Source organism: Clarias gariepinus, chromosome 8 (assembly GCF_024256425.1).
Source record: "Clarias gariepinus isolate MV-2021 ecotype Netherlands chromosome 8, CGAR_prim_01v2, whole genome shotgun sequence".
Lineage (NCBI taxonomy): Eukaryota > Metazoa > Chordata > Actinopteri > Siluriformes > Clariidae > Clarias > Clarias gariepinus.
In genome coordinates this window covers 1,466,175-1,538,263 of record NC_071107.1, presented here as the reverse complement: position 1 = coordinate 1,538,263, position 72,089 = coordinate 1,466,175, and the positions used below count along the sequence as shown (strand labels likewise).

General features: G+C 39.1%; 3 protein-coding genes across 5 annotated transcripts in view; 1 reads left to right on the top strand and 2 right to left on the bottom strand.

The window, feature by feature from the left end:
* Positions 1 to 3,609, bottom strand: part of il15 (interleukin 15) — a 24,058-nt gene extending 20,449 nt beyond the window's left edge. For both annotated transcript variants that reach the window (XM_053501672.1, XM_053501673.1), the window contains exon 1: positions 3,106 to 3,609. In XM_053501672.1, the coding sequence (XP_053357647.1) occupies positions 3,106 to 3,204 (99 nt within the window). In that variant the 5' untranslated portion in view covers positions 3,205 to 3,609. The remainder of the gene's footprint in view (positions 1 to 3,105) is intronic.
* Positions 3,610 to 15,691: 12,082 nt separating this feature from the next.
* Positions 15,692 to 30,120, bottom strand: znf330 (zinc finger protein 330). Of its 2 annotated transcripts, none has more exons than XM_053501561.1 (10): positions 30,029 to 30,120; positions 27,905 to 28,064; positions 27,780 to 27,799; positions 27,549 to 27,619; positions 26,718 to 26,794; positions 22,856 to 22,982; positions 22,629 to 22,733; positions 22,479 to 22,525; positions 16,344 to 16,461; positions 15,692 to 16,189 (listed from the first exon to the last, which is right to left on the bottom strand). In XM_053501561.1, exons 2-10 carry the CDS (start codon positions 28,022 to 28,024, stop codon positions 15,912 to 15,914), a joined length of 963 nt encoding a protein of 320 aa, XP_053357536.1. In that variant the 5' UTR covers positions 28,025 to 28,064; positions 30,029 to 30,120; the 3' UTR covers positions 15,692 to 15,911. The 2 variants fall into 2 exon arrangements, with proteins under 2 accessions (XP_053357536.1, XP_053357537.1); XM_053501562.1 differs by having other exon boundaries at positions 30,020 to 30,078.
* A 2,066-nt stretch (positions 30,121 to 32,186) lies between these two features.
* On the top strand, positions 32,187 to 60,954 carry rnf150a (ring finger protein 150a). The gene is made up of 7 exons (XM_053501560.1): positions 32,187 to 32,799; positions 46,215 to 46,465; positions 47,724 to 47,795; positions 48,210 to 48,292; positions 49,132 to 49,228; positions 49,999 to 50,191; positions 56,841 to 60,954. Exons 1-7 carry the CDS (start codon positions 32,334 to 32,336, stop codon positions 56,957 to 56,959), a joined length of 1,281 nt encoding a protein of 426 aa, XP_053357535.1. The 5' UTR covers positions 32,187 to 32,333; the 3' UTR covers positions 56,960 to 60,954.
* Positions 60,955 to 72,089: the final 11,135 nt, after the last annotated feature.

The following is a 72,089-nucleotide window of genomic DNA, read 5'->3' as shown; positions in this document are numbered from 1 at the left end:
TTGTTATTTCATGACAAATTATTTAGATAAAAGGTCAAGAATTGATTTTAAGTCATTCACATTGAAATGATCATTTGGTAGCTGTTGCAAGTGAAGGAGGCCATCGTTAGAGAGAGAGAGAGAGAGAGGGCAGAAACTTTAGGCATGCGGAAAAAAGAAAAACTAAGAGTTTTTCACCCTGGGATGTACAGTTTTAAAACAAAGTAATGTACCTCCGAGCTTAGCAACACCAAAAGGACTTCAGGGTCATTGGTCAGACAAATACACTCCCTGTTCGGTAATCGGAGAGTGAATCACAGATGAGAAATGGAAAAAGTAGATCGGTGTCTTAAAACGACTTATCCAAGTAAAAATATTCAGTTTTGTATACATTGAGCAAGTAGCGCGTTAGTAGTTTATTTTAAAGTAAATCAGGCACATAACTGTTCATAACATCGCTTTTACTCAACATTATGATTTTATTTATGGTGCAGGTTAGACTTCAGGCTGATATCTAAGTACTGCAAAAGATTCAGTAAATTCTGTCCAGACAGTTTTGTGTGATGCTGTGACGTAATCTGGCTCGACAGACATACAGACATACAGACAGACAGCTAGAATTTTTCTGAGACTGGTTTTAGGTTCTCCAATATATGAAACGTAAAGATATTATTGAAAGAGTGAGTTCTGACCAACATACAGACAAAACCTTTCCTTTTAATTATTTATATGGAAGGAAGGAAGGACGAAATCGAAATGGAGTAGAAACAGAAAAGGCAGATTTTGTGTGGCTTTCAAAAATGATCCCAAGTGCTTGCCATTCTCAGGTAGGAGATTTGCTGTTACTGTTTTTACTGTAAATGTTTTAGTTCGATTAAAAAAAAAAAAAGAAAATGGTTTCAAACATCTCATACCTACAGTAGGTCAGCCTGGGCTCTTTTGAAAGACCTTTTGTGCTTTTGTTTAGAATAAACCTGTTATTCTATACTTAGTTGAGATGTTAAGTTAAATTATGCCCAAAGCGCATTTAAACACAACGCAACTGATCTTAAAACGGCTGTTAACTCAGTAAATAGCCTAGAAAAAATCAGATAAGGAGAAATTATTTTAAAAAATCTAAAGAAACAGAAAATAACAGCACAAAACAATAAGACGTTCGCCGTTCAAAGATTTTGAATAATTTAGTAATAAAACCAATATATACTTTATATAATCCTCAGACTGCATTAAATGGCAATCAGCCCATGAGCATGACCTTAAATGTGGCCCTGAACTTAACAGCGGCCCAGTGACGAGATGCCAGGACAAGAGTTACATGATCCTGATTATGTGTTCCCGTCAAAAAGACATGCAGCTGCGTTTCTGCACCACCTGCAACCTAGTCCTAGCCAACATTGTAAAAGAGTAAAGGGCATTACAGTAGTCAAGGCAACTCGAAGATAGATAGATGGATAGATAGATAGATCTATTTCCCAAAGTAAAATTCAAACATCCAGTAGCAAGGACAGTAACATAATAGATAATAAACATGGAGCAGCAATTTCAGATCACCAAGTCAATGCAAATAAGACTACATGATAAGTAGGATAAATAAATAAATAAATAAATAAGACCGTGAACAGTGAGTATGTCATGAAGGAGAGCAACATGTTTAACTGAGACGTGTGTTGGTTGTATAACCATAAAGGTTGTATACAATAAAGGTTGTATAACCTTTTCATGAACTTGATGATTATTATTATTATTATTAAAACTAATTATTTAAATGCCTTGACTTTGGTCAACTGCCTTACCTTAATGAAGTATGAGTAATAGCACATTGTAATGTATAATCCTTCCATAATCCTTACTTTGTTGAAAAAAATAAATAAAAATAATTGTCACACAGACATTTCTATCTTAAAGTGCTTCTGCAATCAACTTCTTGTACCATAAACTTGAACAAACCCAAAAGAACTCATGCATCCACTCATGCCTGAAATACTTTCTCATGAGCACTGAGTCGTTTTTTTTTTCTTTCTTACATTCCTTCTTTCTTTTCTCCAAGTCCCCAGTACAGCTGGACAACCATATCACCAATGACTAATGGCTTTTAGTGCTGGCCACGCCCACACGTAATCCAGCTCTGGGATGTGAAACTGAAAGTATTCCTGATTAAAACCTGCGTCACTCTTGGGTTTTATCGTTTTTTTCTTTTTCTTCTTGTTCTAACCCCCCCCCCCCCCCTCTCTATCTCTCTCTCTCTCTCTTTGCTGGTCTCTTGTTTTGTGTGTGTGTGTGTGTGTGTGTGTGTGTGTGCTTGGCCCCAATACAATATATATATATATATATATATATATATATATATATACCCTGAGGAAAGCCAGAGGGTTTCCTCCGGGTACTCCGGTTTCCTCCCACAGTCCAAAGATATGCAGGTTAGGCTAATTGACTGTAGTGTGTGTGTGTGAATGTGTGTGTATGTGTGTGTGTGTGTGTGTGTGTGTATGTGTGTGTGTGTGTGTGTGCTCTGCGATGGATTGGCAGGGTGTACCCCAGGTCCCTATGACCCTGAATACAGAATAAAGCGGTATAGAAGATGAGTGAGTGAGTGAGTGAGTGAGCTGATAACTATGATAGAAATATTATGAACCAGGAAGAAGTTTTGCAAAAAAGAATTATATCTAACTAAATACTAAATTCATCTTCAAATATATATATATATATATATATATATATATATATATATATATATATATATATATATATATGAATATGCATTATGGTTAGTTATAAATATATTTTATAATAAATTCTTGACAGTTAGAGCTTCAATACGTTTGAATGTTGCACATGCATGAGATGAAAGGAAGGTGCTCTTGATGTTACATTGTTTCTTTTTATTGCATGATATTAGAACACAGACTATCTGTATCAGAGATGTCCTGACCCAGGTCCATCCCTATAGCTATATTTATAACACTGGCATTTTCACGTCTCAAATTCAAGCTGCTAATACTTCACACGTGTCACAGTTGCACTTTTCCAACCTGCGCACACATGATGGAGTGTGTGTGTGTGTGTGTGTGTGTGTGTGTGTGTGTGTGTGTGATCATAGATTTACAGAGTCATGAGTTCATGCCCTACCTTTGATTTATGCTTTTTAGGTTTACTTCCAAATCTCGAGACCACAATGAGGAAGAGGATCAGAAAGAAGCTCATCGGCGCGATGTCTACCAGGGCCATGCAATTCCCCTTCGCATTTTCTCATCATGTCAAAGTCCGGGATCCGATCCGAGCGACAGACCATACCGCTCCCGCGTCGATCTCACGGCGTCCATACGTGCACAATAACACGCATCACGTATCCAAAGCGCGGGCTCTCGGGTAGAAGCGCCTCAGCCCTGGGCACGCGAGTGTGTGAGCGAGTGCGAGTGTGTGAGTGTGCGCGCGCGCGCGGGCAGCTTTCACTTCTCGCAGCTCTTACATAAGAGGCGCTCTGCTCCACTCGAGGAACGCTGATTACTACTCAGTGTCAAGGGGTGGGGTTTTCTCTTTCTTGCGCTTTTTCTTTCATTCTTTCGTTCACTTGCACACCCTGATTATTAATCATGTCTTCCAGATCATTCATTAACTCCTCCACCAATCCATTAGATTGGTTACCAACACACACACACACCTCTGGAGCAAATTTTCACTGCTCTACTCACTCCATTCCCACTCCAACTTAGAAAGTGTGATCCAAGTGTTAAACCAGCAGGGGTAGTCCATGTTCAGTCTGCTACAACCATGCTTTCCAGGAAACTAAGTATTCTGGAACAATGAAATGCATCGTTTTATACACCACTGCCCAAAAAGTTGCACAAGAAAACAAATGGATTGACCCACTTTCGTGGAATTCCCAAACAATGTTATCCACTTTGCAGACAAATAAAGATTCAAGCAGGAATTCTGAGCGTATGGGAGCGGCCAGCACAGTCTCTTAAGATCTTAACTCCACTGTTTGTGGGAGCAGAGTGACCAGTGGTCATGGTGCGAAGGATGGTTTTCATCATGCCAGTCCATCTTGTGTGGGAGATGCTCCAGGAAACACAAGGTGACATCTCATCAACAGCTAGAACGCGTATGGTCTGCCAGGCTGGAACTGCGGCAAATGGTGTGCAAATATTTGAAGAAAACATTCAGCATTTCCATTAAAATCATTATGTCTATCTCTGAGAATGACCGCTCAACAATGTCTTGTACTTTTGCTATATCTTCTGTTAAGACTCATTTTGTGTGTGTTTCCTTGAGAACTCTTTTTTTTTTTTTTTACAAATTTATAAATGATCCTAAAAGTTATACCAAACTTTTAGGTGGCAGTGTATATTGTATCATTAAATTACTATTATGGCATTTAAAAATCTATTTTATGACCCGTTTGTACCCAAGCATGTAGGTGAAGCCACAAAGTCTAATGAAAAAACGAAACCTTTTCTTTAAATTGAAAATAAAACTAAAATTGGGTAGGGAAATCCTCTTTTATAATTGTTAAAGCTGTCAGTCATTTCAAAAACCCCTTTGTTAAACTGAATCCTTGGTTCTTATCACGTCTCTGCTGAGATGATTTGTGTGTATGCATCACACCTTCAGTTCTCTGCTTTTTAAACTTGTGAGCAGACCGTTACAATATTGAATTCTGATTGGCTAATTATTTATCGATTTTTATAGCTTGTAGATGATCATACTTAGAGTGTTGATATTTCATTTTCATAACAAATTTTAGATAATACACAGCATTATTAATCTAAAGGGGATGGGGGTTTTACAGAGGTGATGATTTTTGTCATTTAATTCTGCAGAAGGGATTGCATGTTCTCCCCGTGCTTGATGGGTTTCCTCCAGTTGTCTTAGGTTTCCTTCCACAGTCCAAAGACCTGCAGATTAGGCTAATTGGCATTTCCAAATTGCCTGGAGTGTGTGTGTGTATGTGTGTTCCCCTGCGACAGATTGGCACCCTGTCCAGGATGTACTCCGCCTCATGCCCTAGGTCTCCTGGGATAGGCTCCAGGCTCCCATGTGCAGAAGGAGTAACCTTCTGCACATGGGAGCATATTTCAGTGCTCTACTCACTGCATGCCTACCCAAATACCTTCTCGTGACCAGGGAGCTCCCACATTAAAGCTACTACGACCGTTCAGTCGAGAGGGCCGAAGAATATCACGTTTCCTCCAATTCCTTTTCGAACTGCTCGCTCATGCAACATTAAGGGCAATGTAACACACTCCGATATATATAGTATACATATAATACAGAACATGTGTGTACCGAAGAAGCTACAGTACTCCTGAAGTTTATGCAACATGGGAGTGACTAATCTTGCTTCCCTAAAAATCTTTAAGTGGCTAACTCCAGCAGTTGTAAAGAGATGATTTTATACAGTATGTGCCATTTTTCAGCATTATACTATCAAACTGAAATAATTTAAAATGCAAAGTATTTATATTTGTTTATGAGTATTGATACTAAAATTGGTGTAAGCTTCTACATAGAAGCATATGACCTGTAAAAATTGTTGCATAAATTAAAACATTCCGTGCAAGGGATTATTTTCTGTATTTATGTCAAAAGACTTAGGCACCATATTATCTTTTGTACAAATCTTAAATGGTTATCATGTCTGTATTATTAATATTTCCAAACATACCTTAAAATGTATGAAGAAATAAAATTACAGGAGAATATTTGCTAAGTAACCCTCTGCACATAGGCACATATTTTATTGGTTTCCCCTGCTGTACTCCAACTCAGGAAGTGTGCCTCATTAGTTGTCATGTAGCTGATCCATGTGGCTTAACAGCAGTCTTCTTGTGTAGGACAAGGTGTAGTCCAGGTTCAGTCTAGCCAGTCTACTTTAAAGAGGCTTTCAAGGACATAAAAAGAAAACAGGACCATCTGGACGAAAACACTCGGCCAAAACGGCTGATTTTATTTTTTATGTAATACATATACTGTAATACAGAAAATGTGTGTACCGAAGAAACTACTTCTGAAGTTTATGCAACATGAAAATGACTGATTTTGCTTCTCTAAAAACTGACAATTAAAAAGTGACAGGTAAGAACATTAAAAGATTTGAATTGAAAAAGTTACAGACACTACATTTCGGTGAGTTTGTGGATGCCTTACCAACACCTATAAGTGCTTTTTATCCTTCTGTGCAAAAAAAATAAGTCTTAGACACCATTTTATTTTTAGTACAAATTTATGTGTTCATCATGTCTATCATTATTTCCCAAAAAATAATAATTAAATAGTAACTCTCTGCACATGGCACCATATTGTACTGCTCTACTCACTGCATGCCAACTCAGGAAGCCTGTCTCATTAGTAGTCATGTAGCTGATCCAAGTGTCTTAAAAGTAAGGGAAAAGGTTTATTCTAAAGGTTTAAACTTAATTTATAGTGGATCTACTTTTTCCATTTCTCATCTGTGATTCACTCTGCGATTACCGAACCAGGAGTGTATTTGTGTGACGATGAAAGAAGGACAAGGCGTAAAGATACTCAACCTGGTATATTATATTTGTTGACACTTCACCCACACATACAGGTGCTTTATTATGTACTGTAATGTGCAAAAAAAGTCTTAGGCACCATATTACCTGTAGTACAAATTTTGTTATATATATATATATATATATATATATATATATATATATATATGTTTAGCATGTTAAAAATTGATAAATATATTCAATTACAGACATATATTTGCTGCCCTGCTGTCCAGGGTGTACCCCACCTCATGCCCTAAGTCTCCAGGGATAGACTCCAGCCCCCACTGCGACCCTGAATACAGGATAAATACAGTATAGTTCAAGTTCATGTTTTGTTTATTTTTTTATATGCATGTCAACACAGGGCCAACAGTTCAATAAAATGCTTAGGATGAGAAGAAATGTACAGTATATGTATAATAAAAGTAACTGCAAGTGTGTGTATGTGTTATTGCACATGGTCACATACTGTACATTAAACCTCCACATGATTTTACAGTAAGGTTTCTATTGCACAATGTTGATAAATAAATTTAAATGAGTCCTAGTGCAGCTATTCCTTTAAAACAAGGATTTTGATGTTTGAAAACATGGTTTGTTATGTAATTATTACATCACTCAGCTATCCATTCGAGTTAAGAATCTTAATAGCCTGGTGATAGAAACTGTCCTTCAGTTTCTTAGTGCGTGTGGACAGCCCCCTGTACCACCTGCCAGATGGCAACAGAGAGAAAAATCTGCATGCGGGGTGGTTGGGGTCCTGGATCATGCCAAGTGCTTTCTGCAGGCATTGTCTGCGATGTATATCCCAAATGGACAGGAGCGTGCTTCCAGCGACGCTCTGTGGCGTTTTTACCACTTTTACAGCACTTTCTGGAATTGGCTGTTAGCCAAGGAATTTGAAGTTATTCACTCCTTTAACCTCGGCGCCAACGATGTTGATGGGGGGGTGTCTGATCCCTGCCTCCAGAGTCCACTATCATCTCATTTGTTTTGGCAACATTCAGACGAAGTTTATTATCCTCGCATCAGCTGGCTCGTGCCCTGACCTCTTCTCTGTGATCTGTAACGAGACACAGAACGGTTGTGTCGTCCGCATACTTCTAGATGTACAGTAATTTGAGGTATGTTTAGCAGTGCAGTCATATGTGAACAGAGAAGATAGGAGAGGGCTGAGAATGCACCCCTGTGGTGCCCCTGTACCAAGGCTTATTGATGATAACCACCTGTGACCTGCTGGTCAGAAATCAAAGATCCAGCTGCACATGGAGATATCCAGACCCATATTAGCAAGTTTCCCTAACCAGTTTGCAAGGGATGATGGTGGTAAATGCAGAACTGAGAAGTCTGGCATAGAGCATTCTCACGTATGTGTTCCCTCTACTCGCAACACCACGTCAGTCTCGCTGGTCCACTTGTGAATGTCTCTGAGAACCAGTTTATCTTGTTTTAGCTTTTGTCTGTTTGCTGGCAACAGTAAAACTGAGCAGTGGTCCAATTTTGCCCCTCTCCCTCATTTGGAGATGAGATTTATAGTGTTGTAGATAATTCAGGGACAATTAACCAAAGATGCAAAGATCATTTCGGAGACCTGGGGTGTTAAGGCCATTAGACTTTATTCTTTTCAGAATATAGCCAAGAATTCTCTCTGCAGAGGAAAAAGCCTCTTCTAAGATGAGACTAAGCACGCTTATATACGTTTAAATGACACTTCTTCAACATCCTGCTCCCACCAACACTATACTCCTATACATGTGTGTTCTGTTTCTAAGATACAATGCTCCTATACATGTTCATTCTGTGGCTAAAAGAAACTCACTAATTGGACAGCTTGTTCATGTTTCCATCCTATAGCAGGTTGCATCTGCTCTGTAGGTCATACTGAGGCCTTGGTGGCCCAGCACACAGTTTTTAAGTCAGCAGGCCCTTTATTGGGTACAACAATACATTTTATACTATATTGTTCCCTACATGTATAATATTGCAGATTAAACATTATCTGTTTAAGTACACATGTTTTTTTGTCTCTGAAAGGATAATATGTGGTGTAGATATTTTGGAAGCAACCTTTCCATATTACCTTTGTTAAAGTCACCCAAAACAATAAAAGCAGCATCTGGGTATGAGTTTTCCAGTCTATTTATGATCATATAGAGTTCCTGAAATGCTTGTGATTTATCAGCCTGTGGGAGGATGTAAACAGCTCTAAGGAGTACTGTGCTGAACTCTCTGGGGAGGTAGATTGGCCTGACTTTTATTGTCAGCAGCTCTAGGTCTGGTGAGCATGAGTTATTAGAACAAAGACATCAGTAGCCCACGCAGAGTTAACCTTAAAGCATACTCCCATGCCCCTCGACTGCGTTTGATGTTCTATTCAGTCAGTAGGTAGAAAGGTTGCCAGACGTAACGGCATAATCCGGAATGTTCGGCTCAAGCCATGTCTCTGTGAGTGCAAAAACACAGCAATTCCCGATGTCCCGATGCTATTTAATCCGTGCACCCAACTTGTATAGCTTATTATTATTCAGCGACTTGACGTTTGCAAATAGTATGGAGGGCATGTTTTCCTCCCACAGCGCCTGCATTAGCAAAGGATCCGGGGAAGTACATCATTTGCTGTTTCTAAAAACAGTCTAAAAAAAGTTTACTACAGATGTCGTATAGATGATGATGAAAAATATTGTCATGCCTGTAAAAAAAAAGCATATATTACATAACCGGCATAATAGGGCTTTACATAAAAAATAGGAAGAAGCAAGTTTTTCAAATGGTGCAACCTAAATGTCTTGGGGACATACAAGAATTGCATAAGCAAAGATGACATTTCTACATAAAAGAAACGTCTATACAGAGCACTGAAGAGTGATAGAATAAACACAGGCAGTATTTGGTGTAAAAACTATTTGGATGAATATAACAGTAGTGTTAGATACAGATGTGTGCAGTTTTGTAAGTAAAACAGCTGTTCAGTGTGGTGAAGAATATGCCAGAGTTCATTTGATAACTTTATCACACGCTCTTTTCTACTTTCCTTTGATAATTGGTGTGTTATGTAATACATTGCTTTCTTTACAGTAAAGCAGATCTTTTTCTGTAATGCTATTTATTTGTTCATTTGTAATGTGTTTGGAAATAATGAATGCTTTTGTGCATAACAATGCAGACATGATAAACATACAGTCAGGCGAAAAAAGTTGTAAAATATTTTAATACATTTATTGCTATACGTTATATATCGATATATATGATGAGATTAGGATAAATCATATGATATATATATATACAGATTTTGGATTTGTGATCGTTTAAAGTGACACCAGAACATTAGCAAGGTCAAGTGAGAAGGTCTGGAGTCCAGTTGGCATCCCAAAGGTGTTGAGCAGGGACAAGGTCAGGTCTCTGTTCAGGATGCACAAATTCTCCAACCTTGGCACACCATAGGAATAGTGTCATGTTTGAACAGTTAAAGTTGTCTTGGTTTTAGTGAAGGAAAAATATAACGCTACATCATTCAAAAACATTCCATACAATCAAGTGCTTCTAACGTAGCGGAAACAGTTTGAAAAGAAGACTGCGCTAATCCACATTTAAGAGCTTATAAATAGTTCATAAAGCAGGTGTTAATCTTAATTGTGTTACAGTGATGTTTAGTGCATTATGGTAAAATACACACCTACTGTACATCAAAGGAAGTAGAATTTCAGTGTTATTGAAAGTGTTATCTTTTTTTAATGGGAATTTTTCACTGGAAACGACTCCACGCGGTTTTTCATTCAGCTGGACTTTAGCACTCTGTGATTGAATGCATCATGTGGTTTGTACTGATTTATTAGATATATACAACTCATTAATCTTAAATTACTTTCAAAGCTTTGTTAAAAACAAAGTAAGTGGTAACAGATTATTTTAGAGAACCTATTCCTCTTCCATATGAGAGATCTCATGAGAGTACACACGCTCTCTAAACACGCTTATTCGTTTCGCAGCACTTTTGTACTTTCCTCCACTTTCCTGAATCACTCCACTTTACCAGTGCTTTCATACCATACATGATCCCTGCACAGTGGTTTGTGGATCCATCTGTTTTACAGACTCATTGGCAAATATAATAGCTCATAAAAATTCCTGGAAGGATCATAAAGTGTAGCCTTTATGTCACTTATGTTGGCAGCACAAATGATACTATACAAATTATAGACAATTAATACATAAACATTTCATAAATATATAAGAAGAATATAAATACAAATATTTCATAATGGTTCATAAGCAAAAAATACCAGCATTTCCCACAATCCCAACACAGTTAGCCTGCACATTAGCAGCTTTCCAGGACTTTTGATTGTGCAGAATAACAGAATAACAGTTCTAAAAGTAAAAACTCCTTTATTTCCCTATATAATCCCCTGATACACTAATGCACTAATCCCAGTGTTTCACTAGTGCTTGGACACCAAGCAGTACGCCAGAGCCATCATCGGAAACGCCGGCCTCCCAGGAACTCCTTTAATGGCCCAAACGTGTAAATGGCTTGTAAAGTGTAAATTCACTTACACACAGCCTTTTTTAAAAATATGTTTGCATCATTCAAATGTTTTACTGTGTCGTAATGTTTGTAAATGTCAATGGCTGACTCCTTACAAGACGTACTTGTGTTTAATTTGATAATTTAGAGTACAAATTAGCTGACGTTATGATTTCTTCAGCATTATTTAGCTTCTCATGGTATTCATTTAGTTATAGTTTTTTATATTTTTAATGTTAAGGCATAGATTACGTCGATTTTTCCAACCTAATTTTCTAATCTAACTCAGCGACCTCAGTCACTCGTCAGACAGATAGCAGATAGCAGAGTGACAGGTGACCAGCAAGATATGGAGATAAATAAGTCAAAATCCGACATGTTCAATAATAAAATGTAAACTACACCGACATTCTGTTTAAATAACGTTTCTATTTTGCCGATGATATTTGAACATTAAATTCTACCTGATTTGATAGCCGTAAATATCACCATGTCGTATATCAGCCAGTACACACTGTCCTCGAAAGTGTTGTGAAGTATGATAAAAATCAGGAAAATCCAAAAAGTGAAGTTTCTCAACACAAAACCATCGTCTGGTCTCCTTCATCACATGTTCAATAAAATCACTGGAGTTAAACATGGCAATAATTTGCCTTTGCTGTATTATCTGTTGCATGCATGATTTCCAGCCAAATGGCAAATATTTTGTTTGTGAATCACATGACCGCAAGAGCTCTGTTAGCTGGTTTTTAAAAGCTTTACTTTGATAAAAATCATGTTGGGATAGCCGTAAAGAAATAAATGCTCTTAACCAACCACAATCAACAGAATATCAATATTCATTGAAAGCACTTATTCATTTTTCAAAACTAAACAACATCCGTGACCTTGAATGACCCGGCCGAGGTGGCTCGGAGCCCTCTGCACTTGTTCCTGTAAACGTTGATGGAAAGGACAGACTAAACCTTAAAAACCACCGGATTACTTGATAAAAACTTGGAGAATAGATACATTTTTCTGTGTCAAATATAGACACAATCATTCACCAACACCACTTCCATATTACAGGAACTCGGCTGGGAGTTGATGCCACATTCCCAGTACAGCCCTGACCCCGCGCCAAACCATATGCACATGTTTGGGGAACATTGGAGGAGTTCCTGTGAGGCCGGCATTTCAGACGTAAATCAGACAGACAGTGCGATCATGGCTCTGGCGTACTGAGTAAAGTCACTACTAGTTCGATGGAAACACCTCGATAAGTGCATTAGTGTAGCAGTGGATTATATCGAGAAATAAAGGGATTTTTCACTCTCTAAACTGTGTTCTGTTATTCTGTACAATCAAAAGTCACATTGCACATTTATGTTATGATATATATCATCTCGCCAAAAATCTTAGAAATTAGAGTATAGAATATAAAAACAATTATTTCCTTTCATAAAATATTTAATATAAATATTAAAAAAGAACTCTCATATACTCTGTATCTCCATCTAGTTCAGGACACACATGGGGAAGACTGCTGATAGTTGTTCAGAAGATGGTCAATGACATCCTGCACAAGGAAGCCATGCTGAATGGTGTATATATAAACCCTGGCTAGAAACAAAAAAGGTTGTGCACTACAATTTGATTCAGTCACCTTTAGCTTTGATCAGCGCACACACTGTGGTGTCCGGTGAGTATGAAAATGATTCCTCATGCTTCCTCCCAGAGCCACTCTTTCACAGTCCTGGAATCCGGTCGTAACATCATGGCAAAGAAAACCTCCATAGATGTGATAACCTGCCGATTCAGCAAATTCAGGTGGTCAGCTGACGTTTATGACATTTTATTGCCACATAACGTTGCTGAGTCTAGACCTGAACTGAAGCAACCCCAGATTATGACACTGTCTCCAGAGGCTTGAACACTGGGTGATCAATGATACAATGATGGGAGCATCGCTTCATGTGTTTCCCTTCTCACCCTGACACGACCTTGCTCTGGAATAGGGTTAATCTGGACTCACCAGGTCACATGACCTTATTATGACTTTATTATGATCCACTTTATGTTCCCAATCTGAAGAGTTCTCATAACAGTGTGTCTGTGTGGAAATGCTCTTTCTTTCGCTATTAAACAAAGCTCTGTTTTAATTTAATTTTAATCTTTTTACCATGTGACTTTAGTTGATTTATTTATGTTCTTTGCCGGCCACATGTCTTGCACAAAGTTGCTATTCTTCCACGTTTTAATAATTTAACAGATATGTCATCAAAGCTTAATCCAGTTCCAGTAACCTTAAAGACCCCCCCCCCCCCCCGTGCTTGATTGCAGCCCAATAATTTCACCCTTATGCCTTCTTTTTAGCCAGGCAGAGTACCTGAGCCTCGAGTGTGGCACGTGTCACGTGTCTTTATTTGCTGTGTTATCTCTGCAGGATTGCACCATGTACTTTTACTCATCGCTTCTACACCATCTAGCCCGTGTTTTTCAATAAAAAGACCAGACCCCTTTCTTTGTCCCTACTATATGATCTACTTCTCGTTTGTTTTACTTTCCTGAGGTCAGATTCCCTCTGGACACTGAAACAATCCTGACAGAGTTAAGAACACAGTTCATGCAGCAACTTGACCCATGATGACAAGTTTGTTCCAACTACTTCACTTTCACTTTAGGCAGGAAGGGCTGCCACCTCCGTCCACTGCCACTCGTCCAGCGTGTTTGGTGGACCCAGGACAAAGTCTCCGGAGTTTAGAATGCTTAAGAGTTTATTGTAATACAAACAGCTGCCAAAGCGGGAACGTAAAGCTTGCTTGAACGACCCTGAATCATTGACGTGACTTGCCTGCCTGGTTTAAAGTCTGCACCTTTCATCCAACTCTAGCTGAGGAAAGTCCATATGGGCTTAATTTATTTGCGACATTGAGGTCAAACACATGTGCTTACTAAATATTTCATTATGAACCCGTTTTTCTCATTTGCAGATTTAACATATCCAGTCCTTTGGACAAGGAGCATATTTAGAAACATAACTTTTTATACCTCCTCTTCCCAAGGTTATTCTCAGGCTGTACCTAATTCAATGATATTGATTATTCATTCATTCATTGGAAAAAAAGCACCACGTACTGTACATCTGTAGACGCTGTATTTGGAAGGTCTTGATATACACATAACAAGATGCCATCCAGACACAGCAAGGTCTTGCGTAAGGAAAAATGAAAGTGTGCAAGTTGGAGCATGTTTTTGAACTTATTTAGATATTTAGATGGTATCCCTTGAGCCACTTTAAACAGGAGTAGACAGAGTTTACCTCATTTGATGTGGCGGCTTACACATCTTACTTATGTGTGTGTGTGCGCGCGCACAGGAGAAACCTGTAAAACCACACAATAACGCTATAAGCCCAGAGGGCCGAATAACAACCCAGAGCTGGTAATTTGTGGTAGGCAATGTTACATCTATCTTTTCAGGTTAATAAATTAAGAATAGACTGGGTGCGCTGATGTGATCTGGCAACATGCACAACTTTAAAAATAGCCTGGAATCTTGAAATCAGTTTTTTTTTTTTTTTTAACAAAAATAAATTGATCATAAATTACACTCATTTTAAAACAAGACTATTTTTAGGTTCTGTAGGACTATTTGTTTGAGAGTTGTGAATTAGCAGTAAAGTATAATTCGTCCAGAAAGAGTCCTGCTATATTCAATTAATAGATGCCACCATGCAGTTATTTATTCACACGTGTTGTATATTTTTATGCATCCCCAAAAATATGATGCATCCCTGGCATCATATACAAAGCATGTTTCGCTTGAAAAAGAACTATCTCCTGGCAGGTCTGTTTCTGCCCACCATTCCTTCCTTCTCTGCAGCTGATTCAGAATGCAGCTTCGCGGGTTGTTTACAATTTGCATCTACCTTTAGGCATTTGGCAGACACTATTATCCAGAGCGACTGGACGACAAAAGTGCTGGAGTGGGGTTACTCAAACGTAACTTAAAGATTGCCAGTGACTCGGCTGTACGGACAACTAGAGGAAATTTATTCCACTACCTAGGAGACAGGATAGAAAAAAGTCTAGACGCATGTCTTCCTCGAAGCTCGGAGATGGTGGTAGAAGTTAAGCAATGCTGGAGGATCGGAGGAAACATGGGGGAATGATTAGAGCCAAGAGGTCAGGGGGTACTGGGCTGTTTTTAGCTCGGTAAGCATCAGCGGTTTTTATTCGATGCCAATTTAAATTTGGCCAGCTCCAGGAAGTGGTGTGGTGTAAGAGAATTTGGAAAGGTTAAAAATAAGACTTCTCCAGCACACACATTAAAAACTATACCAAAGACAAAACATGTCTTAAAGCTATGACTATTTTTTCTTATTTATTTTAGCCATGTGAATAGACTAAAGATAAAGATTAAAATGATCAGTGTTTGCTTACACTTCTTACCTAATTTTTTATGTAACTGTCCTTAATTTGAACAGCTCAAAAGTGCTCAATGAAAAACGTGCTTAAATGAAAATGATTTCTAAACAAAGACGGCAAAAAAAAAAAAAACTACCAGTTTCTCTAATTTTTGCACACAAAGTTATATAACTTTTATGTTGATATTGGTCACCATGGATGGATTGTTATTTTCACCAAGTTGTGATTATAGTTGTCAAGGAAAACTTAAACACTACATACTCAGCATGATGTGCTTTTATTTCCACCAAGAAATGCCATGTAAAACCACTTAAAGGTGCCAGAACTTCAGTGCTTAACAACAGCCCACTTGTTCCAACCTTCACAACTCCCTTTTGAATCCGGTACACAAACGTGATGACAGTTTAAGTAGGGAAGCAGCTTTAATAACAGAACTGTAATAGCTGTGAATTCATTAATCCAATTTAAACCTAAATGTCCTCATTTGTCTTCACTTGCTGAGCTTACTCCGAGCTTCAGGTTGTTCAGTGAATCCACTGCCTCATCTTCATCGTCTTCATCTTCCTCCTCCTCATCATCGTCATCCTCCTCCTCATCATCCTCATATTCGTAATCGTCATCTTCCCCAACGTCGTCCTCGTCCTGATCCGCGGCTCCTCCAGAAGCGATGTTTTTCCAGTAGGAATCGTATCCAGACGCTCCGTAATCGTAGCTGTCATCGTCAGCGCCGCTTTGCCTGCCAAACTTATGAGTCCGAGCTGAAAGCAAAAGCAAATTAAGAGAGGGCTTGGGAATCAAATTCCTGCGGTAGCTTTGTGCCATTAAACACAAGGATTTTGTAATACAATTGTTTTGTTTGTTTTTAATGATATTATGAGTTAACAGCAGGAGTGGTAGAGCTGTAGGACTCACTGGACATGCTGAGGTCTTTAGTCTCCTGCGTTTGGTGGCCGCACTTAGGACACGGAGGCGCCTTGCCCTTCTCCTGCTTAAACACTTTGCTCCGAGCGTGCTCGTCACAAAAGCAGGCCTTTTAGGAAAGAAAAAAGCAAGACACATTACTGGAATCCTGAAATGCTCTGAGTGTTGCACAGCGGTTTATCGATTACATCTCTGCAGAGGCAACAAGCAAGTAAAGCAGGAATCGGTCTGTTTATTTCAAAAGCCCTGTGAGGAACTGGAATGAAATTACTTAAGGACTTTTTTATTTCTAAAAAAGGAACGAAAAGTTTTTGGGAAAATGTGATAAGAACTGCTGCTGAAAACTTGACCTTAAACACAAATATAATTCAAGTCTTTTTTTTTAAGATTTAATTAAAGTTTAAACAGGGAGTTTGAACATTAAAAATTAACTGTTTTAAAAGGTGGAAATTTTCAAAGGGGTATAAAGTCTAAATAAGTTTAAATGTTTAATTTGTTTTTAGTAGTTTAGAGTTTGAACGTTTATCAAAGTAGTTTAAACGTTTTTTTTATTTTTTTTTTTATGCAAGACTATAATAAGCAACCAAAAAAAAAACTGCTTCAGCTTTGGTTAAAAAAAATAAAATAATAAAAAAACTACAAAGGCTGATAATGTGTTTACAGTATACCATTTCCTGCAAAGCTGAAATATGCACATCTGTGATTTCCGATCTGATTAAAGATGTTCATCATGCTCTATCTTGCATTTACCATCACTGAACCTCCATGGCCAAAGAACAGAGCGGTAATTCATTTGTGTTTTGTCACTATGGCTTGCAGATTTGTTTGCAATGAACCAAGCGTTAACAACCCTGTCAGATTTCACAAAAGCTGATTTTAAGCTCGTCCTATATAACATTTCAGGAGTGTTTAAGGATCTCAGTCCTCCATTGCTTGCAAGTATTGTAGATGTAGCATGAAGACGATGATGTATGAAAGACAGACAAAATAAGTTCATGTGATAAAGACACGAACACTACAGAAATCATAGGTTGTTTTTCTATCCAGGATTTAAAAGGCCCAGATCTTTATCACAGGTCACAAAATTCCATTGTGCAACAGCCCTCAGACAATTTTTTCTGTATCTTACTCCTCTTCTAAACACACCATTTCAGTGTCTTTATCAATGAGCTACTCCTGAGTCACGTCTCTTCGGAGAACAGAGAGGGGATCCTCTTATGAGACAACATACTAGGGGGGAAATCGAATTGGGTTGTTTAAACCATGGCAAATACGAAAACAGAAAAGGACAAAAATGAGAGAATGCGTTATGTTTGTACACGAACGAAAAAAGATGTTAAAAACCCTCTACTTACAAATAATAAAAATTAAAAAAGGAAACTATTCTATTCTCTACACCTGTAAAATGCTAATTTGTTGACATGTATTTATCACACAGTAGTGTTCACAAGTCTTGAGCCACTGCTCATTTCCTTATATAAAATAGACTTAAATGATGTAGTTTAAATTAAAGAAATAGGAACAAATGTTTTTTTAAACAGTAAATCGCTTGTTTATGCAACAACCTCAGCAGTACACTCATCACCGGCCTGATCACCTGTCATTATCTGCAACTGTTTCTCACTGGTTCATGCCTTAACTTAGATGTTTTTCATGCCTGAATGATTCATAGGTCACTGTGCCACTTTACAAACCAAACATTCCTGTAAAACGAGTCGAGTTCATCGACTGAAAATAGAGAGAGACTCCTTTAGGAAGCCTGGAGAAGTATTCCTCAAGAGTACATTAAAAATACATAAAAGTCTGGAGCTTTGTAAGCAAAATATGAAAAAAAAGAATTTTGCACAATACTGTACAGTAAAACCTCGGATTGCGAGTAACATGACTTGTGAGTGTTCCGCATGACGAGCAAAGATTTTTAATAAACTTCGACTTGGAAAACGAACAAGTCTTGGTTTACGAGAACTGAACCAACGTTTTTTCTTTTTGTTGCGCTGCGGAATTGTGGGTAATCGTCTCCCCTGCTCGGTCTTAGTGCTGTATCTGTATTGTTTACTATAACACTGTGTCCTTGAGTGTGTGTGTAAAACATATTTTGTGTCTGTATGTGGTGTGTGTACAGCGCGCGTGTACTTTTTATTATAACACAAGTGCGTGCGCGTGTAAAGCAAAAGCAAGTCTCATTAGAGAGGTTAAAGATCCATTTTCTCCCTCTCTGTCTCCTTCTCGCCTTTACAACCCCCCACCCCCTCTCGACTTCAGACACACACACATACACACACTGCTCTGTCGTGATTCTTTTCAAAAGGAAAGTGCAATTTTATTTGTTTGTTTGTTTTACTTTACAGCAGTGATTCCGTTAGTATGCGCTTACACGAGTGTCATTAACAATGTTCCTTGCTAATGTTTCCGACAAAACAGTCTTTTTGTTAATGTGTGTGTGCGTGTTTGTGTAAAATTCAAATAAGATAGGAGGAAGGTTTACTATGTAAGTTGAGAAGGGGGAGACGGGAGGGGCTGATTCCTCCTGTCCTCTTACTTTAGATTCACACACACACACACACACACACACACACACACACACACACACACACACTTATCTGTCTGCAGGTTAATTATAATTTTTTTTTTTTTTTTTTTTAGGGCTGTGAAACGAAAAATAATTTATTTATTTTTTAATTTTTTTCTATGGGAAAATTCGCTTTGGTTTACAAGGTTCCACTATATATTCCACACTTACCAATTCAATATCAACTGTTTAAAAGAGATTATTGTGTATTTTGGATAAATGCTTCCATGGAGTTAGAAAGTGATCCCAAACTTTCAAGTGTATACAGTACAGGCCAAAAGTTTGGACACCCTTTCTCATCTATCTGTTAATGTGTTTTCTTTATTTTCAGGACCATTTACATTGGTAGATTCTCATGGAAGGCATCAAAACTATAAATAAACACATGTGGAGTTATTTACTTAACAAAAAAAAAGGTCTCCACAGTCACCGGACCTGAACCCAATCGAGATGGTTTGGGGTGAGCTGGACCGCAGAGTGAAGGCAAAGGGGCCAACAAGTGCTAAAGACCTTTGGGAACTCCTTCAAGACTGTTGGAAACCATTTCAGGTGACTATCACTTGAAGCTCATCAAGAGAATGCCAAGAGTGTGCAAAGCAGTAATCAGAGCAAAGGGTGGCTATTTTGAAGAAACTAGAAAATAAAACATGTTTTCAGTTATTTCACCTTTTTTTGTTAGGTACATACCTCTACGTGTTCATTCATAGTTTTAATGCCTTCAGTGAGAATCTACCAATGTAAATGGTCATGAAAATAAAGAAAACATATTGAATGAGTGAAGGTGTGTCCAAACATTTGGCCTGTACTGTACATCACACTACTTTTCTTCTCCTGAAGTGTGTACACATTTCTTTGGCTGACTCTATATGTATAAGATTCTCTCTACACATTTTATCACAGGTTTGTTTCGGCAAGTCCGTTAAGGCACAAACTTGGTAATTCAATTGATTAAAAACAGACTTACTACAGCCTTACATCACTGTCTCAGAATTATACAAAAAGGCCAATGGAAAAACCAGGTTTCCCTCTTTAAGTCCTGATTTATTCTCCACAAATTACCAAAGATATCATGAAGGTTATCTAGCCAAGTAGACTCAGTACTCACTTAACCCTGGCACTGCATCAGAGAGAAAGAAGAAAAGGGAGTAATGAAAGAACACTGATGGTAATAAAATTGGTATAAAACCAGAGGCCAATTAGCAGCCTATACACACACACACCAACATTGAGATCCCTCAATGAAGTCATACTGCAAAACAATAAAAATCTAACTGGAATCCATGGACATGCTGAGTTCATTCACAATGACCTACTTACTCAAACAGCAATTTATTAATTTATTTATTTTTCTTATTTAACAGTGGAAGAAAACACTTTTAGAAAATTGGTTGAGTGCTTGCCAATACTGTTTTAGCAAAATCCAAGCAACTCGGCCAAAAAAGAGTGGACTCATGCCAAACATCTAATTCCTCCTTTTAAGCCATTTTTATATATCTGATGCAAGCATGAGCAACCTAAGAGTGCAGTGGTTAGTCAAATTAATAATGCTCTGAGTTACTAGTCAGAAGTTTAAGGGTTCAAGCCAAAGCAACCTCCAAAGCTAAAGAATCTGTCTCACTGTGTCTGCTCCTGGAGAGCCATGTTGTGCCTGGATCTACGCTCCAACCCCAGCTTCCTATATATATATTTTTTGCATAACCCAAAAATTGTGTGAGCCTGGAGCTCATCCCAGGAGACTTGAAGAACGAGGCAGGGCACAAGTTCAGTGGTCATGATGCAACGATAAGAAAGAGACTGGGTTGCACAAATGGTATCCATGGAAGAGTTGTAATGTGGAACAGTAAGGCTCGTCTCACATTTGCCAAAAACATCCTACTTATCCTCCCAAAAGAACAACACACACACACATCTGGCATAAAACTAACACAGTGCTTCATAATAAGAACATCATACCAACGGGACCTGGACAACTTTCCATAATTAAGGGAACTATGAATTCTGTGGGCCAAAATTCCTCCACAGTGATATGAAAGACTCACGGCCAATCAAACGCTTGACTGCAGTTGTTGCCGCAAAAAAGGGACACAACCAGATGTTAGGTTTAGGGGCAATTACTTTTTCACATACGGCCAAGGCAGATTTGAACAGCCAACCCCGAAAAGCCAGACATTGGTGATCATGAAACAAAGCATTTAACTGTTTGGACGGAGTGATTAATGCCTGTGCAGTGCCATGAGTCACGCTTTCAATTATTCATTGAAGATGACGCATAAGATCGGCAGCAGGACTCTGTTTAGATGTTATGTTTAGGTAGAAATGGGTAAACTTAATGAAAGAAAAAAAAAAGGAGCATTGCAAAGGAGAGGGCGGTGTAGATGTACTGTCTAGATAAACATCAAAATATCAGCCAAAAATCTTCAACTCGTCCTTAAAGCAGGATGATGAGTGAAAGTACTAATACGGCTGGTTTTGCAAGGAGGAATGAGGTACAAAGAAAAAAAAAGGCTGTAAAAAAAACATATACAGAGATTTTGAAGCAAGTGTAAGCTATTAAAAGTCAATCCCACTGTATAGTAACACTGTGTGTGTGTGTGTGTGTGTGTGTGTGTGTATAGACTTCTGACAAATTATCATCTCATATTGTAAATCCAATCTGAAATAAATCAGTCTCTGGGCTTTTATTTATTAAATGACCTTTTACGGAAATGAAGCAGGAACTATAAAACTGTAATACACGGTACTATTAAACGTCGCTGTATTTGATGATTTAAGCCTTTTGGTCTCAAGTGTACGATTGCTGTGGCTCATTTCCTCCTCACTCTGTACCAACACAACACTCTGAGCCCCTATCTGACTGAACATTCCTTGTCAACATCTGCATGTTTTACCGATTACCAAACTGCCTACTTTCCCTTTCGATTTTCTGTAGGGTTTTTTTTTCCCCTTGAAATGTTTAATGTTAATGTCAAACGCTACAACACAAGTAAAGCTTTCCTTTCCAATCTGAAACCACCAATCAGAGATCCAGTTTTGCTTCCAGACTGAGGGGTTTTCCAGTAAATGGACAACTTACCTTTATCTTGGACTGGAAAAACAAGTCTCTGTTGGCTAATAAAAGAATCGGTTAATTTTGTGCTAGGACTATTACACACTGATATTATTCTACCTTGGAGTTGTCAGTACTGCATACCAGGCTGATCTGTTTGTGTTATCTGAAAACCCTGATGGGCAAGGAGTGAGTGAGCGGTTTCACAAAGTTCCCGAGAAGTGAGTTTGAGAAGAAATGTGCCATTCAGCAGCAATAAAATTTTATCTCTCACTGTAAAGGGATAAACATTATTCATATTCATAATTAACCCACGGTTCGCTAAATTCTGTTGTGATCATGTTGTTTTCTTTTCGCATTCCAGAGGGGTTTCAATGACAACTAAAAATGAATGCTGGACTTGAGCCACAAACCATTTTGAAACGTAACCCTGAAGCAACGAAACCGTCAAGATCTGCTGTTCACAGATACGATATTTAATTCGAAGTCTAAACCACAAGGGCATCCTCACCTTACATCTGAGACACGAGTGCTGGCCAAGCCGGTTGCACGAAACACCTAAAAAAAAAAAAAAATAAATAACAGTGTTTAAGACCGTGACCTTTCACCCAGAAGAAGGTAAATTAAGAAAGCCATGCAATCATGTTTAAAAGAGACTCACATTTAAAAGTCTCTGCCTCCAGGACCTGGCAGCTGGCCTGATGCTCGAACTGATCGTCCTCGCACAGGAAGTTGTGACAGAACGAGCAGCGGAAGATGCGGCCTCCTGGAGCACAGGACGCCACAAAGACACAACATTCTTTTATACTTTACTGAGCGATTCACCTGTATCTATTTATTTATTTATTTATTTATTCCTTCATTATTGAGAGTTGAGATTTATACTACCGTGCTCCCACACGCTACGGTCGCATTCGATGCAGTCTGCATCGGACAGAGGACAGGAACAGGCGTGCGTGCTCAGACACTTCCTTCCATGGCACACCCAGGCCTCGCAGAAGTCACAGATCGCTCCCTAGCGGAAACAGCATGGAAGAATAACACTTAATTATTCAAGAGCCCTGTAGTGTCTTCAGTGCTCCAGGTCATATTTAAAAGGTGTTTTCGTTTTTTTTTTTTTTTTTTTAAAGTCTGTCTTGAATCAATACCGACGTGCGATTATGGTACGTCTTGGTCGTTATCGGTTTTTCTGCTCTGCAACACAAAGGGTGAGATTGAAGGAGCACCTGGAATGCGGGTACAACATAAACGGAGCCAAATTCAACAAACCTGGAACTAGCCGTATCCCTTCCAAGGAAAGAAAAGCGATAAACACGTAACATTAAAAAAATACCTGCTTTAATAATTCAGTTCAACTTCAGCTGAACCTTGAAACAAATTTTTACACGGAACATGGATTTTAAATTGCAGGTGACCAACTTCACAGTCAATAGTCCCACCTCGCAGAGCAGAAGCATTTTCAACGTCCAACGTCCAGCTGTGACGTACTTACAATAAGAAAAGTTGGAGCCGGATCGTTAAGGAGTACTGATTGTCGATAGTTAAATCCAGGCATGAGAGAACTGAAGCCGTTATAAAAGCCACAGCTGCTGTACTGTAATGTTTTTTTTTCACGATATCATAATATTTTCATCAGAATTGAGTGATTCCATTTTTTCCTCCTCTAACTGATCTGCAAAAAAACATTGCAACTGACTACAAGTTTGTCTTTTTTCATCCAAGTGTTTCTAAAAATGACAGACGAGTGCAAAACCAAATAACAAAACCGAAAAGAATTAACATACAGAATTAACTAACAATTTTGAATGAAATTTTTTAACGCTGATTTTGAGTGGCAGATGTTTCATTCAATCAGAATAATTCAGGTTAGAATTTCATTCCCAAACTACATCCAACTTTTTCGGTTTGTTGATTCTCATCGATGATTGGACGAGACATCCGTCACTCATAATATAAAGGAAGTACTGCAGCCCCACGATAATTGAAATACCACAATGCTGCAGTACCTCTTGTATGTCTTGAGTGACAGATGCCTCGTCCAATCAGTGGTAAAGATTTAATTTGCAAACTATCCCTACCTTTTCCAGTTTGACAGAATTGTTGTGTTTTCTGTTTTGTAAATTTTTCTTCTGTTTTGTAAATTTGTTTTCGAATTTGTTACAATGACACCTCGGATTGCGAGTAACACGGTTTGCGAGTGTTCCACAAAACGAGCAAAGATTTTAAGTAAATTTTGACTTGGAAAATGAGCATTTTTATGGTAGTATCATGTATCACGCATGCGCTTCCTGTTTTGATGCCGAGCGTCATGTGATTACAACTGAGTCAATGTTTTTTTCTCTTTCTTGCGCTGTGAAATTGTGGGTAATCATCTCCCCTGCTGGATCTTAGTGCTTGTCTCTTACTGGTATAATCAACATCCGTGCACGTGTGTAATGTTTACTGTGACTACGTGTGTGTGTGAAACATATTTTTTTTGTGTCTGTATGCGTGTGTACAGCGCACGTGTACTGTTTCTTATAACACGTGTGCGCGTGTACAGCAAAAGAAAATCTCATTAGAGAGGTTAAAGATCCATTTTCTCCCTCTCTGTCATTATGTGTACACTGCTCTGTCATGATTCTTCCAAAGGTGAAGTGCAGGTTCATTGTTTATTTGTTTGACTTTACAGCAGTGATTCCGTTAGTATGCGCTCACACAAAACAGTCTTTACGTTAATGTCTGTGTGTGTGCTTGTGTGAAGTTTACTGTGTAGAAGTAGGGAGGGGCTGAAAGTAGGAGTCTCCTATTGTTTTCGCTTCACACACGAACACACACACAGCGTCTGCGCGCACAAATGTAAACACTTATCTGTCAGGATTTATTTTTTACTTTTTTTTATTTCTTATGGGACAATTTGCTTTGGTCTACAAGTATTTTGGAATACGAGCCCACTTCCAGAATGAATTATGCTCGTAATCCAAGGTTCCACTGTATTTTGTTTTATTTTGTTTTTTAATTTGTTATTTTTTAGGTTTTGTTATTATGTTTTTGAATTTTTTTTTTTTGTTTAAGGATTTTTTTTTTTTTTTTTTTTCCGGTTTTGTTTTTTCGGTTTTCCTCCTGGTCTCGGTTTTGTTATGATGTTTTGCACTTATTTTACCACAAGTTTTATCTTCAATTTTCACATCACATATTTTTATAATCTTCCAAGAGCATGTTGTGTGTATGTGTGTGTGTGTGTGTGTGTGTGTGTGTGTGTGTAATCTAGAGGCTCGTAGCTCAGACTTTATGTTGATCTCCTGCCAGACTGTTTCACCCGTGGCGTTCGAGTTAAACCGGGACTTTTGAGTTGCTACACTAGTGCACTTATCCCAGTGTTTCACTAGTGTGAGGGTGCTTGAGTTTTTTTTTTTTTTTCGGTTTCGTTATGATGTTTTGCACTTCTCGGCCACCATAGTTTCTTGAACCCAGAAGGTTGGGATTGTAAATGAAACAGTAAAAGAACAGTTTTCTGGCATGTCTGTAATTATTATTTTTTTTCTACACAATTAAACCATTGAATGCACATTTTGGTGACTGAATGGTGATTCCATGTGAGTATAGATGAGTAAAGATCGGAGAAACAACAGAAATCGAGAAAGGGTTTTCATTATATTCTTATGTTTGTGTAACACTGGAGACCCGTAAAAATGTCCAAAACAAACTGAAGAGTAAATTCTGAGTAACAGGTCATCTTTAAAGCAATCCAGAGTTTCTCATTTAAATGCTTAAAGGCCAAAGATTCAGTGTTTCCCACATGTGTGTATGTGTGTTTGGGTGTTTCAAAGGGGTAATCCTCCTGTTTGTTTGTTAACGGTCTGCAAATATACTTTGGTGGCCGTCTATATATTTTGGCGCCCAGTCCAGATACAAAACCTCTGCAGGTCTATTAAACGGTGTATTATGATATCTTTGCCCCCTGGTCAGTCACTCAACAGAAAGACTGTCTGTATCCGGGAGTCTAAAAAGCTCTGCCCTCTCACTCTCTGACGTGTTAATCACAGCAGCATTCGCCAACAATGAGCAGCTGTGTGATGGATTCATTCTTCCCAGGCCGGGGAGGACACTTAATACCATGTAATGAATCCAACTAATTGCATTTTTTTAAACAGCTGCATGTGTGTCACACACACAAACACACACCGAAGAAAGCAGCATGCACCCTTTTATTTATCGCCTAAGTGATCTCACAGATGGCCATGATTGCGTAGTGTTGCTGTGATTGACAGGAAATACAGAGTAGAGTAAACACCCGGCCCAATCCCCAGTGCCCTGGAGCTGGGGCATCGTCTGGATTCGAACTGAATCTTTTAAACTGTAAAACATGCAGCAGTCTTTGAGCTGCGGGTCATCGTGGAGTGTTCTGTGGTTAGTGTGGTAAGAACTTTTGTCACGTTGCTCAACTTGAATGCAGGGAATAACTCCTTCCTGTTACTTCTCCTCTTCTGCTAAACGATTAAAGAGTTTCGTTTCTAGGGAACTGTACGTTTTTCCCCCCAGTGACCTTATTTCCCTGGCATCGTTCCTTGAAAGTTTAGACACTTCCAAGACCCTGTTTAAGGGGACATTGTTTAAGGTGGTTTAAGGTCACCGAATTAAAGTCTAAAAAAAATTTTTTTTTAGATTCTCAGAATGATTAAACTTGGCGAAGCATGAATAAGCACACTAATGTGAGAGATAAAGATAGTGTAAGTGAGTGTGTGTGTGTGTGTGTGTGTGTGTTGCTCACCACCATGCCCATGCCGGTGCTGTGGACACCGGGGTGTTTGATCACACAGTCTGAAGACTTCATGCACTTTGTTTTACCTTTTAAAAGAACAACAACAAAGGGATAAAGATAAAGAATAAAACACTGTTATGATGTCAGAGCAGTTTACAAAAAAAATATGTACATGAATAACGAAAAACACTTCAAATGATGCCTTCTGTAACGTGATATCTCTAGTGATAAATCACTAATTTCTAAGTAAATTAGAGGAATTGTACATGATATAACATTAACTATTATAAAAGAATGAGAAACAATAAGATAAAAGTTCTGTTGCTTTTTCAAAAAAAAAATTGGTGTTTAACCTCAAAGAAACCACAGATATCCTGGAGTTAAATCAAAAACAAAAAAGGAAGAAACAAACAAACAAACAAAAAAAATCCTTAAGAGTAAGCACAAAGAACCCTCAGAAAAATGAACGACAGAAACCTTGTGAAAAAAAAAGAAAAGGGGGAAAAAAGCGAAGAGTAAAAAAAATATATATATATATATATATATATATATATATATATATATATAAAATATAAAAAAGACCTAAAAAGGGATAATATTTAATCACATATTTTCTGTTCTATTTTTATGTCACATATTTTTATAATCTTCCAAGAGCTTGTGTGTGTGTGTGTGTGTGTGTGTGTAAAATCCAGAGACCAAGTTCAGACTTTATGTTGATCTTCTGCCAGACTGTTTCACACATGGCGTTCGAGTTAAACTGGGACTTTTGGGGTGCTACACTAGTGCACTTATCCCAGTGTTTCACTAGTGTGAGGGTGGAAGGTGAAGAGAACGTACCGCACTGAGCGCACATGGGGAGCTTCTGCACCGATGAGCAGAAGTAACAGAACGCCCGGTTCTTCTGTCGTCTAACGCAGAGAGGAGACAAAAGACAAGAAAAGGAGAAACACAGCAGCAGGTTAGGACAGGAGAAAGGAAAAACAAAACAAACCAAAAAAACAAAACACACACGGAGACCATGGCGACACTCTTGCATTGAAAACACAGAAGAAATCTCCCGCAGCTCACCTCAGACACTTATCACAGTCCTGAGAAAGGAGATAGAAGAAACATGTGAGAAGAGATTTCACTGTGAAACATTTATCTGGTAAACATATTAGAGACTTAGAAACAAAAAGACACTCAGATCGAACCATGGACATGTTGCATGGGTGCTTCGCCACATCAACTTGCTCTCTGTTGGCTCGGTTCTGTTTCTCCCGCTCCTTTCGGCTTTCAGCCTTCTTGCGAGCTCCGGTCTTCTTCTTCGGCATCGTGGAGTCGAGAGAGAGAGAGACTGGGTCTAATACGCAACTGCAGAGAGAGAGAGAGAACACAATAAAACACCCCAGGCAATATTAAAGTACACTGGTTTATCATGTACAACCACACACACACACACACACACACACCTGTTTACTGAATTTACTTGTTTTCTTTTTATGCCTAGTTAAATTTCCATTTCCAAATTTCTTTTATTCTGGTGTCCTTATAGCTCCGAAGCACTTAGTCATATCTTCTTCTTTTTTGTGGTGTTTGGAGAAAGAAATTCATTGTTTTTATCCTGAGAAGGAATTTATGGCAGCAAAATACCTTTTTCTAAATCCATTTTTCATATTAGTTTTACATATAAATCTTTGTAATCATTTTGTAAGTATTTTGTGCATTTGTTTTAATTATGCTGAGGGTTTTGTTTGGCAGTGAAGTATTTCTCTTTTTCCTTAATTGTTTTTATCTTTATTTATTTATTTATTTATATTTACTCGCTGGTTGTGAATATCTTTTTGGGGGGATTGAAAGTTTTTCATCCTGAGAATTTATGGTGGCAAAATCCCCTTTTTACCTTACATTCCTTTTTTTTTTTCTGGTCCTGAGATTTTTTTAATAAATTAATAAATCCCATTTAATGATTTTTCATTATTTTTTATTCAGAACTTTTAGCAGTAAATCACCTTCACTCTCTCTTCTGGTGTGATAAAGTCGGTTTTATCCTGAGGTAATTTTTCCAGTCAAACCTAGTTTGACACATCCTAGATTATTATTATTATTATTATTATTGTTACTTTTTTAAGCAAAATTCTTTTTTAAGTTTAAATTCTATTCTTTTTTTTTTATTTACAGGTTTTTGCGGCTTGTAGGGACATTACGGTCGTTATTGTGTCTTCCGCATGCTTTGTGTATTTACGGTAAACTGTCGTGATGATCAGTTCTGTTGAGTGACGTGTATAACCACGCCAACTTCGAGATGGAAAAGCTCTATATTCATCCAAAAAAAAAAAAGCGCGAGACGCGGTGACGTCATGAGCAGTTTCGCGCTGGATCGCTTCACTTTTAATCAACATCTTGATTTCATTATGGTGAAGATTTAACTTCAGGCAAATACCGAAGGACCGCTGGTGGTGTTATGCGCTAAAATGCCCCCTGCCGTGGACTGCCCCCCTACATAATCGCTATCAAATATTGTATTAGACCATAAAGTTATAGGTTATTGGTTTACAAATTATCTGAGACAATAAAATAAAATAAAATAAAATAAGCAATATAAAAATATATATGTTGTATATAAAAAATATAAATATTATTTCTTTTTCATATACTGTACAACATGTATACTTTTAAATTGTTTATTTTATAATACAATTATTTTCGTCTATTTTTTTTTATCATAAACAATATTTATTTTTATTATATGTAAATGTTTATTTGCATATTCATGACAAAGCCCTGAAGAATAAATGTGCCACAAAATAAAGATTATACAAGAATTTGTATTAATGGTCTTAAAGGCTGTCACGTGCCTAGGGTTTATTATTATAGTAATATCATATTTGATAATAATAAACCTATGAATTTATGTCCTAATGCGTGATGATGTGACAGAATCTGACTGGACAGACGGACAGACATTTTTTTCTGAGACTGGTTTCGGTTCCGACAACGTATGAAACATAACGTGCAGACAAAACCTTTATTTTAATTATATAGATAAATATTCTCTTTATCTCTCTCACACACACAGGGCATTTTTACCTGACAGACCATATACTCAGATATTACAGATTTTAGCATCTATAGTTTTATAAAAGTCACTGTATCATCGCTTTCTACAATAAACAGAAAGCGACGCAGTAAAGTGAGTTTCCGTTACAGACTTTCTGCACTCTGTTATTACACAGCAACAACAATATTACTACTAATAAAAATAGTAATTACAATGATAATAGTAATAACCACAATAATAATACTCATTTAAAGAAAATAAAACCCACCACACTAACCTGGCCCACCTCACGGCTGGTTCAGACCGGAAGTTTCGTCTTACTATCTTCCGGTCCGCCTTCCATATCGGCCCGTACAGAACACTGACGCTAATATCAGTTCCGGCCTGTGCATATAGCAAAATGTTGTCTTAATTAAATTTAACATTTATACATATTTATTTAAATTATTTATCATGATAAATAAATCTACTAAAACCATAAAACCCCTATTTTATACAACTAAATTTGATACAAATTATAGACAATTACTATCGTGCAATAGCAAATCAGACCTCTTACACAGCACATATTCTATTTAATGTTTATGAGACGTTTATAAATTATACATTTTCCACCAATTTAAATATAGACATATAATATTTATAATTTCTGGAATATTTTAATCCGAGTTACTAGACGTGATTATCGACTCGCGTCGTTGCTCCGGAGGTTGCCATGGTATCACAAAACCCCTCCGTATGCCAACCCCCTGAACGCTAGCCGCCATTGTTAGCTTCTGCAACACGTCAACTCGTCCGACATATTGGAAAGGTCCAGAGCCAAGTACATGGAACTAATTAACCTGAGAGATAATTAGTTATAGTTGGTGTAGTCTAGAGTGTAAAATGATCTTTACAGCATTTTGCTTTTTACACATTGAGTCATACATGATATACACAAAGAAACATATATTGTAATATGAAATTAAGCCATTTTAAAGATTTTTTCTTTAACAAAAAAAAAACAGTTAACAATACAGTAATGTATATACAGTAATATATAACCAGATAGTGACAATCATAAATCAATATAAAAGCTGTCAGTCTTGAGCAAGCCGTCTAATTATAGTTATATTTTAATTCACATTCAAGGTCAAGTCAGGGTTTTATGGTATTATATGAACTTACCCATGCTTCTATCTCTTACATCTCGCTTTGTTCCACACACACACACACACACACACACACACACACACAACATGCAATTTAGAAGCGCTAATTTATCTAATCTACTATACAAACCAGAGTACAAGGAGTACAAACCCACCAAGCACGGGAAGAAGATGTAAACTCCATGCACACAGACCTTGAGGTAGGAATCAAACCAGGAACCTGGAGGTGCAAGGCGACAGTACTAACCACTAAGCCACCACACTGACACGTCTATACATAATAAGAATTTTTATTTATTTAATATGTACAGTTATTCAATGTTGTGTACTTACTGTGTATAGTGTCTTGTCTGAAATAAATGTACAGTGTTTTATGTTGGTCTGTGCTCTAAATACCACCAAAAGACAGAATTCAACTCCTTGTGTGTGTGTGTGTGTGTGTGTGTGTGTGTGTGTGTGTGTGTGTGTGTGTGTGAATATACTTAGCAAATAAAACCTGATTCTTATGAATCTCTCTAAAACCGATGATTGCTTGTTTGAAGACACACAACACTGGAGACAATATTTTCTGTTAAATGAAGAGATGTGCTTCTGATTACTGCAACCTTCTTTCAATCAGCCAAAATATGGTATAGGTGCTAAAAAAAAAAAAAAAAGTCTCTCACATTAGTGAAAAAGTAAATTTTCAGATAAGATCATATAACACTATTTTTCATATTTAATGTTTCTTTTTCTCTGATCCATGCTTTATTTTACATATATGCATTTATACTTTTATTGAATAAAAGAAAACATATTTGCTAAATACAATTTCATGCCCTTTAGTGTCCTTTTTTTTTTTTTTTTTTTTAAATAACTTTAGTTCAAATCTTTCAATGATCTTAATTGTCATTCAGATTAAATTTGGCCAATTTAGATTTTACATGAAAAGACTTAAAAATAAGTGTATTATTCTAAAATGCAAAATTGTTAAGACATTGCAACATGAATTTGACATGGTCACAGACACTACAGAGTTTGCTTACCAAAAAAAAAAAAAAAACAATTTAAACAACAATTTTTACAGATCAAAACACATACAATCTTGGACACATACAATTTTTTTTTTGTATTATATGTATAAGATTTAAAAAATAACATAAAATCAGCCCACTGGTCCTGTGTCTTGGTGAGTTGACCTGACCAATATGGCGGCGCTGTAATACGCGTTAGTCCGGCCGAGTGCATTCTGCGTGATAATTACCTACCTGGCAACCACCAGCTGTAGTTCAGTCATAACAACAGTGCGGGCCGCCGAGCGGCTCAGCGGTTTTCTGTCCCCAGCTGTTTTGTACCAGTCGCTCCCCGGCGGATTATCCGTCTCTGTGCTCCGCGCTGGAGGCTTTTAGCGGACCTGAGCTGGGGGAGTGACCGGGCTGGAGCGCGCTAACCATGCCCGTGTGTGTGAGTAAAGCGTGCCGGAGTCTGGCTCTCTCCACCTGGCTGCTGTCCTTCTGCTTCGTGCACTTGCTGTGTCTGGACTTCACAGTGGCGGAGAAGGAGGAGTGGTACACCGCGTTCATCAACATCAGCTACCGGGACCCGGGCACCGCCGAGCCCCGCACCGAGAAGACCGAGAGCGGCCGCTACGGAGAGCACTCGCCCAAGAGGGAGGCCCGGGGCCCGGTGTTCATCCCGCTGCCCGGACACGACCGGCAGGCCTGCGACCCCGGGACCCGCTTCACCCAGCCAGGGGCCCCCGGGACCCCCGGGACATCCGGGGCCTGGATCGCCCTGATAGCCAAGGGCAACTGCACCTACAGGGACAAGATCAAACACGCAGCCAGCCTCAACGCCTCCGCCGTGGTCATCTACAACCTGGGGTCGGGCAACGACACCATCACCATGCCTCACCCAGGTGGGTCTTTATCTAATGCCACCATCACCATGCCTCACCCAGGTGGGTCTTTATCTAATGACACCATCACCATGTCTTTATCTAATGCCACCATCACCATGTCTTTATCTAATGCCACCATCACTGTGTCTCACCCGGGTGGGTCTTTATCTAATGACACCATCACCATGTCTTTGTCTAATGTCACCATTACCGTGTCTCACCCAGGTGGGTCTTTATCTAATGACACCATCACCATGTCTTTATCTAACGACACCATCACCATGTCTCACCCAGGTGGGTCTTTATCTAATGACACCATCACCATGTCTTTATCTAACGACACCATCACCATGTCTCACCCAGGTGGGTCTTTATCTAATGACACCATCACCATGCCTCACCCAGGTGGGTCTTTATCTAACGACACCATCACCATGTCTTTGTCTAATGTCACCATTACCGTGTCTCACCCGGGTGAGTGTTCATTTAATGCCACCATCACCATGTCATTATCTAATGCTACCATCACCATGTCTCATCCGGATGGGCATCTATCTAATGCCACCATTACCATGTATATCAAATGCTACCATCACCTTGCTTTACTTGGGTGGGTGTTTATCTTATGCCGCCATCACTGTGTCTCACTCGGGTGAGTGTTCATTTAATGCCACTATCACCATGTCTTTATCTAATGCCAACATCACCATGTATTTATCTAATGCCACCATCACCATGCCTCACCCAGGTGGGTGTCTATCCAATGCCACCATCACTGTGTCTTTATCTAATGTCACCATCACTGTGTCTCACTTGGCTGAGTTTTCATTTAATCCCACCATCACCATGTCTTTATCTAATGCCACCATCACCGTGTTTTTATCTTATGCCACCATCACCATGCCTCACCCAGGTGGGTCTTTATCTAATGCCACCATTATCATGCCTCACCCAGGTGGGTGTCTATCCAATGCCATCATCACTGTTTCTTCATCTAATGCCAAGATCACCGTGTCTCACCCGGGTGAGTGTTAATTTAATGCCACCATCACCATGTCATTATCTAATGCTACCATCACCATTTATATATCCAATGCTACCATCACCTTGCTTTTCTTGGGTGGGTGTTTATTTAATGCCACCATCACCATGTCTTTATCTAATGCCACCATCATCGTGTCTCACCCGGGTGGTTCTTTATCCAATGCCACCATCACTTTGTCTTTATCTTATGCCGCCATCACTGTGTCTTTAACTTATGCTACCATTACCATGCCTCACCCAGGTGGGTCTTTATCTAATGCCACCATCACCATCACCATGTATATATCCAATGCTACCATCACCTTGCTTGACTTGGGTGGGTGTTTATCTAATGCCAACATCACCATGTTTTTATCTAATGCTACCATTACCGTGTCTCACACAGGTGGGTGTCTATCAAACACAGTCTGTCTTTTACAGTCTTTTTGTCACAGTGTGTGGTTTTACAGACAGTCTGCATTTTTTCCAGTCTGTCTATCGTCGTTGTTGTTGTTAGTTTTTGACTTTTCCTGTCAAGGGGTTGCCACAGCAGACCATCCGATCCGTACAACAATTTTGCACAGGTTTTTACACTGGATGCCCTTCCTATGTTATCTGGCCTTTGGACTGGCACTGCATCCGGCACAGTGCCTGGGGTTTAAGCACTGAGTGTTACCTGAACCCGGCCCTTCTGCATGACAGACGTGAAACCTACCACCACAGCCTGTCCACTGTCACAGTGCGTGGTGCATTCACATAGTACAACAATCCTATTAGTGCTGCAGCATCAGATACACTTGTACTAGCAGCACACACACACACACACTCCACTTAAAAATGTACACAACTCCGATGATGTATGCTTAGGAGAGTTCCACTCATTAATCATACATAAAAAACCAAAAGGGCAGTAACTGCAGACTGTAGAGTTTATAGTCATCTGGGTCGGGCTGAATGTCTCTTAGCCAGGAAAATGTTTCATCCTGAAGATTCTTTACTTGTATGTTTTTTCTTGTCTAACCTCTACTGAATAGTGATAAATTCTCTGGCATTCCCACCGCATGCATGATTCACACTGGATGATTCTCACACGACTTTAAGTTCAGTTAGAAAGTTTTCTGAGATCTCGAACCCAGAAGCTGTGCTGTCACGCGCTCTCACAGAGACAGAGCTTCACTCCGTGACTGGATGACACCGGGCTGATGGGTGACCTAATGAGTCCAGCCCTGCTTAGTGCTCTCCTCCCTCATCATTTCCTCTCTTCTGATGCAATCTTGAGTCGTGGCCTGTACAACTACTGTATGAGCCAAAGTGATGTTTGTTGCCTGGACAGGGTGTGTAAAGTTCATGTCCAAAAACATAACCGCTATCGAGAATCCGTTATCTGCCATGTATTATCTCAGTGTCTGAAAAAATCCCTAGTCACACTAGTCCCTAAAAAAAAGTCCTTAGTAAAAGGCCACACCGTTTAGCATGTTCAATCAATCAGTTTCTTTCTAGGTTGTTTTTTTTATTTACTATGTTAAGCTAGCTAGCTAGTTACATGTTGTCATTTAGTTTGTTAAATTAGCTAACTGCTTATATTTGGGAATTTAGTTATATAAATAAATACAATGAATAAATTATATATAGATATAAATTGTATATAAATATAAATTATCTTCATTTCTTTATATATAGCTAGATAGTTAAAAAATATAAGTTAAAAAAAAGTAACTAGCTGGCTGATTTAACAAGCATAACTAGCTCGCTATAAATTACAAATATAACTAAGTAGCTAATTTAACAGTATTAATAATAATAATAATAACTAGATAATTTAACTAACCAAATAATAAAACATAAATAGCCGAGATAAATGGTTTAATTTAACAATGTCAGTTAAATATCTTTTGGATATTTAATTTAAGAATCTGATCTACAAAATGTAGCTGTCTTAAACTTAAATCCATGTACGGTTTTAAATTTGGTTAAGGGTTAATAAAAGCACCTCATTGTGTGTAAATCAGCTGGCCGCTGCCCCCCCCCCACCCAAAAAAAACAAAAAAAGAAAAACAAATGTGTATTTAAAAAGGAAAAGTACAGTATCATAGTGTTTGATTTCTAATAAGCTCTTTGAAGGTCCAGTTGCATACGTAAGTAAAAAGTATGTTTATTTTTCCTTTAATAAAATTACTAAGCTTAGAGAACAACAGTACTTTAATATAAGTAAGTAAATGAATATAATTCTATTCCATAATAATTCATACCTACTGTAAGTGCAGTAACAGCATCGTTACTCAAGTATTTTAAACCTCTGCATGAAACTGAACAACCTGGTTGGAGATTTTAACTTGTGCAACGGTTTAGCAAATAAAATCTATGATTTTTGTCCTAACCAGGTCCGACTCTTAATACTCTTGATGCGATTGGTTATGTTGCTTGAACTGTTGACATGCGCATGTTGTCACTGTGGTATCAGGGTTTTGTGGTTAAGATTAAAAAAAAAAAAAGTTTGAGGCACAACAGCATGTCATGCAGAGACAGGGTTTTTTCTTTTTCATTCCACTTTTAATGCTTTATGGCACAGAAAAGAATTATACCCCGCATGACTAGCTCTGATTAGGATGATGCGTAGGTTAGATTGAGAATATCGTGTCAAAACATATTGATTCTTTTCTTTTAATAGATTTTTAAAGTGTAAGTGATGAGCGATCTGTATGTCCCTCGCCGATCTTTAAGTAATGGTTGCCAGGTGCACTACATCTGCGTATACCAGAGCGCACGTCAATGCTTACATCAATGCTTACATCTGATTGGACAGAATTGTGCATTATTTTTGTTTAACATGCAGTGGTTCCAGCTGCCACATGAACCATGAGTTAATATTAATGTTCTCGTTATAATGTGTTGTTATAGTAACAGCTCATATACAGGGACCTTTAAAACGAGGATTCAGTGAGTGATGGAGTCAGTCAGAGAGTCAGTGAATGGAAGACTCAGGCAGCGAGTCAGTCAATAAGTGAATAAGTAAGTCACTCAGTCAGGGAGTCAGTCAGTGAATGAGTGAGGGTGTGTGTGGCGGGGGCCTCTTTGAGTCAGTCAGTGAGTCAGTGAATAAGTGATCAAGTCACTCAGACAGACAGTGAATAAGGGAATGTCAGAGAGTCAGTCAATAAGTGAATATCACTCAGTGAGTCACTCAGTTAGAGAGTCGGTCAGTAAATGAGAGAGTCCGTGGGTAGGGCCGGCAGTGAGTCAGTCAATAAGTGAACGAGCAAGTCAGTCTGGGAGTCAGTGAATGAGTAAGTCAGACATTTAGTGAGTGAGAGAGTCAGTGCGTGAATGAGAGAGTCAGTGAATGAGTGAGTGAATTAAAGAGTCGGTCAGTGAATGAGAGAGTCAATAAGTGAACGAGAGAGTCAGTCTGAGAGTCAGTGAATGAGTAAGTCAGACATTTAGTGAGTGAGAGAGTCAGTGCGTGATTCAGGCAGAGAGTCAGTTTGTCAGTGAAGGGGGGGTGAGTCAGTCAGCGAGTGAATGAGTGAGTGAATGAGAGAGTCAGTGAATCAGTGAGTGAGTGAATAAAAGAGTCAGTAAGTGAATGAGTAAGTGAATGAGAGTCAGTGAGTGAGTGAGTGAGTGAATGAGAGTCAGTCAGTAAACGGGTGAGTGAATAGGTGGGTGAGTGAATGGATAAATGACTGAATGAGTGAGTGAGTAAGTGGATGAATTACTAAATGGATGAGTGGGTGAATGAGTGAGTCAGTGAGGGAATGAGTAAGTCAGTCAGTGAGTGAATGAGTGAGTGAACGAGAGAGTCATTGAGTAAATGGGTGAGTAAATGAGAGTCAGTCAGTGAACGGGTGAGTGAATGGGTGGGTGAGTGAATGGATAAATGACTGAATGAATGAGTGAGTGAATGAGTAAGTCAGTGAGGGAATGAATAAATCAGTCAGTGAGTGACGAGAGGGTGAACGGGTGAATGACTGAATAAATAAGTGAGTGAATGAGTGAGTGAATGAGTAAGTGAACGAGAGAGTCAGTCTGAGAGTCAGTGAATGAGTAAGTCAGACATTTAGTGAGTGAGAGAGTCAGTGCGTGATTCAGGCAGAGAGTCAGTTGGTCAGTGAAGGGGGGGGTGAGTCAGTCAGCGAGTGAATGAGTGAGTGATTGAGAGAGTCAGTGAATCAGTGAGTGATTGAATAATAGAGTCAATGAGTGAATGAGTAAGTGAATGAGAGTCAGTGAGTGAGTGAGTGAGTGAATGAGAGTCAGTCAGTGAACGGGTGAGTGAATAGGTGGGTGAGTGAATGGATAAATGACTGAATGAATAAATGAGTAAGTGGATGAATGACTAAATGGATGAGTGGGTGAATGAGTGAGTCAGTGAGGGAATGAGTAAGTCAGTCAGTGAGTAAATGGATGAGTAAATGAGAGTCAGTCAGTGAACGGGTGAGTGAATGGGTGGGTGAGTGAATGGATAAATGACTGAATGAATGAGTGAGTGAATGAGAGAGTCAGTCAGTGAGTGAACGAGAGAGTGAACGGGTGAATGGCTGAACGAATAAGTAATCAGTGAGTGAATGAGTGAATAAGTGAGTGAATGAGAGAATCAGTGAGGAAATGAGTGAATGAGAGAGTCAGCCAGAGAGCCGGTGAATGAGTGAGTCTAAATAGTCAGTAAGTGAGCGAGTGAGTCACTGTGAGTTAATTAATGAATTGTGAGTGAGTCAGTGAGTCATTTTATATGACGTGAGGGAATCCACAGACCTGACTCTGACTCTGACTCTAAACCCGGATTGTTCCTGATGCCTCCACGTGCAGTTTTTCTGACTTTACAACCACAGCGAGCGATTCACACTCGACAGAAACCGTGGGTCGAACTGTTCTGGTCCTACATCCGTTGTGTATTATAACTTTATTTTCAGCTTCAGGTGGGTTTAACGGGACGGAACCCCGGAGTGAGCCGTGTAGCATCTGCGCTAACTTTATCAGATTTGTTCGAGCTCTCACTCTGTCATTATATCGGCTGTGTGTTCGACGTTAGAATAAGAGCTAAGAGCAAATCCGTTTCTTCTCCTGAGGAGCGATGGGAGCTGTGTGGGGATGATGGAACTGACTGTAACTCGCTTAACCACTACAAACACACACACACACACACACACACACACACACACATGTAGAACTCTAGTACTGGGTGTGTGAAACATTAGTTGTTTCAAGTGTGAAGAAAAAGAGAAAGTGCCAAAATCACTGTTCCTGCCTCTCCCACAATGCACTGCTTTCTCTCTGTGTGTGTGTGTGTGTGTGTGTGTGTGTGTGTGTGTGTGTGTGTGTGTGTGATGATAAACAGGCCCAGCATCCTGCCAGCCTGTTCTTCATGATCATGATTAATCCTGCTCTCTTCTCATCCTCCATCCTTTCTTTCTCTGTTTCTCTTTGGCTCGTTTTAGTTTTGCAGGTTTTTTCCTGGACGTCACTGTGATGTTCTGGCTTCTCCCATAATCTCATCTTCTCTCCTTCATTCTCTCAGTTCTTCTTCACTCAAATGTTCTCTTTCTAAACCTTCTTCATCTTTCAGTTTTCTTTCATCTTTTGATATCGTCTTTGCTCAGATCTTCTGTTCTCTTCTTATCTTGCTTTTCTAGATGAATCGCTTCTTATCTTGCTTTTTATCTTGTGTCTCGCCTCTCTTCTTTTTTTTCCCCCTTGTCCCTTCTTATCACTTCTGTTCCTTTTTCTCTTCTCACCTTCTTCTTCTTTTCTCATCTCATATCCTCTTTTCTCTTTGTCTTTTTTCTCCCATCTCTTCTTTTCTCAGCTTATCATTTCTCTTTTAGTCGTTTCTCATCTGATATCTTCTTTTCTTGTCTCATACTCTTTTCTCTATTCATCTCTTCTTTTCTCTTCTTTTCTCCCCTCTCTTCTTGTTACTTTTTTCTTCTTGTCTCTTTCCATCTCATTCTTTTTTCTTTGTCTTATCTCCTCTTTGCCCTTCCTGTCTCATCTCTTCTTTTCTCTTCTCCTTTCATGTCCTTTCTTTTCTCCTCGTCTTATGAAGTCTTCTCTCTTCCCCCTCTCATTTCTTCTTTGTTGTCTCTTCTAGTGTTTAGTAATTTCTAAGTCTTTTTAACTTCTAATTTCTTTCTAACTTCTAGTCTTCTCTCCTCTTGTCTCTACTTTTTTTTCATCTCTCAATGTCCCCCATCTCTTCACTTTTCCTTCTCTTTTTCTTTTCTTGTTTCTTCTCATTCTTTTTTATCTATTTTCTTCTTTTCTCTTTTTTCTTCTCCTTTCATCCCTGCTTGTATCATTTCTGTTATCCTTCAACCATTACTTCTTGTTTTTTTTCTTCTTTTCCTGTCTCTAATTTTCTTTTGTCTTCTCATCTCTTGATGCATCTCTTCTCGTCTCGTCTCTTCTCCAATCATGTCTTCTCCAACCCTCACTCTATCTTTTCTCATTTTGTCTCTTCTCATCTCCTATCTTCTTTCATCGTCTCATCTCATCCTTTCTTTTCTTGTCTCATTTCTACTTGTCTCTTCTAGTGTCCCGTCCTTTCTTCTTCACATCATCTATCTTCTTGTCTCTCCTATGTCTTCTAGTTTCTCTTCTCATCTCTCCCTATCTTTTTTTTTCTTCTGTTCTTGTCTGATCTTTCCCTGCTGGTCTCCAGACTTTGTGTTTGCGCGGCTCTACTTCACACCGTGTCTTCTTATCTGTACTTGTCTTTTGCCCTCTCTTTGTTTTTGTCTTTGTTTTTCTCACCAGCCTCTTTTCATTTAATTCCTACTTTTTTCTTCTCTTCCTTTCTCTTATCTTCTCTCCTCACCTTCATGTTCTCTCTGCCCTTCCCCCATCTCCTTTGCTCTCATGTCCAGCATTAAAGTAATTTCCCTGGCATGTGTGTGTGTGTGTGTGTGTGTGTGTGTGTGTGTGTGTGTGTGTGTGTGTGTGTGTGTGTGGTGAAGGGGGTCCGTCAGGTTATGACTAAGTGAGGAGAGAGAGACTGATCTGACCTCCTTGGCATGTTAAATACACACACACACACACACACACACACACACACACACACACACACGATGCAGAGTGCTCAACCTAAAAGCAGGATGAGAGAACATGAATCTCTGATTAGTTTCCTATTTGCCTGTAGTCGTTCCCCCTGATATAAATGTTCCCCCTGGTCTCCGCCTTTACTCAGAGCCACCTGTAGCAGACACACAAAGGCGGCTTGTTTTGCAAACGCTCGCTCGCTCGGCCAGCGTTGATGTTTTGCGAGCGCTGGGATTCACGAGCCCTCTGACGATCCGTACGCGGCGGCGGTGGAGGAGGAGGAACACTGCGGCATTGTAACGTCCAAGAATAAATAAATCCCAGTCCAACACTTCAGCCTGAGGACGGCCGGGTCACACAGCAGCTTCCTCTCAGCCTCTCATTTCATCCATGAAGGGATGTGATACCACACACACACACACACACACACACACACACACACACACACACACACACACACATACTGATGTGTGTCTGTCTTCAGGAAGTCTTACCCTGAATACTACATTTCTGTGTTAAAGGTCCCATACCTTACTATTTCTTTAACCAGTTAATACAGCTCTCAGAGCTTTTTTACAGTGTGTGTGTGTGTGTGTGTGTGTGTGTGTGTATGAAATAACCCTTAGATAATGCGTTTATTCATTTCTCAAACTTTTTTTCTTTTTTTTTTTACTCCTCTTCCAAATTTGACTAGCCAGGGGGCGGGGCTTTTCCTATATGAGGTCACATTAGGAGGAAAATCAAATGGCTTGTTAAAGAATCAGAATTAGGTTTATTTTCAATGAATTCATTAGAATAACAAACTGGTTACAATAAATTATACATAAAGTAGTACTACAAATTAAGAAGCAAATATGTAATAATAATTAAAAATTATAATAATTAATGACACTATTTTATTTATTTTATCTCCAAATCCATTCTGTTTTATTTTTGTACAGTGTATTTATATACAGTTTTGAACACTTTCTACATTTTGTTTACATTTTATTATTATTATTATTATTATTATTATGATTATGATGATTTTATTAAAAACTATTTTTTAATTAATCAATTTTATTTAATATTTTTATAACTTTTACACGGGTCGATCAGGCAGTGACCGGAACTGGCTGGTGTTCAGCCTGATCAGACATGACTGATCCCCCCTGGGTATAACTGATGTACCGAGCGAGTTGCGTAACAGAAACACATTCTCATGGCGTTCCGTTATTAAAAGTCGCGCATGTTACAAACCTCCGATCTGCCTTTTGCTCCAAACTCCAAACTCTATGAGCGAATTAGTTTGCATGTTCTCTTCATGCTTGGTGGGTTTCCTCCTGGTACTCAGGTTTCCTCCCACAGTCCAAAGACATGCGAATTAGAGCGCTAATTGGCGTTTCTAAAAAAAATTCCATGATATTAACTTTATATAATAATAATAATAATAATAATAATAATATAAACTAACCTGTAATGAAATGTCCAAAAAACACAAGTAATAACAACAAATAATATTTAGTTTTTTTTATTATTGTTAGCATTCTGTTCATGTTTTAAGGCTAATAAAACAGGGAAAACTACTTTCTTTTTATACGAGAGAGTTAAAAATCCAGTGTAGGCAGCACTTTATACTTTTTTGTTTTGATTCGAGTGAAATAAATGTTTTTAGCTTAAAAAAAATAATTCATGTGACAGAATCCTGGTCTCAGATTTTTAGTGGTTTACATTTTGGTGAGGATCATGCAGCCCTACTAGAAATGAGTCAGAGTAGATGAGTCAGAAAGTCTCCAAAACATCAGAGTTCTGGTGGAAAACCAGGGCTGAACCGGTCAGGGTTGTTTTGGAGACACAAGTGAAAACCTTTTAACCCTTACAAGCTATGCTAAAGACTTTTTTAAAGAGTTTTTTTTAAATATATACTGTATATTCGCATCACATTTATCCCAGAGTCCCTGTCAAAACAGTTACGATGTTTTTACGGGCTAAAGTTTATTGGATTGTAATGGATTCAAGGCTTCCTGGGAATTGAGTGTACGGTACTGACAGGCACGTTGGCAAAACCGTACCATCATACCAATGACTTGTGCACCAAAACATCTATGGATTTTTTACCAGCAGACAAATTTTAACAAAAATGGTAGAACTGTAGCCGTGCAGTGAGTCATTACACACCGACACACTCCGATTGAAAAGCAGGTTTTATAATCATTCATGCTGTTTGTGCTGATTCTCTGTTCCAACTGCTACAAACCAGCCAAAGCCAGGAAACTCCACAGAGTTATGTTCCTCAGTTTGACTGGTTTACCGTAAGTGCTAGGTCTGTCATAATCTTCGCGTAATTACATACGCAGTCAATCATCTCAGTTTGTTTTTTTAAAGCAGCCGGTATTAATCATAAATTAAGGTAAAGTGAGGTTTAATATCTATTTTACTTCATTTACATGTCTTTTCTAAATCTTTGGTTGTTTTTTATATGCAAAAATATGATTATGTTGATGGAAATTGGTAATCTTGGTAATATCTTTGGTTGGCTGGAACGGATTATCTAGATTTACATTATTTCCTATGGGACAATGCGCTTTACAACACGAAATTCCAGCCTAAGAACGTATGACGAGCTACCGATGTACTCATTTACGAATATTCATCACACTTTGAATTGTTTTATGAGGAGCAGGATGTGTGTTTAACAGGATTTGCCAAGATCGAGAGTTTTAAAAGCCTCAAGTCCACGTCTAAATGAAAGGGAGTCATGTCACGATTGAAAAACGTCGAATCCTGTTTAGCGCCAAATCTTTGCTTCAGCTAGTCAGCTTTATCGGTGCGTTGAGTCAGAGAAGAAGACTAGGAAGGAAGGAAAGGAAAGGAATACTTCCTGTTAAACATTTGTTCATGCGACCCAACACACATCCTACATATACTCCCGGATACACTTGCACTAGCTACTGTAGGTGGGCAGAAGATTGTGAACACCCAACGTTCCCAACCGTATCGGACTCTCACTCGCTATACCTGACTATAGAATGTCTGTATCGTGTAGTTTATACAATTTCTGTTGTGAGGTTCTGTGCCAGACCGCCTGACCTTAACCTCCTTGACCTCCCTGAACTCACCGGACAACTGTGGGATGAACTGGAACGCCGACTCCACCTCAGACATCCTCAACAGACATCCATAATTCTCAGTTTACTTGGCCTGCAACATCGTTGTGTACTTTTGCTCTTTCCCAGATTTAATAGTGTTGGAGAACCATTGTGTTCCTGTATTCAATTAAAGAATCCACTCCGTGACCATTCGTGCTAACGTTTCTGCTTGACCGCGCTCTCTCGTTACTGCGTTCTGTTTTAAATCTTTAAAAGATTTAACGCACGGCTCTGTTACACCGTTTGTTCCCTAGTCAGCTGTTCGGAGCTTCCGATGATGCTGATGATGCTGTGGTGAGTGAGTACAGGTCTAACTCTGACCTGGAAACTCTCCAGATCTCCGTACGCTGCTGATGATGTCGAACGGAGGATATATAACCGACATGCCGAGACAGTGACGGGACAAGCCTCCCTCTCTCTCTCTCAGTCGGGGTTGTCTGCTGAGCCATGGCTTTAAATAAATTGTGAATATTTTTAGCTCCTTTGGAGTTTTTTTTAGCTCTGGGTAGTTTGATGTTGCTGTTTTCTACTGGATTGTTGGTTGCTCCTTCTCAGACGTTTTTAATTTCAGTCCAGAGATTTTCTGCAGAACTCGGATCAGGGCTTTGCGAAGGTCACGTCAGTACAATTCAATGGTTTGGCGTGCTGAGAGACCGCGACTAAGGTTTAACTTCGATGATTTCCTGTCCATGTGGCGCCATGTCCATTTTCTAAAGTTCCCATTTGTCAGCAAAGCATCTCTATAATGTGATGCCGCCACCCCTGTGCTTCACAACCGGGTGGGACGGTGGGCTTTTAATTAAAAACGTCACCCTTTTATTTGGTATGTCTGACCGAACAGGATCACGAGTGAGCAAGATGTTTACAGATGCTGTGTGACCTGATGGAAGATTTAACTTCCAGAGATTTATTATATATCTGGCAGTTAATAGTAGTTTCAGGGTGATTACTTTTATTTATTCTTTTACGCAAATCGGGTCAATCAGTTACGCCTGGGGAGACATTTGAGTTCTTAAGGTTTAACTGTGGTTAAATGTTAATAACCTCCATATTCATTTTCCTCATTTAAATAAAAAGCTTCCTTTTCACTTTGAAGTTTTAGTATCCAGGTTCCCACAATACGTTACCTTTTATTCTATAACAGGCATCACTAAATGGCGGACTGCGGGTCGGATTCGGACTGAGTGACAGTTCTGTCCGGACCCTGATGCTTTTCTGATAAATGAGAATAATTAGTATACCAGTAATCTAGCGTTTTTTTCCTTAAAGGTAGGTGTGGCTATACGCGTCACTCAACAAAGCCAATCAGTGTGGTAGATAAAGAAAAGGAAAGTAGACTATGAAAACTGAAGCATCAAAGGTGAATGGACAAATTAATGTTTATTCTTTCTGCAGAAAGTTGAAAATCAGTTTATCTCGTATGTTTCGAAACTGGGGCGATATCCGCAGCAGGTCCGAGGTGAGGCGTGTATCATACCTGAACTGAGAGCCCGGTATGACAGAGTCCTTTTACATTCATTAACAGTGCAGCAGTGTGCCAATGAAGATTTACTAAAGATTGATTAAAGATTGTTGTTTTATTCCATACTAATACAAGGAAATATACATGAGCAAACTGTTAACATGTTTAACGTAGTTACTGAAAACTGCTAATAAATATTATTGAAATGCTATGGAAATTTTAACCTCCTTTTTTTTTTTTTATAATATATTAATAATATTTACAGTAAGTGCGTATGTAGAGATCTAAATCCTTACACAAACATAAAACTCGGACTTGAAGAATATTTTATTGACCGGATCTTCTTACGTTTTCATTAGACCTCCTGATCTTTATCCTCATTTACATCACAGTGTGGCATAATCCATCGTAACTTAATTGACGGCGGATGTTGTTGCCGTGGAGATCAATCGGCATGAACAACAAGGGATGATTATTCACCATTGGACACCGTGATCTCCCAAAGCGGGTTATTTTTATCTCAGCAAGTTCAGCACTGATCTGCTCCGGCTCGGCTGCACGCCATCAAGCGCTCCATCGCTCCATGTTCTTCTCCTTTGAAATCCTGGAGAATAGAGATGTGTAGAGTTAATAGCTTTGATGGTTTAAATAAAAAGACATACGCTGGGCTTCATTTACTGTACGAACTGTTTAACACTAAACAAAACAAAGAAGCAGCAAAACAAAAAGTGTGTGAATTTATTCATGTTTAATTGAGCATTCGTGTTCTTTCTATTATCTATCAGGAACAGGAGACGTAGTGGCCATAATGATCCCAGAGCCAAAAGGGCGAGAGATCGTGGCCTTGCTGGAGAAGAACGTCAGCGTGATCATGCACATCACCATCGGCACGCGCAACCTGCAGAAGTACGTCAGCCGGACCTCGGTCGTGTTCGTCTCCATCTCCTTCATCGTGCTCATGATCATCTCTCTGGCGTGGCTCGTTTTCTACTATATCCAGCGGTTCCGCTACGCCAACGCACGCGACCGCAACCAGGTACTAAAAGAAGGACTTGAAACGCTTGTATCTTATAGTTTGTATTGAGTTGTTGGTTTCAGATTACTTTATTGAAGTTGATTATTTCTGTACTGTTTGAAAAGGCTAGACAAGATATGACACATAAACCACATACCTGTTAATACAGTATAGTAATAACGAATTGAAGGCAATAAGTCAGGTGATTAAATAATCTTTTTTTTTTTCTTGACCCAGTTCCAATAATTGTAAATTTCCTTAGGTTTTTTTTTTTTTTGCTTGAAGCAGAGCAATAATTTGCCCCTTCTCATATGGCCATCTTTTTTTTTCTTTTTGTTTTTGAGTAATAGCTGATTGGGAGAACAAATATTTAGTATAAAGTCCTTTATTTATCAAAACCAGCTGCATCCGGTCGAAAAGGCGTCCGCAGCACTCTGGTGTCCCTCGTACAGTCCATGCCTGCGTGATCGCTTCCTGAAGATCACATACAAAAGATCGTTTCAATCGGCAATTTGGAAAGACCAGTCGACCTACAATACATGTCTCTGTATCGAGTGTAGCGCGAGAGTACTCCGACAAAACTCGCCAAGCGCCAGTAAAACTTTTACAGCATGTTTACAGATCAGAAAACCTTCCCAAGCCCCGCCTTTGGGGCCCGAGTGCTAATCGCTAAGCTATCGTGCTGCCAAGAGATGGATTAAAGACACGTGAATGGGAACTCGTAAAATTGGTGCTAAGTTGTTTTTTTTTATTATAGACAGAGCAACCACATGAACTGTCTCATGTTCCGCATGTCAGGGAGAGAGGCTGAGCGAAACGATGCTCTGCACGCAATCTAAAGAAGTTTTTACTCATTTTAAATGTTAATAATCAAAACGAGGTCAAGGTTAATACTGTGACGAGCTGCGATAAATAAATCAGTGTTTCAGGAATGATGGATTGTATCGATATAGAACTGATCAAATTAAACTGTAACTAATAGGGAAATCGTCTGGTTATCATTAATTTTTAATGATGAATTGATTACTGATTGTTAGACTGTCAGTTAAGAAAAATGCAACACTAGCTCTTACATTTGATTTTTTATATGCCATCCAAAAAAAAAAGCTCCACGTCTTGTTCAGGACCGGATTCTGATCCGGCAATCAGATTGCGATTTAATCTTGTCTTAAGTCCTAAATTCCGCCTTTCTTTAAAAAATATTCCTGTTTGCTTTTTTCTCTCCACTGAGTTCATGCAGAACGTTCTGAACCTCATGTCTGGCTCTGATGTTTTGTAGAGGCGACTGGGAGACGCAGCGAAGAAAGCCATAAGCAAGCTCCAAGTGCGGACCATCAAGAAAGGAGACAAGGTGACCTGCGCTTTATCGTTTATCTTCACACACGTCTTCACATGTGATCTGGGATCTTTAGATCCGGTTAGACTAATAATCAAATTACAAATTTTTTTTTTATTATAGCTCAAATCCAAGCTGTGTTGTTTTGTAATAAGGTTTATAACGGACAGTATAATGGAGTTCAGATGTTCAGCAGCGCGTCCTGTAGTAAAGTCAGTCGAGCAGTTACACCAGTCTGTACTCCGAGTCATAAACACCGTATAAAAGCTGCGGCGATTGCCTCCTGTGTCATTTATTCTCATTAGCCATGCTTCAAGGCTTTTATTGTTACACCGTCCCTGCCCTGTCAGCTTCTGGGAAATCTCCATTAGCCAAAACAAACAGATCCGCACACGTTCATGTAATTGCATCTGTGCCGCTTGTTTCCAGGAAACGGAGTCAGAGTTTGACAACTGCGCTGTGTGCATCGAGGGCTACAAGGCTAACGACGTCGTAAGGATACTGCCCTGTCGGTAAGCTCCAGCAATCCTGCATCCATCCATCAATCAATCAATCGATCAATCAATCAAACACGTTAATCATTTAGCTCCACTAGTCTTTAGCACATGATTACTAATTATTATTGGAAGAAATTGGCAAAACCAAAGGTTTTTAAGTGAAACACCGGTTTCTATGGTGCACAATGGAGGGAAAAAAAACAACAATCTAAAATATCTGACCAATCACGACAAGGGGGCGTGTCTGTATTCTTGTCAATCAATTTGCCGGTTGATTTAAAATGCTCTAACTAGAGACTTTAGTTCCAAGTACCATGGGCCGTGTGGTGGAGCGTGTTCCTGGTTGGATGAGTGTGTGCATTAGAGGATGGAGTAGCGGTCAGTCTGGGGTTTGGCATTTGTTCTCCGTGTGTCAGAGCCAAAACCGAAGTCTTTTCCGTTGACACTTCAGTTTATGGCTGTATTAAAATATAGCAGCGAAAACAACATAATCGCTTCAAGATGTGTTTCATGTGTAGCCGTAATGAAGTCATTATTAGTTAAAGTGAAACTAACTTAATGTCTTTCTGTTCATTTATGGAAGTAGGATTCATTTCCGTAGATCTTTCGTGCACCGATCAAGTCTCGTCAAAACAGCTAGCGTCATCTAAATTCAAAATGACTGGTCACATATTCTCCCATAGTTCCCCAAGCTGGGTCTCATATGAGGTCACAAAAGGGGAAAAGTCTAATAGGATTGTTTAAGCCTCAGCCAGCACAAAAATGGCAAGAACAAAAAAACAAAAAAATCTTTCATAAGAATCTGCATATGATGATGATGATGATGATGATGATGAAGATGATGTGTTTCTCAGACATGTGTTTCATAAGAGCTGCGTGGACCCGTGGCTGCAGGACCACAGAACCTGTCCAATGTGCAAGATGAACATCCTCAAAGCACTCGGCATCCCGGTAAACCTGTAATAATAATAATAATAATAATAATAATATCTATTATAAATAATATCTTGGTACCTTTCTAAAGATATATACAGCTCTGGAAAACAATGAGAGCCCACTTATTATAAAATATTAAGTTTTTCAATTCAGTTTTTCAATTCAAAACAGGTGCATATAGTGGTGAGATGAACAGTTTTGTTTCATTTTTTTGTGAACTGATGATCTCCTAAATACAAAATATAACTATTGTTATTTATAGTGTATATTTAAAGGAAACAACATCATCACAACACATCAAATAACCCAAGATCATTCAGTATTTGCAGAGTTTCTAATAAAACAAAAAAACGCAAATCATTTGCAAACAAATTGTCAATGCTTCGCGTGATGGTTTATTTTTATAGAGCTGTATATATATATTTTTTGCTTTATTTTGATCTAATCAAACGCAGGTCTGGTCCACAAAACACAAGTTCACGTGAAATGGCTGGAAATTGGTGGCTGCCTTCGTTTATACTTTTTTCCTGTTCCTGCCGCAATCCAAACATAGAACGACTGACAGGAAGCAATTAGCTTTAACTGGAGCTCCAAGCTCTGGATTGAGTCATGTGGAGAGTTTTGTTTCTGCAGACAAAAATCTCCCAAAACCAATGATTCGACCCGTATTATTCTACCAGCTACTACTGCGTTTAGTAATATTTCAATAATGTATGTAAACATTTGTGCTCTACTCGCGTTACACAACATTTATTTAACACGTCATGTTCACGTCGTCCTCGTAGACGAACGCAGACTGTTCAGACGACGCTCCTCCTGACTACGAGCTGTCCGTCGGCGGCCCTCCCACCAACCCAGCGACCGGGGGCAGCGACGTGACCGTGAGCGAGAGCTCCATGGCGCTGGACCGCCTGCCTCACCTTTACCATGAGCCCGAGTCTCTCACGCAGCTCGAAGTGGGCCCACGCATTGCCAGCAGTGAGTACACTCAATTAATCAATTAATCAATCAATAAATAACAGACCTATTCCAGAAAGCAATAGAGGTACTTTAGGTACTACATATGGCATTAGTAACTGCATAAAGTACCAGAAACTGGCTGCTGGTCCAGTAGCGAATCTTCTAATCGTTGCTCGAATCAGGGGGTGGAGCTACCTGCATCATTGGTTATTGCTGATTGGTTACCCCATCACAGCTTTCTATTACAGCATAAACACTTATACGTAGAACAAAACATCAAACAATTTTGCCGCATCTTTATATGTATAATAGTTTAATCTATATTTTCTTGATTTATTTCAATTAACTGAATTGGAGCAAGTAAAGACGAGACCAGGGAAAGAGGCAATAGATCTAAACCTTAAACCTTAAACCTACTGGATTCCAATAAACAACAAAGAAGAATGAACTGAATTGAAGCAATGCGTCAGTCTTTGATTCGGAATTGTTTCACACTTTAGGTAAACTTTCAAACGGCAAGTTCTGTGTAGAAAACGCTTCCATCCTCTTCGTTTCTTTTCACGTCTTCTTCTACAGCGTCTAAGGCTATGGGCCCTACAATACCGCCATCTACTGGACCGGAGTGTGCCGCGAAAGCTCGGCACTGAAGAAGTCAACAACTCAAGTCGCATTTTCAATGATGATTAGATACTTTTAGTGGGTTGTAATACTTTAAAACATGTAAGAAATATAGCTGCTTGAGACAAATCAGAAAATACGCAATAATGCTAAGGAATCGGATAAATAGGAAGGAAAAATTGATGCTAGGTCTTATAAATCTCGACATGATAATCATTTCTATTCGTCTGTATTAATTTGTCTCTCTGTAATGTTCCTGCAACAATTTTTACAGTCGCAGTCACAAGATATCCGGAGCTAATTCGTAGGGAATTCCTAACGTGCTAACGTGCGCGAATCGGGCCGTCGGGTAGCCTGCCGAGCGTTTACCTTGGGCCTGGTCCACTTCCAGTCACCCGGGCCAAGATTCCACTCAAAGCAGTGTGAACACACACCCAAAACATTAATATGAACGCGGTGCTCCGGAGAGAAGACGAGATGAATGGTGACTTTATGTTCTGGCCTGGTTTAGTACTGACGGGATGCCTCGGTCCTGGGTTTCCATTCAGCAGCTTAGTTTTTAACAAGACCACCATAATGGTGTATTTATGTTCTGTGCCATGAATGCAAGCAAGGGTTAGAAAAGTAGTGTGAGCTTTCTCAAGATAACCATGCACACGTGGCCAAGGATCCAGCAAAGTGAGAGTAAAATCTCTAGCCAAGCCATTTATACCGTTCCATTAAGGGTAAGGTCACTGCGGTACGCGGTTTATGTACTGTTTTTTTGTTTTTTTGCATCCAAAGCCAAACCGCTCTCAAAGCCATGTGTGTTTTAATTCAGTGCGATTCAATTGAGGTTTCAGTGGTCAGCCTTAGAGTATCCAAAAAAAAGAATGAAATTAAGTTTTTAATGTGTATGCAATACTGGGTATGAATCAAAATGACCAGACTGTCCCTGACGAGCAAGCCAAGGGCGACGGTGGCAAGGACGAACTCCCCGAGATGGCATTTAGGGTTGGGTATTATTTGTTTTTTTTACAATACCGGTGCTAAATCTATATTTTTAAAACAGTAGCGGTGCCCGAGAGGAGCCTGAACTAATGGTTTAAAATAAAAAGAGCTACACACACTGCAAGCTGTTAAACACTGTGCATCCCCCTGTTTTTAACTTCGCCCGGTGTGTCCTCACGTCTTCCACTAGGTTTGACGTGTTTACACGCGATTGTTAAAAGACATCTGTTCATGGTGTGAGAATCCTTTGTTGTAAAATACAACCACACTTTAGAACATTTAGCTTTAGGCATTTTAATGTACGCGTGTTTACCTTAGCGAGCTAATGTTACCTGCTGCAGGTGTAATTACTGCAGGCACGCGCGGCACTTACGCGGATGCTTCCGTTTCCGCGAGTTGTGCTTTTAAGTCGGAATGTGAAAACAACACGCACGCTCGCGTTACTACAAAGATTAATTGGATTTGTGTTATTAGAGCTTTTCAACTAACGATCAACTAGCGTAAATCAGTTACGGGATCAGTTAGCCGTCTGGGTGGATCCCTGCTGGTCTGCGAGTGTGTGTCAGAACAACCATTAGAGCCACAAGAGTTTCTTCTGTTCAGTTGCTGGATAAAGGTCACCCAGTTTAACTCTGTGTTGTTATCCCTCTTTGATTTTTTTTTTTAATCTAATGCACAACAGTCCCAGCTTTAAAAGCTCCGACACTGTTTACACACTTATCTGCTGATGAGATTCAGAATCCTGAAGGTTGTGAGCTGATTGAGTTTCCTAATATCAGTGTTTGTTTACTTCTACACATCGAGAAAATCAAATTTCAAACACCGTGAGCCAATCAGCTTTTCTGAGCCCGTTGGTTAAGACATTGGACCACTGAGCGGAAGGTCATGTCCTGATAAAGCACCATTGTTGAGCCCTTGAGCATGCGCCCTAACCCTTAACTTACAGTACTGTGCAGAAGTCTTAGGCACCCTGTTTTAGTACAAACTTTGTTATAGATTATTTTTTTTATTTTTTTTTACATTTTATGACTTTATTATTAAGTCAGTACAAAACCCATTTCAGATTTTTAAACATCAGTATTCCACCACTAAATAAAAAGTTATAGAAAAATATTTGTATGCCAAAAAAGAAAGCAGCAAATTATATGCACTGTTTAAAGAAAGAAAAGAAAAAAATAATAAATGAATAAATAAATAAATAAATTTTAAAAGAAAAACAGCATTTATGTCCATGTGTATGTATAAATGAGAGGTGTGTAGAGCTCCAGCTACCAAACGCCATCAGTATAAGTGGACATGGTTTGAAAGTGTTGAGATGCGCTTTGTTAATAGAGTTGTGACTGCATAGAACAGCATTTTGTCTGTGTATTAGAGCCAAACTACAAAGCTACTAAAGGGGATTATTTTTTTTTTATGCAAAAAAAATTATTCAACTGCTCACCCAAAAGTTTCTGGTGCGCACCAGATAATTAGGCCTTGTTCAGACTGCAGGCAAATCCAGTTTGATCTTTATCCAGTTCCAATCTTTAGGATCGACTGTTCACACTGTTGTTTGAAAGTAAACAGCTTGGATTTGGTTCAGTTCAGACCAGCAGCCCAAATCTAACACCCAGCATTGGACAGTTTGAAATCGGGTTCGAGCGGGTAGAGCGTCCAGACCGACGCATGTCTTTGGGAATCTGATTTCAAACCACCTTTGGATGTGTTTCAGATTGGATTTGCAAAAATCTTATAAAAAATTATTTTTATTTACTTTTATTTTATTTTTTTTCCTTGTTTAGACTACATAAAGCTGATTTCAAACTGATTTAAATTTCGTTTGCCAGCATCAGATTTTTGTTGGCAGTCTTGCGTACAGCTTTGTCTATCTGTTTATCTGTTGAAAGAACACAGAAAGTCCAAGTTGAGGTTTTCTTTTTTTTTTTTTCTGAAAAGCTCCTTTATGAAAAAAATGATGGTTAAAAGTTCAATGTGAATAAAATTGAATTGAACTGAATTCACAGGCGACTTGTTTTCGAGTTACAGATATTAAAACTACACTCATGGTGGGTTGGACTTTCTCGGACACTACTTCGGGAACTGATGGTGGAACAGGTATTTCCACTTCATCTAGTCCAGAACCACAAAAACACTCCGTGTTCGCTCAGTACTCAAGTACTAAATTTGCCGTGTCCTTTCGAGCCTGTTGGTCTCTCTGGACTAGCTTTGCCTGTATCTCAGTCTGGCGTTATCTCCTCTAATCTGGAGCCACATGCTGTCCTCTTTCTTGTGATTACACGTCCTGGCCTCTTTGCTACGGTTTTAGATTTCTGTCTCGGGTCATGCTGTCACATCAAAGACCTCGGTATCAGTAAACACATCAGTATCTGCGCGGTGTGTCGCAACCTGGTGCTCTTTACTGCTCTTAGCCTGAAGCAGTTTGCATACAAGTGACCTTATTATTTATTAAACATCATACATTTGATCCATGTATACTCTCACTACATGTTGAGGCGAGCTACAGTAGTTTCCATTACTGTTTAAATTGTAACAGCTATAAATATTCCCTCACTACACGTATAATCATCTTCTGTAGTGTTACTGAGAAGTCAAGCAAGTAAAGAAAAATCTCTCAATCTTCAGACTTTATTATCGTTATTTATTGTGTATTAGAATTCTATTATGTAAAGTCTCAATTTATCTTAATATAACCCTTGATAACTTTATTATTAATTGTATTCATTGTTAATATGCATAGGGCGTTCAAGTCAAACTGGGACTCGTAGATGAAATTTCTGGTAAATAAAGGCATGAAAGAAGTTCCTGGGAGGCCGGGGTTTCAGATGTAAACCATGAGAAACTTTTCTACCTTGATGGTGTCCAAGCACTACTGAAACTCTGGGATAAGTGCATTAGTGTATCAGGGGATTATATAGAGAAATAAATGGAGTTTTTACTCTCTCAACTGTGTTCTGTTATCCTGCACAATCAAAAGTCCTGGTTTGACTTGAACCCTCAACAAAGGATAGCTACCTGTTGCTTTTTTTCATTAGTGATGGTAGAATTCTGCATTGTGTTCTGTATCTGTAGTTTCTAATAATCTCCCATTTCCCAGACTAACAGGAGCTTAAAAAAGCCCTAATGCAGTGTTCTTAGGTTTTGCTTGCAGCTACTTTTCCATCAGCGCGCATCAGCATGTTGGCTATCAAGCAGGTTTAAGGCGTCACTATCTTTCATTATATGTTATCCGGTTGTTTTGCTGAGCGAGGAAATCGCCCTGGGCGCACCAACAGCAACAGCCGTACAAAAAGTCTGCATTGCACCAGAACTCATCAAAAATGGATAGCTCCTGCATATTGTCTTATACACTACAGTTTTACACTGATCTGATGCTCGTGTCGTCCCAGAGCGGTGCCATCAAACGCACAAAGGGATAAAAGATGATAAGCTCGGGAAGAGCTCACTTAAGACAAAATGTCAAACTTTAAGACAAAGTTCACTCCACACGTGTGACGCCCATATTTATCAGGGCGTTTTTTGTTTTTTTTCTTTTTTGATCCGAGCTCATGTATTTCCTCCTTTTCTCTTGTTCCTGAGCATCCTGTTTGCGCACCAGTATTCTGTAGATGTAGGTCAGATAACTTTTTCGCGCGCAGCAGGAACGGATGCGGACACGGCCAAGGTACAGCTTGACCTCGTTCTCTGCTGTAGATTCAGCCTGATAATAATCTCGATGAGATCCCTGCTGCGTGTTAGTGCGTGCTAATAAACCGCTTATACTGCATGTTCTGTAAAGCCGGCCACCTAAACCACCCGTCGTTTTAATGGGATCAGACACTGCTCAGGATCACCCTACGTCAGTAATGAGGGCGGACGGGTCAAATTTCCAGCGATTTAAATTTTATGGAGGTTCAGTGATAAAATTTTCTTCTAGCTAAGGTCTGTTAGGATTTAGACCTCTATGTACGCAGTCATTGTAAGTCAATAAAAAAAGTTAGCAGTTTAAAATTTCCATAGCATTTTAATAATATTTATTGTTGGCTATAGTTTCAGCACATATGAGACAAACTGGTTTTAGGAGGTGCTCTTTCCTTTTTCCTTATTTTCTTCCCGTTATTTATTCATTTATTTATTTATTTATTTGTTTGTTTTCTCTAAATTATAGGTAGATTACTGTTTATGCAATCATTTATTCTTACTTTGTTTTCAAATTTGATCTGATTCAGTAGCAGTAATGTTTGTTTGATTTGTCTCAAGCTGCTTTATTTCTTTTCTAAACTACGGAAACTAATCATAAAAATACTTCTTTCAGTCTTCTGCTTCACACTCCAGTCCGGTAGGTATTGCGCAAACCACCCAACAACTTACGGACGAATAGGCGATGTTCAAGTAAAATGAGGAATGTATGTCCTTCCAATGCTGTGTATGTTTTTTAAAAGAAATTTGTCAACTGTAAAATAATTTTTAAATTAACATATTTATTTCTAACAAAAACATTATTACCCCATTTTGACCGTTGTAACTTTGCCCTGAATCATTTAAAAAGTGTGAATTGATTCTCTTATAAAATTGACCCATTGATTTAATTAACCGATTCAGCCCACAAAAGATTGATTAAATTTCACAGCTCCAGTCTACAGTGTATACCGTTGGGGAAAACCTTTCTATTGCGGAAAAAAAAGGGGAACCTCAAGGGTGTGTACTACACACAGGTGATTTGTATAAGCTGAAATGGAGGCGAAAGCCAGGTCTAAACCCGAGAGTAACTTTCCCTGGACAGTGTAGTTAATGTCTACTATATGAAAAAAAAAATTGAAATGTGTTTTTAGTAAAGTGCAGATCTTTAGTCCACCATCAATCCATCAATAGGAGCATAAAGAGAAAGAGAGACCAAACGACCATGACAATATGACGAGGACGTTACATGGCAGGAACATTAAGTGATGTTACTGAATCCTGTCTCGACTGTTCTCGTTATAATTTTTTCTTTATTAGGATGATGATGATGATGATGATGCTTTCTTGCCTGGTTTCATCTTTGCTGTTTTTCTTCTTCTTCTTCTTTCTCGTTATCCTCCAGGCGAGCACCAGCCTCCTCTGAGCAGTGACTCGGACACGTCGCTCATCCTGCCGGTGGAAGTTAGCCTGTCTGACATTGAGCTTTCCGCTGAAGCTGACCAAGACGAGGCCAAGTCCTGAGTCGCCCCGCCCAGTGGCTACTACAACTTTAGAGGGGGCTCCTATGGAGCTGAATACAGACCAGGACCAGGATGTTGGGGCGGGGCAGGGGTGGTGAAGAGGGGTGGGAAAAAAAGAAAAAAAAAGAACATAAGCAATACTTTCTCCCATATGGCCTCATTGAAAAAAAGTCGCAGCGGGTCGGTTTTGATGTCTCTTCTTTATTAGTTTTGCATCACCACGATTTGGAGGGCCGGGGGGTGTGGCGGGGCGGGGTTTTGGATCTAAAGCACACAGCGAGTTTCAAGATGGCAGATTTGACTGCTTGAAGGAATTCTGCCTTTTAAAACTTTTTTCTTGTGGGATCACTGCCAATGTATACATACTGATATATATATATATATATAAATATATTCCAGAATGGATATAATTAATTTATACATGTACACGAGTATGTCTAGCTGTGACCAGCGTACTGCATTTTGTGTCCGGAGCAGTCCGAGTGCAGTCTAAGTAACTGAAAAATACAACGTCGTCGTTTCGTGTCTCAAGTCGTCCGCTTGAGGTCTCACCAGTGCTCGCCTTTGTAGCATCTCTGAAACTATGGCTGCACAACGCTTTCGCCGTCCGAGTGCTGCGGCCCGAGAAGCACAAACCGTAATGAGTCAGAAATGTAGATTATTTCAGAAACCTCGCTTATTATTGAGAATGTTCAGCTTCTGTTAACTATTACGTCTTAGTTTAAACAAAAACAATTTTAATTAGCCTTCGTTCGTAGCGGTCGTGTCCTCTGAAGTGCCACCGAGATTTCCTCGCGCTCATCCTGGCGCGTTGTTGAACATCACTACCTTCTTCCGTTTTATTCATTTTCCGCTCCGTTCCGAAGCACAAAGTCGTTTCACAAAGTTCAAGCTCAGCACCCTGGTCCGTAAATAAATAATCTCCCAGTCGTACCCGTTGTTTGATACACTAGCATGTCGGCGGGTTGCTATTTTACAGCGTGAGAGTGTCGGCTCGAACGGAATCATCGCCGATTAACGTCGCAGAGTTTCACATACGGAGAGCAGAAGTCTAAAGCACGACTTTTATTTTAATAACATAGTTTTATTTTTATAATAAGGTTTAAATAAAAAAAAGTTTGATCAGGCCCTGTTTACAGTCAGTGAGGCGGTCGGTGAAATATCAGTCAAATTTCAGTCTTGATTTCATTCATTATCCAAAGAAGGATAGGGTTATTTATCGCGTGTCAGCATACGTGTTTCAGTTGAACCTGTAACCGTGTCCTCGTCCTCTATGTTTTAATCAAGCCTTTATTCCACTAGCACTCATGACAAAAAGCGCATCAGTGTCGTTGCTTTTTTTTTTTCCCTCCAATCCATTTTCATCACCTGTACTCACACAGTTTCAGCAGTCTTTATCAGTTTATTAACTCTAGCAAAAGCAAGCGTTCCTTTCTTCCCTTCGCTTTTTGTGCGCTATTATCCGTACGTACAGCAGGTTCCTCACCGGCCCCCAGACCACCAGGTGCAGGACTGTCCGGAAGCGCCGCATTAATTATTTTACACTGAATATGTGCGGAAAAGAGCTTTTTTGTTCCGTCACGCTGGTGAAGCAGAACAGTAAATCTTACGGTAAGAGACATGGCACCAGAACAGCTGGAATAAACAGGAACCCATTACATTTCACTCTCTTTCGAAATGGAAAGTCAGAACCGACAGTTACGGCGGTTATGACGTCTGTGTATTCACACTACAGAGAAGGAGAATGAATTGCTGTTTTCCTGGTGACGCCTTGAGGAGCCATGTTGGTTTGATGTCGAGTGCCGATCTCGAGGCGACAAGTGGAAGAGAGGGATTTAGGATTTGTCTTATAGACATGTTACCTTTCATATTCAGGAGCTTAAACCCCCTTTTCCGACTGGAGACAATTTCCTCAGTCTGTGCTTCTGAGGTCTCCTTTAGCATGATGTTTTATGAATCAGTGGTTAAATGTTTGTTGGATTATCATTAGAGCCAGCAGATGAACTGATCAGATTTTGGAATTGATCAGGATTAACATCATAGCAAGGTCAAATAAATAAATAAATAAATAAATAAATAATAAATTTCCAAAGCTTTGTTACAAGTTATGTCACGTACACACTCACAATCAGGAATTCAGGGCATATTTTTTGGCTACCTGTAATTTAAATCTTTTTGCGCTCTGTCCTTACTTACATCTATCGGAGCTTTGTGTCAGTCTGAAGAACAGGTGGTTAAATGTTTTTAGGATTTCTATAAAGTTATCACTGTAACCAGCAGATGCACTGATTAGTTTTTTGAAATTGAACTAACTTTTTTTTTTTTTTAATTAGCTTCCTCTCTGTTTTTATACACTGCCTGGCGGGAAAAAAGTCGGTAGTAGTTACTGCTTAAGAAGGGTTTATTTATATATTTTTTTGCCCTCCATCAAGCAAAAAAAAAAACAACTAAGGAGATGGGAAGTGGCGGAGGAACTGTCCGAGACATTATTAAAACCTGGAAGGATGCTGCTGCAACTACATCGTCGAAAAGTGATTGGGGAAAAAATAAATAATATAAATGAAGATCAATTCACCGCTTGGTGATGTTGCATCATTAAAAAAAAGTAACCGAGCATTTCTGTATAATCAAAGGATTGGGACTAAACAGCTGTCTGTCCATTTGTTAGTGAGAATTATCAGGGGAAAAGGCTTCAGTTTAAAAGCTAGGGAGCATAAAGACTGGACTTTGGATTGATGTGGAGAAAGCTCATGTGACCTGATGAGTCCAGAGTGATCCTATTCCAGAGTGATGGGCGTGTCAGGGTGAGAAGGGAAGGACATGAAGCAATGCTCCCATCATGCATAGTGTCCACTGTACAGGCCTCTGGAGTGTTATGATCTGGGGTTGATCAGGTCTAGACTCAGTAACGTTATGGGGTATACCTAAATGTACTGAATCACCAGAGGATCACATCTATGGAGGGTTTCTTTCTTCCATGATGGACTGCGCCATATTCCAGGACTGGGAGAAAGCACAAGGAATCATCTTCATAACCGATATTCATTTGGCTCCAGGCCGCTGCCCACTCTCCACCAGCACGAAACCCATTCTGGAACAAATTAGCGCTGAAGGTTTTATTGGTTTTCTTGTTAAACCGGGTGCCAGCCTTACAGATATTTAAAGGATAATGAAGAGCCAGTATCGTTTAATATTTAACAGTAAGTCAATAAGCACAAAGTTTCATAATGCAGGACTGTAGAGGAGAGGTTGTAGTTTTTCCCCCTGCTCGTTTTTAATCAGACTTTATATTACGTCTTCATTTAAGTGTCATATTATATGATTTTTTTTTTTTGTTAACTTGCCATGTTTATATGTTTATCATGGTCCTCATTGTGTGTGTAATTTATTATAAAGAGAAACGTTTTCTTTCTGCTGATCTCTCACACAGCTTGCAGTAGTTCAGGTTGTGTAGCGCGAGATTATGTAATCACACAGGGTCCAGCACTGACCGCCAAATCTTCTGACAAACAGCTTACTGTGTGTGTGTGTGTGTGTGTGTGTGTGTGTGTGGAGAGAAGCAGGCCTTGTGAGCCAGTAAAAGGCCCGTCTTGAATGAAGCGATGGACGATTGTAGCATCCACTTTACGCAGGGTTTGTTTTGTGTGTTAAACCCATTCCTGCGATCCTCGGCCGTGCTCGAACGTTCAGCATTTCCACTAATCCTCATCGCATCATTTCTTCTAATTCTTTGACTAAAATAAACCCAAATGATCCATCTTTATATATTTATAGATTGCGAACGTTACTGATACACAGCAGGTGTGACTGAGTCGTTTATGCTCTCACTGATGAGACTGAAGGAAGAGCTGAGATCCTCAGTGGTGGTTTAGCAGCACAGTTTTGCTTTTTCATTTTTTTTATTTTTTTTTTTTTAACTCAAATGACTACAGGCCTCATTTTTTCAATTTGTTTATAAAGCTGTGGAATTATTCTTGAAAGGAAAAACCAAAAAGGATAAAAGGATAAAATCCAGCCAGATTTTGAAAGGTTTCTTAAAGCCGATGTTGCAAATCCACCGGGTTCTTCGCCGTCAGAACCACTAAAGCCAAGTGCGCACTACACGACTTTCAAAACCTCATACGCACTACACAACTCGGAATGTGACGTGCACTCGACAGGAGAGTTGCGATACATATACACACACATACACACACAACACTTGGAGGAATCCACGGCGGAGTGCACCTCATCATCCCCGAATCCCACTTTGGCATTTAGACATCAGTCGATATTGTACAGTATATCGACATAAAAGAAAATGTGGAGGGAAAATATCAGTCAACTATTTTAGTAATCATATCATATATTTGTCCTCCATTTCCTAACAACTATTAGAGTTCATTTCGCCCTCACACGCTCACATACACACAACAAACCTTCAGGGATCTCCTGCACATGAGCTCAGATGGGTTTGATTTCCTACCAGATCTTCACTGGTAGTTTTTCATTCCCTGTGCTCACATCTAGTCACAGAAGGACCTCGTATTACGCGGTTTGTCGCTAATTGAAAACACCAGCGGACTGGGGAAACCATGCTGCTAGATGTGACCACGGGAAGGCACGATGTTCACATCTGATCACCAAAACGAGTCTGTGACTGGATTATTATTCAACATGCTCTTGTCTTAAATGGTCAAAGAGAACAATTTGACTGCAACATGCGTTAAATCCAACAATGACGCAACTCAGCCGATGCAGCCTTGCTGTATCGGAGCCACAAACCGAGTCTGGGTACTTTTCTGGTGCACCATTTGTTTTTAGTGAATAACATAAAAACTGTGAAATTATGTTTGCGTGCGCAATTGAAAAGGATCAATAATTTAAACCTGTCTGTATGAGGAACTCCAGCTTGAAGGACCAGGGGTTCCAGTAGCTCCAAGTTACTGACCAGAAGGTTGGTGGTTCAAGCCTCAGCTCCACCAGGTTGCCATTGTCGAGCCTTTGAGAGAAGGGCCTTAACCCCATCTGCTCCAGGGGCGACGTATCATGGCTTAACACAATTACACTGGGATATCCGAAGAAAGAATTTCACTGTGCTGTAATGCATATCGCCGGCACGGTGGCTTAGTGGTTAGCACTGTCGCCTTCCACCTCGAGGGTCCGGGTTCAATTCCCAGCCAGGTTTGATTCCCGCCTCTGTGTGCATGGAGATTGTATGCTCTGCCCATGCTTGGTGGGTTTCCTCTGGGTAATCCGGGTTCCTCCCACAGTCCAAAGACATGCAGATTATGCTAATTGGCGTTCCCTAATTGCCTGCCTTGTGCCGTAAGTCTCCTGGAATAGGCTTTAACCTGCCCCCCCTTTGCGACCATTGGTATAGACGATAAGTGAGTAATGCCTATATGACAAAGACTTGATTAACTCCTTAATTTACAATCAAACTTATTTTTTTTAATAAATTGCAACCTGTTTACAAATAAATCTATTTCTATCTAGTTTGATAAATGAGGCCCAAAAAGAGTGTAAGCAACAGTGTGCTGTTGTACCGTACCTTCCATTCAGCATTTACACCACCGTGGTCCTCTACACTTCATCATCATCATCCTCATCATCATTTCATGTTATTTCAGTTAGGTTTGCGTGTACACCCTTTCAGAGAAGCACTTTATCTCCATGAGGGAGAGACGGTTCCTTGACAACCGAGTCCTCCCGATTACACTCAGCAGGTCCTTAATCCCGTAGCACAAGTTAGTTCCTGTAGGGCTAGCGGTTTGCGTATGGCACATGTTTAGGCGATCGCATCCGAGCTCCATCCGGTCCATCAGTTTATTCCCCTTTGAATGACCATGGGTTTTAAAGATTGTTAAACTTGTACACGATATCCAGCAGAGTTTAACAGTATTGCTATTTTGTTATATAGAGGACAGTGTAAATATATTCAGCCGTCTTGGTATACTGTTCTGGTACAACGTTGCACGTGTTTGAGTCTTTGATTGTTAAGTACAATAAATTTTATTGCAATTTGTTTTCCACATGTCTGTCTTGAGTCGTGTCTTATTTATACATTCAGTGTGTACAGTCGTAATGGTTTTTACATTAATGTTTTTTTGTTTTTGTTAAACATTCCCCCAAAATTCAGCTTTAATTTGTAAAGGTCTATTTGTTTAAGATTCCTCATTTCCAGCAGCTAACGTACTGGTGATAACGGATCCATGTTAATGCTTAACACATAGTGATTAGTGGTCGTTTAGTTTTAAGCTTCGTGTTATCACTTCCTGCAACAGATCAATGGTGAGTAAACAAACACAAACATCTCCATCACATGACGGGTCATTCTCTAATCATACTCTTTCAGTTTAAGAATCCTACAGATGCTCTTTGTAATTTCTTTTTTCTTATATGCATTTTGGCGGTGGGTCAATACTCCAGTTTGAATGTGTGGTCCTTTTTAAGAGGACATGTTACATAAAGTTAACATAAAAGTTGTTTTCCTTACTTTCCAATTCCCAGACTGAATTACATAAGGTGAGCTGGATCATTTCATATGGTCGCATTTGTGTAAACCAATTACATGCTACAATCTTGTGGATATCTTGGCGGTGATGGTGATTATATAACTATAATATTATATTACAGCGGCATACAAATTTAATCCGTTCCGGAGGCGAAATTTCGTATTGTGAAACACATTGTCCCATAGGAAATAATGTAAATGCAGATAATTCGTTTCAGCCACCCAAAAATATTACTAATGAAAACAATCAAAACATTTAGAAAAGACATGCAAATTAAATAAAATATGAATTTAATAGATATTAAACCTCACTTAACCTTAATTTATGATTCCTCTTGCCACCGGCTGCTTTAAAGGGCCAAACTGAAAGTGGCTCCTTTTTCTTCATGATCACATTCTCGGGACCCGCGGTGCTGTGTCTTTATTTAATCTTGCACAAAGTGCAAAAACGCCAAAAGAAAAAATACATAAACTTGCTTCACTTGGCTTTTCACTAATGCAAACAAGTTTTGAACTACTCCCAGACATACGCGCGAATTGATTCCACGTTTTAGGGGAAAATTTTTGAGGAGCGGCATCCGTATGCCACGGTAAAACGTGTAATATGTTCAGACCATTTGTGACCTGCGTTCAATCACGTAGAATTGAAGTATGCATTTGAAGTTCAGTTACCTGATTGTGGTAAAAAAAATTTTTTTTAGATGTATCGTAATTGTTCTTTGTGGCAATTTACAGTAGGTATTGCGACACTGACTCTATGTTGGTGAGCTAATATATGTGTGTATTTGTGGTGGTAAAATGTTGCAGTTCCTCCATAATCCTACAGGTGCTGCACTCTAAACTATTAAAACATTGTCAGGCTGCACAGTATTTTATGTGATAGGATGAAATTATTTGCTATGTTTGTTTTTAAATCAGTATATTTATTAATCGTGATATTTATAGAATTGCTATACAAATCAAATCATCACATGGGTATCGTGATAATATCGTATCGAGTGATTCCTGGTGATTCCCATCACTACTGTTCATTGTCATGTAAATTGATTCGTTATATTGTTTTTTTGTGAGTAACCCCTGGGTTCAATCCTGGGTTCTTTCGTGGGACATGTATGTAAAACTGGTGCTGCAAATGAATCTGTAGTTTCTTTCCTTAACTGTTAACTAAACTGATAATTCAGGGTGAATGTGCATCATGAGCTTATAACCTTAAGAAAATAGGAAGAAAATATTCACGGGATAACGTCAACTGGGACTTAAGCAGAGCTCCAGAATAAACCGTGTCCCTGGCCATACAAGGCGGCAAAGTTAATCTTGGAGGAAGCATCAAGTGGTCAAGTGTCATTTCTCCAGGGTCATGTTGGAGTCCATAACCATACACAACATTTACATAAATGAGTCGACATTCAGTGCTTTTGTAACAAGAGGTGGAGAAATATATAGGGAATGATGTAACTGGCCCATAAACAATAATGTCTGTACATCTAGTGGTAGGAAAAAACTGTGGTGTGATCCACAGAAGTAATTCAGGTTCATACAGAACGCCCTGCCCTGCCTCTCTCTCTCTCTCTCTCTCTCTCTCTCTCTCTTTGGGTGCACAGTTGTTTCCTGGCAATGTCTTTTGTCTAGAAAAGGTTCTGTTTACTTTCTTGCATATCGTTGGTGAGCATTATCTTTCCACCATCTCAGTGGTTTGGCTCTGGACTAAACGGGGCCATGTGGTGATCATCTGTCAGGGCTGCAGAAACTTGGACTGTAGGTCCAGCTGCGACCCAAATTTCAGCTTTATACTGATGTTTTTATTCAGATGTTTCCATAGTAACCACAGATAAATTACCAGACTCATATAACCTTGTGATGATGTTTATACACCATTTTTGGAATGGGTCATGGGCAGGATAATTATTTTCGCCAAATAAGAAGCAAAACTTTGTTTTCTATCATGTTTTTCACACTAAATTAAATCTGTATATAAATAAAAATAATGTATAAATGTGTCACTATGGTACAGATCCAGGTACTGTAGGTCAAAGCTTAGTCATAAAAATATCAAAAGGGCTTTTGATTATGCGGAATAACAGAATATTATTCTGGGTTCTGGGAGTAAAAACTCCCTTTATTTCTCTATATAATCCCCTGATGCACTAATGCACTTATCCCTTGTATCACTAGTGCTTGGACACCATCAAGGTAGAAAGTTTCCCCAGTACGGCGGAGACATGATCACACTGCCTGTCTGAATTACGTCTGAAATGCCGGCCTCCCAGGAACTCCTTTAATGTTTGCCCAAGCATGTTTAAAGGTCTTGGAGCGAGGTCAGGACTGTACGGGGGATATGGCAATAACTCCCAGCCGAGTTCCTGTAACGTGCAAGTAGTGTTGGTGAGTGAGTGTGTGTACAGTTCACATACACGCACAGATGTATCTCTTTTTTTCAAGTTGGTTCTGTCCATTTTCAAGGATCAGGTGTTCTACTCGCCGAATGTTCACAGGAACGACTGCTGAGAGCTCCAAGCCACCTCGTTGGATTTGAGTTAGATTTAAATCGTGACATTAGAGATACAAAAAAGGTCCTTCTGTAAATTTCCATGAAACAGTAAAACAACATTTTTATGATTAAATCATTTTGGTTGAGTGAATTGAACGAGACTAGTAAGAGACTGAAAGACAATTGTTACTGCGCATGGATCACCTGTTTCTTCATTACCAAGGAGATGAAAACAAAAAATGTCTCTGAAGATCACAGGTAAGAGTTCTTGAATCATGAAGTCCATGCAACATCAACAGGAAGACGAAGACGTGTCTAGTACTTGTTTTCTATAATTATGTGACCTGGGGTTAAGCTTTCTGCAATTGTGAAACTTTCTCAAGCTATAATCACGAACACAAAAAGAAATGTCCTGGTCGTTAAACAGCTGAGCCTCGTTTCTGTTCCTGCTGTATCTAAGAATATCTAGCAGTGGCCCAGTTTTATCTTCATACACAAACATCATATAATAATGGGCTGTTTATTCTGTGAAGGCTTGATGATGAGGATAAACATGATTAATGTCTAAGGTCTTCTGAAATCGATCATCTTGTCAGGCGCTTAGAGAGTCCTGCCCTAACTACAGTACAATGCTAAAAGCGATGCATGACACATGCCTTCCTGGCTGCGAAGATATTGATGATGATTCATTCATTTTCTCTGGCTTTCTATTTTCACAGCAAGTGCAGAGCAGAAATATTCTTCAACTAATAACGATCTAATAACTTTTGCAACAATGCTTTGCCTAGGGTTAGCTAATCCCTCTCAACAGCAATATGAATTTATATATACAGTACGTATCCGATCATGGCTCCAGCGTACTGAGAAAGCTTTGCACCTTGATGGTATCCAATTTGCCTTTTTTTTTTTTTTAACAAAGCATAAGTTAGTTCCTGCCAAATTCCACGCGCACGGGCCCTAGGTGGCACTTAAACCCCCGACTATAGGGATTCAAGTGACCAGTGGTAGCTTGGTGGTTAAGGCATTGGACTATGGTTCATTAGGTCCAAGGTTTAACCACCAAGTTGCCCCCGTTGGGCCCGTGAGCAAGGCCCTTAACCCTCAACTGCTCAGATAAAAATGTAAGTCACTCTGGATGAGGGCGTCCGCCGAATGCTGTAATGTACAAGGCCTCAGTGTTAACCAATAAAAAAATATATTTGTCGCCTCAATGTCGTTATACCGTCCTTTTCGGCAAAGCTTTATGATGTAAGCTTGAAATTAAAAGTTATCAAGCCCTGCTGATCAGATATGAATACTTCTTTTATAATAAAGCTGTTTTGCATTTCTTGTTCAAATGAAGCTTGCTTTACTTTTTGCTGGCCTCAAAAACATTTCCAGGAGCTTTCTTGTAGCGTACTGTATGTTCTTGTTAGATCACAGTTAGAACCAATTTACCATGTTTCCTTTGAAGAAACCCTTTCTCCAGGGACATTTCCTCAATCCTACAGGATTATTCTGGGCTTCAGAAGTTAGTTATACAATCCGCGGCACTGACTGCATTTAATACAACACCTGTATGTAATAATACCCCTGGCGGCAACGACTGCCCTCAAAAGTTTGTGGTAACTGGAATGAGTTTTGTGGAGGAATTTTGGCCCGCTTTCCTTGTTCCACTCTTTTCTTCTTACACGAACGGCCTGTTTAAGGACTTCAATGAGGTTTAAGCCTTTGAGGACATTGTCCTTAAGGATTTCCTGGTAGAGGGTAGAATTCTATAACTTTTTCACACAGAGCCAAGTAGGTATACACTATATACACACTATATGTGGTTGTGCAGAAGAAGAAACATACAAAATGTTTTTGGACGCCCAACCATCGTCTTTGTATACTGTAGCAATAGAACATTCCCTTTAGTGGAACTACGGGGCCAAAACCAAGTCCAATCATGACAAAGTTGGCGAGAAAGAGTGTTCTGTGCTGAGCTCTGATCTTAACACCTTTGGAGGTGAATTGAAATGTTAACTGATCTCAATAAGACTAAGTGACTAAATGACACGTGCCTTCCCAGAGGAGAGGAGGTCATTAACGTTTGGCTCTTTAGGTGATGGAGTAATTCCAGTTGCTACATATCATTTAGGGTAACAGCACACAGTGGAGGCTAATAGTAATAGTAATAAAACTTGAACATTTTCTTAAACACTTTGTCAACAAGAATGTTACACTTTATATATATATATATATATATATATTTTTTTTTTTTTAATGAAAAGCTAGTGCTTGTTTGGCACTAGTAACAAAAACTAGTTTTACCTTACACAAGGTAGACGAGATATATCTAATATCCACAATCATCCTAGTGACATCAGAACCAACTTCTGTAGGAGTATATATAAGTACACTCTCACTCATTTATCAGCCATATGGCTTTATCCTGTATACAGGCTTGCAGGGGGCCTGAAGCCTATACTGGGAGACTTGGGGCACTACCCTGGATGAGGTGCCAATCTATTTAAAATTGAAGCAGGGGTTAAAAGGTCGGCTTTGTGGCTTGTTGTGGTTAATAGGTTGTCATGTGCTGTCATATTTTCCATACTAAGCTGCTGAGAAGGATCCTGAGAAGGACCAGCAGATAGGGTTCCCTGGCATTTTTACCCCCAACAGTGCAGTTACTTTTCTTGCTGTTTTTTTGTTTGTAATTTCCTGTGTCTACTTATATATATTTAATTCTATATATATTTACTATATATAAATGAAAAATGAAGAAAAAAAATAGTTACATGATAACTACTGACATGTTTAGAAAAAAACATAATACTACACATAAAATATATATACTGCTTAAAAAAAATGAGAAAAAGATAACACTTAGTCCCTGTTTGACTTGAACGCCTCTTATATGTGTATGCATGGTCGAAGTCTTACCAGGACTTTACATTTTTTCTAATCTTTTTGAGCAGTATATATATTTTATGTGTAGTATAATTTATTTATTTTTTTCTAAAGATGTCAGATTATGTAACTGATTTTATTGTGCATATATTTTTCATGTAGAAGTTTGTATATACAGTACATTTTATTCTTTTGGCCCACTATGTATATTACTTGTGATTTATATACTTTTATCGTCACATCAGAGATGTTTATATCAGAGATAGATTCTATCTATCTATCTATCCATCCATCCATCCATCCATACAGGCTACTAGATGGAATTACACTATTTTTGACTAAAAATGGATATAAAATACCCCAGCCTGCCACACATTGCAGACAAACTTTTTTTTTACACACTTGTGTAAGTCTCTGTTTGTCCACTTGGTGGCGCTGACACACCATTATAACCATCTAGACTCAGCTCACTGAGTAAACCCACCAAATGGGGTTTTACATTTACATTTTTTTCACAACAGCATTACCAGTTAGTCATGTATCATTAAACACATTTTCATTTTGAAAAGATTTCATTTTGAAGATGCACGCACGCACACACACACACACGCAAAGCAATACTATTTAATAACATTTCCTATTCAGATGGGATTCCCAAAGGATGTCATTAGTCACAAGTTTTTGTTCCCTTTCCCACAGGTCCACATTAGACATGTTGCACAGGTTGGATGACAGTTTTGTGCCAAATTACCTTCACAAGTCTGATTTTACTTTCCAATAGTCGTGTAAGTAAAAGCTAAAAGATTACATGTAGATAATTGACTTAAAACATTACCAATGCTTGCATCTCGTCCCTTCCCTGGTTACTGTAACTAATCTTTAACCTTTATTTTAAAATATTAATTTCTTGCCAAATCATTCCACTTAGAAACTTAAAGTTTAATGCACTAAATTCCAAATTAATTTTACATAAAAACACTCGAATATCAGTTGCTTTACCCAGTCACTCCATCTAATACACCGATCCGCCATAGCATTAACAGCACATAAGATTAACACATTAATGTTTGATCAGTAGATCTTAAGTTACAGTGAGTAGAATTTTATTTATATTCTTTTTCTGTCATTTTAAATAATTAACCCAGAACATTTAGGTTATGAAAACAAAAATGCAAAACATATATAAAAGTATATTTATGTTCTGTTTCAATTTAGACCAGGAAATGTAAGAATGCTTTGCCATTTGAAAAGATTTCTTTGTTACAAGAACATGCCTTGCCTTGAGAACCTGCTCTGTTTTTTTGTTTTTTTCCCATTATTTAGACAGAGGTTTGGTCTCCAAGAGAACTACTAGCATTTTGTTGTCCAGTGTTTGAGTGCTTGCTGAGCTGCTGATGAACAAACTGGCAGCTGCCGAGTTACAGGCGAGGGGACTCTGTCAAAAGTTGTGTCTTTCATCTATTAAGAACGTACTGTATGCTAGAACAAAGAAGTCTGGCGACATCATGCCTTAGGTCTTTTAACGTTAATCAATGCGCTTATTGGTTCTTTCTCATGTAAACATGATTACAGGCCATCATAAACAAGCCTTAAAACATACCAATTAACCATAAAACACTACATACTATACCTGAAACATCCATTATACAGGGGGTCCCAGAAGCTTCCCGACAATCTGGGAAATAAACACTTTGTGCTAAATAGCTACGTACAATCCAAAACATCCAATGCCATCATTTTTTTTGTTATTTCTTGGTAGCCGCATTCATTAGAGTCGTCCACCTCCTGCCACCACGGGTTGAGGATTTTATCTGCCGAGCCACAGGGACTAATCCAAAAACCTAGAGACTGTTAATCCAAGCTGTTGTTCTATCAATCCATGCTACCTATCATTTTTTGCTGCTTAAGCAAAAATTTGGGAACGGTTTTGTTGATTATATACTGGGAGTCATGTTGTCGTGTCTGTGTATTGAGGATTTCGGCAGCTTGTAGGTGCATTATGGCGTTATGATTCTGTGTCCTCTGCATGCTCTGTATATACACCTATATTTGTCCAAAAAAGGGCTGGCTTCTTCTCCATGTTTTGATTTCATTTATGGCGCAGGTATAACTTCAACCAATGAACTAGCAAAGTTCCAATAATTTCTGTTCAGCCAGTTTTGCATAAAGCTGTAACAAAATCTGGCTGGACAGACAGAAATTTTTCCGAGGCTGGTTTCTAGTGTGGCGGCACGGAGCTGTAGTGTCGCCTTGCACCTCCAGGGTCCGGGTTCAATTTCCGGCCAGGTTAGATTCTCGCCGAGTTTGCATGCTCTCCACATGATCGGTGGGTTTCCTCCAGGTACTTTGGTTTCCTCCCACAGTCCAAAGACATGCAGAGTAGGCTAATTGGCGTTCCCATATCCCTGGAGTGTGTGTATGTGGGTCTGCCCTGTAATGGATTGGCACCCTGAGTGTACCCCGCCTCCGCCCCGTGACCCTGAATACAGGATTAAGCGGTATAGACGATGAGTGAGTGGTTTTCGGGTAATACAGGATATTACAGAATTTTCCATATATGGTAATTTTGTGTTAAAAAAATTAATTAATGAAATAATAATAATAATAATAATAATAATAATAATAATAATAATAATATGACCCTTGTGTGTTTATAGAATGTTTGTAGAATATTAACGCATGTGTGAGTTTATTTAGTTTAAGGGTTATGTGTTAATAATATAATAAGTGACATAATAATAATATTTTTTTCCAATTTGTGCTCCATTTGCTAACCAGACCGTCGTCACCGCTAAAAATACATGAATGAGTCACCGCGTGAATCTCCATCACTACCTCCTGTCCTTCTCTGCATCGTTCTCCTCTCGACTCAGGGTGGTGTGAGGAACGAGGAGGGATTTACATCCTGCACCTGAGTGGAAACAACTCGGCGAGAGAGAACGTGTTGTGAGCAGTAAGAGGGAACAGGTGTGATATAAATAGCATCTCAATAGACAGAGGAGGAGAAAAGGAACCGGGTTGTGAATACGATGATGCTGCAGAGCTGGAGTTCGACGCTTTAGCTATTACCCTGAGCTACTTTTTTCTACTCACATTGTCCACAATACAGTACATTCATACTGATTTTGTAAGCCTGAGGATGCCAGTGTGAATCGATTCTCAATTCCGGCGTTCACAAACACACTCGGAGCTCCAGTGGTCCTGCTGAATGCTCCAGATTTGCAGCAGAGACCAAAAATAGGATCCAAAAATTAACCACTTATTTACTTCTTCACA

Coding starts and splice junctions, on each gene's coding strand:
- znf330 (XM_053501561.1), bottom strand. CDS start 28,024: ATGCCGAAGAAGAAGACCGGAGCTCGCAAGAAGGCTGAAAGCCGAAAG. Junction 26,795..27,548: donor CCCCATGTGCGCTCAGTGCG/GTACGTTCTCTT, acceptor TTCTTTTAAAAG/GTAAAACAAAGTGCATGAAG. Junction 22,983..26,717: donor GCACCGGCATGGGCATGGTG/GTGAGCAACACA, acceptor TGTTTCCGCTAG/GGAGCGATCTGTGACTTCTG.
- rnf150a (XM_053501560.1), top strand. CDS start 32,334: ATGCCCGTGTGTGTGAGTAAAGCGTGCCGGAGTCTGGCTCTCTCCACC. Junction 46,466..47,723: donor ACGCACGCGACCGCAACCAG/GTACTAAAAGAA, acceptor GATGTTTTGTAG/AGGCGACTGGGAGACGCAGC. Junction 47,796..48,209: donor CCATCAAGAAAGGAGACAAG/GTGACCTGCGCT, acceptor GCTTGTTTCCAG/GAAACGGAGTCAGAGTTTGA.